General features: G+C 38.9%; 2 protein-coding genes across 8 annotated transcripts in view; both read left to right on the top strand.

Moving 5' to 3' along the window:
• Positions 1-16149: 16149 nt before the first annotated feature.
• On the top strand, positions 16150-57938 carry nr4a3 (nuclear receptor subfamily 4, group A, member 3). Of its 5 annotated transcripts, none has more exons than XM_017704015.2 (9): positions 16150-16481; positions 19313-19465; positions 20424-20505; positions 25353-26185; positions 39202-39331; positions 42845-43008; positions 45732-45928; positions 49463-49641; positions 54013-57938. In XM_017704015.2, the coding sequence occupies exons 3-9, from the start codon at positions 20442-20444 to the stop codon at positions 54282-54284; spliced, it is 1839 nt and encodes a 612-aa protein (XP_017559504.1). In that variant the 5' UTR covers positions 16150-16481; positions 19313-19465; positions 20424-20441; the 3' UTR covers positions 54285-57938. The 5 variants fall into 5 exon arrangements, with proteins under 5 accessions (XP_017559504.1, XP_017559505.1, XP_017559506.1 ...); XM_037534202.1 differs by lacking the exon at positions 16150-16481 and adding an exon at positions 18477-18523; XM_017704016.2 differs by lacking the exon at positions 20424-20505.
• A 13370-nt stretch (positions 57939-71308) lies between these two features.
• stx17 (syntaxin 17) overlaps positions 71309-72089 on the top strand; it is a 26486-nt gene continuing 25705 nt past the window's right edge. The window contains exon 1 of one of the 3 annotated variants that reach the window (XM_037534245.1): positions 71309-71330. The gene's annotated coding sequence lies outside the window, so the exon portion shown is untranslated. Of the gene's footprint in view, positions 71474-72089 lie in introns of all 3 variants that reach the window. The other 2 variants (XM_037534244.1, XM_017704018.2) reach the window with 2 other exon arrangements.

Genomic DNA, 72089 nt, shown 5'->3' on the forward strand with positions numbered 1-72089 from the left:
GGAAAGCTCTGCAGAGGGTGGTGCAGACAGTCCAGCACATCACCGGGGTCCAGCTCCCAAACCTTTTGGATTTATACACCATATACGCCACAGCCTGAGGAAGACCAGGAGGATTCTAAAGGACTCCACCCATCCAAGCCACTGTCTGTTCTCACAGCTGCCGAGCGGGAGGACATAAAGAAGTATTAAGTGCAGAACCAGCCTGTTCCTAGACAGTTTCTTGCCTTAGGCCATCAAGCTGCTGAGCCAGTAGTGCTAGTGTATTGGTCTATAGGTCTGTCACTGCACCTCTGAGTCATCATCTCCATGGACAATCATCTCCTCATCCACATCTCATCAGACTCACTCTGATCCTCCAATCAGAGCACCTTCAATCTAGCAACTCTGTACTTACACATATAGACTGACATCTTGTACATCTTCTATCCATATCCTGTACAATCTGCAAGATTTCTATATCAGTGTTCTATCCCCTGAGTGCCTGCATCTAATTTATTATCTACCTCAGACTAACGACTAACAGCACATATGTGTATATATATGTATATATTTTTTTTTTCTTCTTCTTCTTAAATATATATATATATTTTTTTTCTCTCTTCTTCTTTGACATTTTTTTATATTTAAATTCTAAAAGGGGACTAAGCACCTAAGATTTTCCTATCCACCTGTGTATATGTGATGTGACAATAAACGTGATTTGAAATGCATACTGGAGAGCTTTTTGTTTAGTGCTTTAGTCCAATTTTGCATGTTTTGCTGCCAATATTTGCATTATCAGTTCTCAGGTCTCAGTGTTTATATATCTATTACTTGACACAGTTTAGACAACAAATAATTACAATGAGTATATTTATTTTTATATTTAAACTCAGTCACAAATTTTACACCTAAATGTAAAATTCTAATCTAAATGTGTAACATCACAAAATTAATCTCTAAATTTACACTTACATCTAAATTTATACTGTTGCTAAATGTAAACATAACATTAAATCAGAACATGCAAATTTACATTTAAACTGACACATTGACATCCTTACCATGCTAAAAGTTATTAGTGTCACTTAGCGAGACTGATCACATGACTCCTGTCACTAAACTACTTCAGCACTCCACAGACATCTTCACACTGACATATTAATAATGGCAAAACAATGCCATAGGAATGTCAAGGCCTGAGGACATCCTCCAGGAGTGTACTGTATCATACTCTCTCTGACACGCTTCTGTGGAAATGTGCAACTCATTTTGTGAGAACATTTCTACGAAAACCCTCAGGCACTATTGGGTGAGTGCATAGATAATGTAACAAATTGCATGCTGGTAGGCTGCTTATGATCTTCATTAGCCACAACAAAAAGCCTTCTGGGCCCCAGACTGACTAAGAAAGACATCACATACAATGTCAAAGTTGATATGAAATGTCTTACCATAGTACCATAAACCAGATGATACATGTTGTAAAAAAAATGACAGTCTGCTGTAGTTAAACAACTAAACTTTGACCTTTCTACAAATAAAATATCATATTATTCAGTTCGATTTTAATTGAGAAAATTTCAATAAATTAGTATCTTGTTGTGATCATCTTTTTCAAAAGGAGAGTGTGAAAAGTGAAGCTGAATTGAATCAAATAAACTCTCTCAACTACCAAAAGTTCACTGCTTTGTTTTGCTTAGCTGCAAAACCGATCAACGGCATCTTGCACAGAGTCAAGGAAAACTGAAAGTCTGAATCACAGAAATTCACAGAAATAAGGGAAGCAAAAACGGAATGTAGACATTAGTAAAATGTCCACTTTAGTGGTCCATAAATCTGACACTTTAGGATATTTTTAGAATGCTGTGAGATTTTGCAGTTGTTTTTCAAGATATGCTTCAGTTGAGACCTTCTATAAATTAATATTTTGTACACATTGTTCCATTCCTAATTGCTGATTTGCTGAGCCCTAAAATACTTGATATACAAACGCTTATGAATTCTGTATTAATGTACCATTCTGTTGCTCACATAGAGCACTGAGCATATTGATAGATGGGACCAGGCATCAGCCTGCTTATGAAGTAAATATTAAGTAAACAGCCCAAAACACAGCTAAACATACCCAGCTGTGTTTAAACTTATTTTCTTAGCCACTAAAGATATGCTGTTCGAATTGGCAGAAAGCTAAGATGCTAGAAGACTACACTACGAATATTCATTGTTACATGAAATTAAGTATTTACTGTAAAACTACATTATATAAAGCAAACAATTTATTCCCTGAATATCTTACAAGTTTCAAATGTCAGTGGTTTTCTGGTAGACCTGTCATAAGTAATTTAAACCCACTCTGTTTTGTGACAAAATCACTGTAAAGCATGGCCTGAGTTCCAATTCAATTTAGTTCCTTTGAATTAGCTATAATGAATAGAACTGACCCAAGCCTGGTATTTTGAGAGCCTTTTGTCAAAAATGACTGTTTTGCAAGGTAACCTTTCTTTTATAACAAATCAGGGGTACTACATGAGTGTGTGTGTGAAAAAACAGTGGTATACACTGGGGAATCCCTCTTTCAGAAGCAGGTTTATCTGCTGAGTCATCTGTAAACCGAGGGCATTAAACTATTTACTCGTTATTTGAGTGTTTGAATGTGTGTGAATTTGAGTGTTTTTTAGTAAAGGCAGTGGTTCTGTTTAGAAGCATGAGTTCTATATAGCACTAGTTCATGCTTAAGAGGTTCTTTGCATAGTACTGTGTTGTATATGTGTTCTATATACCTTTTCAAAAATGGTTCTATATAACACCAACAAGCATGACATTGTAACAAAAGAACCCTTTTAGGGGCTATATAGATCCACTTTCAGAAAGGTTCTTGACATTGAAACAAGCATAAAAAAGTTCTCCCAAATGGTAAAACCATCTAAATATTGACTCAGGAGGTCACAAGTTCAAGAGAAAGTTCGGGCTATGAAAGTTTTTATCACAAGTTCAAAGGAATCCAAGTGAAAATTGTCACTTTACATTGGGGCTCCCATGTGGCACAGCTAACTAAACACCAGGAGATTGAAAATTCAAAAAAAGAGTTTGAATTGCAAGCTTTCATATGAAAAGCTAGGTGAAATCCAAGAGAACTGTGCAATAATCCAGAACACAACATTTTGGATCATTACACATTTGGAGAAACAAAAAAATCCAATAGCAAAACAAAAAACAAAAAAAAACCACTTGAAGTGATGACAAGGATCTCAATATTTCAGATTGCGAAAGTTTGGATCATCATAAGTTTGGAGAAATCCAAGAGTAAAACGCAAAAATAGAAGTTATATAGAAAAGCATGTGGAATGCAGTTACATAGTACAACAAAAGGCAACTAGGGGTTAAAACATTCCCAAAAAGCACTGGCACACATTTAAACATGTTATTTGATGAGAGTTTATTTCCATCCATTTTTGTATGTACATATCCATTTTCCAATATGATCCAAAATGCATCATCAGGTTAGGGTTATGTAAGTTGAGCCTATGTGATAACCTCAGCTCCAGAAGAAAGACCAGAGCTAGCTCAGCACACTTTTTAGGCAGGTGTGGCTGGAGCACTGGCATGCAGTCTGATGAGAGATTAGAGCCAAAAGATTCCGGGATGGAAGATAACCAATTATACTTTCAGCATTTCCAGCGAAGCGCAAGACAAGTCTATCCTGCCTCTATGCGTTGATGGGAAATTGACAATAGCAGGAGCAGGTAGGGCTCTGAAACCCACGCAGTGAGCATGTGTATATATGTAGGTACGTGTACTGTCCCCACTAAACTTGCTCACATAACCTTTTCTTTTAATATTTCTAAATGATGAGCAATATCCTACCCCCCCCCCCCCTTTTCGTGTGAGCATAACATGTGTACACAACACAGAGAGCTGACCCAAGTTTTAAATGTCAAGATTCTGATTCACTGAATCACGCCGGTTATAGACGAGCGGAAAAGGGGGTGAAGAGTCATCAAGTTTTCCGCTCGTTTATTTCAAAGCATCTCTCATAGCATACATACCTCCAGCCCTCTCACTGTGGACGCTGCGTGTGGTCAAGCCGCGAAGCCCTGGATGGACATCGGCCCACAATCTAGCATAAACATCACCTTCCATAAGCTCATGCAAGAGCAATCGCTGAAATGCTTCTCACTGCAACGACTGACAAAAAGTGGGTGACTCAAAGACACATGAAACGTACTTTCACACCAATTTTACAGAACAGACTCAGTGTTTTAAAGGAATATTCTAGTGTATGAGTGTAACTATTCTTACTATTTCCTGCTATAACAATAAGACAAAAGTAAAATGCTTATATTATGATCATTTTGAATGAAAAAGGAACAACAAAAATAAACAACATTTCCACACTGTCAAATATATATATATATATATATATATATATATATATATATATATATATATATTATACAAATTATACAGCAGAATCCAGACAGTGTCCATTCAGATAGTCTTGTAAACTTACCACTGTGTAAATCACACTAGAATGGCCAGCAAAGTCACAAATAGAAGTGGGAAACTTGGACAAGCTTCTTGTTACCTGAGTTTATGCAGTATTATTACAGCAATAGAACACAATATATGGACATATATCATCACAGCCATGATGCTGTTTTTGATAACACAAGACCTGAAAGGTTCTATTGATTTTTGTACAACAGTATTGCAAAATTGACTAAAAAAAGTCAAGCAAAGAAGCCCTGAATATTACATCAAATGTGCTTTGATATATGCAACTACACAAATATATGCAAAAAAAACCCCAGCATCCTTTTGCTTTACAAATTGTATGATAGTTGGTTTTATATTGGACTCTACACAGTACATAACATAGCTCATATGCATTTAGCTAAAATAAAGCAAAATTACATCAAATCACCGGCCTTCTTTGTACTTACTACAAATCATGTGATTTTACCTTCCGTTAGCTAAATATATGAGAAATAAAGCTTCATCTTTTTTGACAGTCCCTTAATGACTAAAATGTTTACATATGGTTATAGGTTTGTACGGTTTGTTCTCTGGGTCCTCAGGAATGCAAAAATATAGGTGTATCCAATTTCAAATAATTTATTTCAAATAAATATCTAAATATCCAACAAATGTCATTTTCTGCTTTTTATGCAGTAAAGTAGAAATATATTAAGGGTTACCTACAAAGCAGCAACCAGTGCTCATTGCAATTATACTTTTTTGTGAAAAACAATGCTGTCATCTCAAATAACAGCATGGCTAGAATGCTTCTCAACCAATAAGACTGCCATCAGAACTAACTTTTGCATAATACCTATATACCTACCTGTATAATACCAGTTCAACAAGCATGACCAAGCTAAACTAGCACCAGATCAGCAAAAACCAGCTGCTGGTTTTATCAGCAGGGTTGTTGACAAGATAAGGTGACCAGTTGTAGATGAATCCGGATGCAAACTACTAGTAAGTACAATTTGTTTACATGACAATTTTCCATCTATTCGAGTTGACTAGACTGTTCAAATGTGACATAATCAGGGACTCAGAACATGATAGGTAATTCCTGTGTAAGCTTTTTAAAGTCAACAATAAGCTTGCAATCTGTTACAAAATTTAATGTTGTTTTGAAGAATTGGTAGTCATGTCTTTTTGACTTCCGATATTTTGTTGTTTTGGAGATGAAAATGTTTGAAATCCCTGTTTTATCCATTTAAATGCAGGGTTAGCACATGCTGTCTCAAAGCATATGGAAGTCTGTGTCTCCAAGACTGATCACCTCTTCAGTCAAAGCCTGAATGGATGCCATTGCCTTGTTACTTACACAACACTCTTGTCTATGTGCATTATTTCAACATTATATATCTGTTAATGTGTGAGCATGTTTCACTAGTGGAGGCACACATTACCTCAGGCTGTTTTTGTAAATGAAAGGTTTCTCCTCCTCCTCCCTATCTCTCTCTCTCTCTCTCTCTAAGAACAGTACATGGTCTCTGGAGCCTTCTGGTTTTTCAGGTTTGGTTAACTTCATTAAGTCATCCAACATCCAACAAAAACACCTTACACAAGAACCAATATGTGTAAAGAAATATACAAACAAGCTTAATCTACTGTGCTGTTAATTATTATGTGCCCATAGTAAAAAAGGGAATATTGAGTATTCAAGTGTTCTACATATTAGATTAATTCATAGCTTAAGTCATGACATACCAGAAACTAATCCTCACACTCAAAGCTGGATCATGCAGTATAATGGGAATACATGGCAGGCCAGGTACATTCATTTAAGAGATATACATTATGAGATATACATAAGAAGGGCATAGACTGAGTAAATGAAGTTGGCCTTGAGATTTTATAATGACTTGTGTATCATATCTCCAACTGCCTTTTATGTTGTGTGGATAATTTAAGCAATGCCTCAATAGAGATACAAAATTATTTTGTATAAAATCATTTAAAATAACTTACATTCAAAGGCAGGAATGTTTTGACTGGTAAAGGTAACATTTCAGAGATACAAGGTCAATATAACAATCTTATGCAAGATTTTTAGCAACCCAATCAAATCATTTTAACACATCCTCTACAGTGAACAAACTTCTGCAAATTTTAATGCATATCCTACTATTTATTTACTGAATTTTGCATGTTGGAAAATCTAAATTAATAATTATGGCATGTGCAAAATCTGGGCACATGCCACAATTATTATCATACATTTAAATACACAATTTATGTTTTTTTTCTTTCGGACATGTTAAATACAGCAAACAAAGAGAAATGCTTTAAAGTGAAGTAGATGAACATGTTTAAGCTTTCTCGCTGTAGAGGATGTCAACAAATTATGTAGGGGTGCCAAAACATTTGCATATGATTGTGTACTGTGTCTACAAACGTTCAGACACATTTGCATTGATTTCTTTTTAACTCCAAGGGTATTAATAGGGAGTTAATTCCTCCTTTGCTGCAATAACAGCATCTACTCTTGGGAAGAGGGAAGGCTTTAGACTAAATGTTGGAACATTGCTGTGAGGATCTGATTGCATTCAGCCAAAGAGCAATAGTTAGGTCAGGTACTGATGTTAGATGATTAATTTTCACACCACTTCAACTTGTTTCAAAAATATTCAATGGTGCTCCATCACTCCAGACAACTTTATACCCCATTACCCAATGCTTGGAGACTTTGCTACTGCTCCATAGCATCCCATTCTATTGGCATCCCGTTCTATTGGCATCTCATTCTATTGGCTGAGCTTGCACACTATAACACATCAAGATCAACAAGAACTTACATGGACATTTGTGCATTTTGCATTGTTTTGTGTGCAACGCAGCAAACATCTGAGGCCTAACATACTGTGCTTACCCCACCAGTATGATTACAACACTATATAACCTTACAAATGAGTCACAAGAGGCAGTGATAATGACCAACGTTACAATGACCTGACGACAAGCAGCCTACAAAAACTATGAACACCTGCTGAGCAATCAGTTTGAATACCTGTTTTACACACTGCTCACGCCCCCACACACAGGATGAAACCCATGGGAAATGGAGCGCACAGAAAAATGCAGACAACTGCCCACGAGCTTTGCATACTCAGGACAGCAGCATAAAATTTGGGTGTGGAACAAAATGAGTGGCATTTTCTGTATTTTGGGTGAGGCGCTGACATGGCAAGGAGATACGGGAAGGAAAGGAATTTACATCTGCTGACAAACACTGCCACACGGTGTGACCTTGCCATGCACTTGCTTTCCAAATGATGCTTTTTGAAAATATACTTTGTTTAGATGCCACAGTTAGCACGTCTGTGTTTCTTTGTGTGTGCATATGTGTTTTTGTCAAATATTGTTGCCAAGGCTAATAAGGTTGCAAATGCATGACCTTTGATCTGCTCATTTAGTGTACATTTGCTTTAAAACCATAAACCATTTTAAACTGGCCAAATTTCCAACCAAACTGTAATTTAGCAAATTACTGTTTTTTTTTTTTTAATTTAGCAACTATTACTACACAAATATGCTTTATATACATGTATGAAATATACACACACCTGGCACCTTTTAGGTACACCTACCTTGTATCTACACTCATCATTCATTTTATCAGGTTCACTGGCCATATAGGGGCAGTTTGTAGTTCTACAACTACAGAATGTAGTCCATCTGTTTCTCTGCATTCTTTGTTACCCCCCTTTCACCCTGTTCTTCAATAGTAAGGACCCCACCAAGACCACCGCAGCTGTGTCTGATCCACTCGTACCAACACAATACACACTACCCCCAGTGTCACTGCAGTGCTGAGAAAGATCCGCCAGCCAAATAATACCTACTCTGTGGTGGTCCTTTTGGGGTCCTGGAAATGAAGAAACAGAATGAAAGGGTGCTAACAAAGTATGCAGCGATACAAGTAGTCTACAGTCTGTAATTGTAGGACTATGAAGTGCACATGGACATATGGTAAGTGGAGCCGATAAAATGGACAGTGAGTGTAGATAAAACATAGATGTTTCTAATAAAGCGCTCAATAAGTGTATGTTTAGCATATTAATGTAAAGACATTTATGAAAAAATATAAAAGAAGCAAAGGCCCCAATCATATATCTACTTCACATGCATACACGTTGTATTGTTTGGTGTTCATAGCATGAAATACCTGAGGCCTAACTCATACTGCACTTACACCACTGGCATTATTATGGTAATAGATAACCCAACCTGAGTCACAAGTAATAGCAAAATTACAAAACCAACCTGGTGGCTTATATATGCAGCATATTGTCTAAAGAAGAATGGAGCCAAGACTTTTTACTATAAAGTTTCTGGTAAATTATGAGATATTAAACAAGAAGAAACTCTTTCTTCATTATGAAATCTGTTGTATCACCTCAGTGACCTATTAGCAATGAAAACAAAATAACTGAAACAAAGCCGTCCTAATTCTGAAATTATGATGCTTCCAATTGATCTCTGAAAGCTTTATCACCTACGTGTGACCATCTACGGCACTCATCTCAGTTCAGTGACCAGTATATTAAAATATTTGCCCCAGTGATAATTTTACCCACTGCGTCTCACTAAGTGTGTATTAAAAATGACATTTAAACTCCTAGAAACTGCCCTTTTCTGATTCTGAACAACTGAAATGATGACTCATATACACATAAAAAGAACGGGAAAAGGGTGAAGACTCATCAGGAAATGTAACTTCCACCACAATAACCTGTCCCCCCACGCACACATTCACTCACACCTCACTCGTCTACTTACGTGTAAAACATCATCCAAGTTTCTCATGTGTACCTTTTGTATACATCAGTACACATATAACACTGTTCAAAAGGTTAATATCACTTGTTATATAATAACCCCATTTCCAAAAAAGTTGGGATGCTGTGCAGAATGTTTAATAAAAATAGAATGCAATAAAAGGCAAATCATGTAAACCATATTTTTTAAAGGAAAATACTATAAACAGCACATATAAAATGTTGAAACTGAGAAACTTTAAAGTTTTTTTGAAAAATATATGCCCATTTTGAATTTGATGCCAACAACACATTCCAAAAAAGAGAAAATATCCAGTGAGCGGCAGTTGTGTGGACGAAAATACCTTGTTGATGTGAGAGGTCAGAGGAGAATGGGCAGGCTGGTTCAAGATAATAGAAAGGCAACAGTAACTCAAATAACCAACCAAAATCTCTGAGGAAAGTTTCCAACACCTTGTTGAAAGTATGCCACAAAGAATAAGGCAGTTCTGAAGGCAAAAGGGGTCCAAACTTTTACTAGCAATATATGTATATATATATATATATATATATATATATATATATATATATGTATACAGTGGGGGAAAAAGTATTTTAGTCAGTCACCAATTGTGCAAGTTCTCCCACTTAAAAAGATGAGAGAGGCCTGTAATTGACATCATGTAGACCTCAACTATGAGAGACAAAATGAGGAAGAAAAAAATTCAGAATATCACATTGTCTGATTTTTAAAGAATTTATTTGCAAATAATGGTGGAAAATAAGTATTTGGTCACCTACAAACAAGCAAGATTTCTGGCTGTCACAGACCTGTAACTTTAAGAAGCTCTTCTGTCCTCCACTCATTACCTGTATTAATGGCACCTGTTTGACCTTGTTATCTGTATAAAAGACACCTGCCCACAACCTCAAATAGTCACACTCCAAACTCCACTATGATGAAGACCAAAGAGCAACCCAGTCACCTTCACCTCAAATGAACATGACATTTTGCATAAGCATTCAGTATTCAGAACACGTCCCAACATGCACCTAATTCAGCCCTAGACAGTGTCAGGCAGTGTTATATGTATACTACTGTGCATGAATAAGGCAGCCTGAAATACACATTTACACTTCCAGTAAGTAGACACTACTTCAGGCTAGATATGACGTAACTTCTTTTTTCTGTTCACTTACCGTGTTTCATCACTTCTGACTTAGACTTGAAGTTGTAACATCTCGTGCATTGAAGGTATCATTGGGGCATTATTGGCTCACCTCATTTTGGTGTTTTCTCAGCCCACGCGGTGAGTCAGCATGGTAAAAGCCATTCAGATATCCATCACTCAGTCACATCCATCACACAGAAGCCTGCCACTGCCAGGAAACATGATAGTTTGTCTGGACAGAAAACTAAATATGTTTCTGTAGTAGTCTTTTTATTTCTCCCCTGGAGTTCTCTTATAATTTTTTTATAGATGTATTTAAAAAAGAAAAAAGTTCTTCAAGGGTTATTTAGTAAAAACAATGGTTAAGCGCCACGGGTTCTATATAAAACCATTTCATGCTTTTTACAAGGTGAAATAGTTCTTTAGATTGATAGAGAATGGTATATATGGTTCTGTGCAGGACGTTTTAGTAAAATGTTCTTTATAGCACCAAAAGGGTTCTTCTGTTGTTACAAGCTTGGCATAATTTTTAATGCTATACAGAAACCCCTTTAAAGAATCATATAAAAGAGGTTCTCCATCTATCTGAAGAACCACTTCACCATGCAAATAACCATTTAAGCATGAAATGATTCTATATAGCACTCATGGCTGTAAATAGAACTACTGCCTTTACTAAAGAACCCTTGAAGAAGCATCCTTTGTAAGTGTGTACCAAAAGTGTGTCTTGAAACTGGTTTCATTACATATAATTAAACAGGCTGGTGTTGTTACTGCACTTTTAAAACTGATATATGTACATGACTTCTGTTCTGATTGTGCTGCCTGGTGTTGTGTTTTTGACAAACTACTACGGAACAAACTGTGAAGTTCAGACTCAAATCCTCAAGGACATCAGAGGAAAAAACTGTATTAGCCAATTTCTTTCAAAGTCTGGATCCTTTGGAAGGCTGGAAATATACATCTGCTTCCCAACAGCCTGAACAGAACATTTATTCGTCTTCCGCATTCCTCATACTTCAGTAACTCATCAGTATTACTTCAGTGTAAACAGGCAGGCCAAACTGCTATAGTTTGAATGGACCGTCATCTATATGTTTATAGTCGAGACATCACAAGCATGATGACTTTAAAGCAGTTTAGGTTTTCCATATATGAAATGAGGTGGAAACAGTGCATTTTGAAATTCTGTTTTCCACGAGAGTCCCCTTAAAGGAATACTCCAACCAAAACTAAAAATGTAACCATCCCTTCCTGTTATAAACATGCCAACTCACCTCTTACAGCATTGCCACAGTAATCTCTAGAGCTTGATTTCCTGGTTTAAAAACTTGGAAACCCCCTTCTGATAAATTTTAAAGACTCTCCTATCAGGTTTGTGGGGGTGGGCTGTTTGATTTGCTTCGCTAGGTGGCTAATTCTAAAACTGAACTATTCCTTTCACAAAAATCAGACAACCAAGGTTAGTACTACATCACTACTGCTACCTAGCACCACAGATCAGTGGCTAGCCGTCCTGATTTGCTAAGAGCTGCAGGGATTCCCAATGATCACGTGATGTGGTTGCATAATGCATGCTGGGTATCGTAGTAAGAGAACCCTGACGGATTAAAACTCAAAAATTACACAAAACTAGGAACTCTGTCAAATACATGAGGCTCAGTGCAGTGCAGTGCTTTTAATGGGTATACAAAACGCATACATGAGTATACAAAAATGGAGAGTAGTTAGATGTAACATGACATTGGTACGCTTTTGACCACAGCTACAGTGAAAGGGTGTGTATATGCAACGTTTCAGTGGAAATACACACCCTCATCTCACGCAATTAATGGCTCATAACAGACCCATGATCCTCATCTCATGCCATAAATGGCTTATAACAAAACTACCTAACCCTGAGTAGTTTAATTTCATAAGAAAACTTCCAATAAGGCTGCATTATCCAAACGTCCTAGCAATATAGATTCATACAGTATAATCATATAATTTCCACAAGAATTAGATTGGGCTCTGTGGCTATCAGGACCTGTGTACTACTGATTTTACGTGCAGTCAGAATATATTTTCAAGCTGACTTACCAACTGTCAAAGAAGCCACACTAATCAACAAGGTTGAATTTATGGGACAACTAGTCCCTTACAAAAAACCTTAAGTAGCAATATAGAGATATAGTACTGTATAATAGTTCTATAATAATTTGTAATAGTTTTGTCCTGTATAACATTACTGCAATGCTGCCTATTAGTATTTTATATCATGTAATAAACTACAGTAACTGTCAGAATTTGCTATATGAATTGTGTAGAACAAAAAATAATAACACACGTGGACTTTTGCTACAGTTTGGTGAATGCTACAGTTTCAGAAATACCAATCTTCCTGAAGCAGGCGAGCTGGAATTAATGGTGTCATCCGTTGTGTACTCTGGATTTTGACCGGATGTAGTACGGCATCTGGGCACTCTTCCTCTACCATTTGATGAATACCTTGCTTTCAGACAAACTAATCTTTCTGGTGTAATCATGCTGGAATTATGTGATTGGAGAACGTCCAGTGTATGCGCACTTTGGATTTTGACCGGAAGCAATAATCATGCAATTACTTTAATCATATGATCACACGATCACTGTTATTAAAAATAACAGTTGGCTAACCAACTCAGATGTGACTCAGTGTCACTGCTTACTTTTCACTGCACACCTCCCATTCACTAAATTAAAGTATGGTGGCACAGCCTTGACCCAGCTGACCAACTCTCACTTGGCAGATCGTCAGCAGGGTCCTATGGAGGTCACAGAGAGGGGAATCCCAGGACGGTGACCCAACTGCAACTCTGAGCACACACACACACACACACACACACACACACAACCTTTCCCCCAGCTCTGACGGCGATGGACTAGTTTCTCCACTTTCCCCTAAGCCACACAGCCCGCAGCGCCGCAGGACTAAGCATATGGACTTTATTAAACATTTTATAAAGTGTTTTAAAAAATTTTGTATCAGTCTTTACCAGAAGGAACTACGAGGTACGTTCGACGGTGAAATTTTCTCAAGGACTTCAGTGGGACTTAGTGACGAAGCTTAAGTTAGCTTCTTATTCGCCAGCTTCTTGTTCCAATTCTTCCGTTCCACCTTAAATAGTGCAGCAGATACATACGCTTGAAGCTCTTGAACGTAAGTGCTGCTTCACTTAAGGTAGAACGGAAGAATTCGTACCAGAATCTGGTAAATAGAAATCTATTCTATTCCATCACTGTTTACTATTTTTGCAAGTTTTGAAGTGATGTTCGCCAAAGCCTGTAGACCTTCAGTATTACATACCAAATACTATAACTGTTATGTCATGTTAAATACTATAACTGTTATGGTGCTGTTATGATGCTTATAAACTGAGCTAAATGCGAGTAAGCTATACTGCTGAAGATGCTCCTTCGGTCGTAAGCAAACCATTCTTCTCCGCGTTCATTTCATTTCAATCGGGGAACACAGCGCTTTTCTGACCACCGTTAGACTACCCGTTCGTTTCGTCTGTTCCTGAAGCTGAAAAGTAACACGGACTACTCTGACCACCGAACAGAGAGCTTACGACATGAAAGCGTGAGGTAAACTAAAACCTTAAACGCGTCTGTTATCCAACTTCAACTTCAACCGTACTGCTAAGCTAAGGCACATCAGCGAGTCAGCCTACAACAGTCTCCCATTACAGTACGGGGCTATCATGAGGTTGTTCCCTGGCAAGAAGAAACGGGGACACGCTTCCGCTAAAAATACCTGTCTACGACTATATTTGGGTTGGCTGGAACACAATCAAATGTCTAAAATAAACGGACCCGCCCCGGCACACTGAATGAAGGATCCGCTATCTCACACCGCCGGGCCGCCCGCTGCTAAATTTAGCAACAGTGCTTGCGTCAATCACGCGCCTCAGTGCGTCAAGCCCTCGTCCCGCCCCCGGCCGCTCATCATTGGCTAGAATTAGACGCGGCCAAGACGTTACGCGTACTCTGATTGGCCACCGCTGATTTACGGCGGGTCGCAGACGATGCCGGGATCGTTTAATTGGTTACTTAGCGCGCACGCCGCCACGATTATTTGCCGGCGTTGTCGCGCTTTTTATAGATCAACAGCCTTAAAATAAAATCTTGACAAAATTAACGGGCTTATATTTGCTTGTATTTATTAAGTTAATCATTAAAGCAAACATCAGTACCTAGCTCTGGTTTTGGGCTAGACTACCCAGCTCATCACCTGTTGCAATAAAGTCCTTAATCTGACCATAGTAGACTTGAAAGTAGCGAGAGGTTCTTAACTAACCTGTTTTTTAAAGATATCTCAATGATACAGCGATGTAACTATAGCTGTGATTAGATTTGGACTGAATGTGTAGGCTCCACTGAGCATCTTATGCACCTCTGGATGAAGCTAACATATGGTCAGGGTATGCTATGCTATTGGGCTACATGGCAACTTTGTTCATCATCTGTTTGTCATTTAGCCTACTGTAGCACCAACCACAGCTACTATAACACATTCCTAAAGAAACAACAGACACATACAGGGAAATGATCATGTAGGTTATTATACTAATCATGTGTCCACCATGCTTGTCGACACAAGCAAACACTGAAAAAAGTTAACTCAGCACTAGATTTAGATGTATGTGTTGTACTGGCCTTTTATATACAGTCAGAGGTAGAGTAGCCTAAGACGTCAGTCACAAATGTTGGGTACTAAGTTGCCATAGAAATTATGTACATGTATGTATATTAAGTACATCCAGCGCCTCACTTATCAGCATAGAAAGTGAAGTTTGGTCTGTGTTATTCTCATTAGTTTGGGATCATTATAGTCTAAAATAAAAGAAGATTGCTGAGAAACAGAAAAGGCTTTAAATTGAACTGATGAAATATATATATATATATATATATATATATATATATATATATATATATATATGTGTGTGTGTGTGTGTGTGTGTGTGTGTGTGTGTTTTGGGGGGAGTTCTTGGCCAATAGACCAGCCCTTGAGAATAAGCAAACTGTTATCATTTGGTCATTTGGAAAACTCATCAAAGTTTCAGATATAAGAATTAAAATCACATAAACACAGAGGATTCCATTTATGTATAAAACATGCTGCTATTTAGTTAAAAAGCAATGAATGCTTAAGTTATCTTTTTTTTTCTTTTGAGGGGAGCGCTGACAAACTTTTATTACATTAGCCTCCTAGCTAATAAAGCTAATAAAGAATTAAACTTTAGATGTCTTGTCTGTTTGATTACATTTGAGGTAAGCTTGAAAAGTTGAACAGTTGCCTTAAATACATGTGAGTGTGTAAATGAAACTAGCCCCCACCGAGCTGCCAATATTAAGCTATGGAACTATGCTAGGATGATGGTGTGAGGTACAGTTAGCAAACAGTGTGTTAGCTAGCAGCGCAGGTACCTCATGATTACAATCACGTGCTCTACCGCGCCGATTTCGCAAAACAACAGTAGTGGAGTCAGAAGATCAACACGCACTCGTTCTCTCTCTTTCTCTGGCAGTGTGTGTGTGTGTGTGTGTGTGTGTGTGTGTATACTGTACCGGCGAGCTGACCGGGGGTGCGCTGCGGCGCGCGCGCGCGCTCTACGTCACCTCTCCCATGGCGTCACATTGACGTAGCGCATACCAGGCTCGCTATGTTAGAAGGCAGGCGGCGCATAAATGTGCTATTAGACTTGGAGCGGCTCTCAGCGCGGCACATAAACACACACAGCCCGGGCGCAGAGTGCGAGCTGAGCGCGGCACAGCTCCTCTCCGCTCCCACACGGACTTACTTCACTCTTACTGAGAGCAAAAAGAAAAGAAAAGAGAAGGAGAACAGAGAGAGAGAGAATTACATTTCTGATGAAAACTCATCAACTTCGGCGTCTTTAAGACCAAGTTCCATTCAACTTGCCGTTTGCCTGTTTTATCCTCTCTTTGCAAACTTCTGCTGGATATGCACAGGGAATTATTAGGGCTCTAACAACATATGTAAAGACGGAACCGCTACAGCAAACAAGTAAGTATACAATTTTTACTATCTTGTGTTTTTCTTAATTTTTAATTTTTGTTTTATTCATTTTTCATTTCGTACACAGACACTGCGCTCAGTGTTAACTCAATGTCTGCTTCATGTACGCGCTGATGTGCCGCTTTTCCTGCCCGTTATTTCGCTTTGCCGTAGCGCTGTCACCAACTTCTGCCCGCGTGTTCTTACCGGAGACCTGTTGAGCGCTCGAGCCTCACCGGCACTGCGTGTGTATATATGTGTCTGTGTGTGTGTGTGTGTCGTAGCGGTCCGCCACGCGGGCGGCTCTTGATCGAACCCGAGCGCGGCTCTCCGGCTCCTTCTGGTTGTCATGGAAATAGACGGCGCTCTGTTGAAGGCAGCAGGGGAAAGGGACGCACGCGCCTCTCTCTCTCGTTGTTATTTTGTGTCATTTCCATTCTTATTATTCTCTAATGCTGTCCGCGTGCGCGCCGCGTCTTTTGCTTGTTTGTTTTATTCACGTGACGTAACTCGCCTTTTCTTTTCTCTTCTTTTATTTGCTTTTTCTTTTTTCCTTGTCCTTCACCTTTTTATCCGTATCTTTGCGTTTTATCTTTTTTCTTTTCTTTCCTTTTCTTTCTTTATTATTGTTTTCCTCTTTTATGTAGCCACGTTTCATCTTAAAAGTGGATTTCCACATTTTCACCCTCTTCATCAGAGGAAGTATCTAGTTCACTCCACCTCTTTCTCTGGCCTTTCCTGAGCTGTGTCCCCCCGCGCCACCTCACTTTGTCCTCTTTTTGACTACACTGTCCGTCCTCACGGTATAGGCAGTGCCAGGCTGATAGTGCTGTAGCTACTTCTCCAGCGTGTTGCTTTATCAGTGACTGTAATCGGTGATAAGCAGTCATATAAAACTTGGGCCATTTGCGATTGACAGGCGCTGCTACATGAAGTGATTACTGCATGCACTGACATACATTCACACGCTCAGCAGGCCGAGATGGGATGACTAGCGTCTGCTGACAGAGTGTATGTCACTCTATAAAGATGCACGATGTTTTTTTTTTTTTACAGCAGGGTTGGAATATAACAGTTGGGGTCAGGTCAGGAGTTGCTGGCTGTGGAGGCCAAACAGAATTAGAAAAAAACGTTTCTCTCTTTTCCCCCTTTAGCTGTCCAGACTCAGTTAATTTACTGTACTTGTGTTATTTTGTGTGTGTGTGTTCATTCCTTTCTCAGCGCTTTGTTTGCTGGGAAGCCTCTCTTGCCTTATTGAACGAGGAGACGAGCGCGTGCTTACGGGCACTGTCGCGGTTCTCTAGGTTACGGGGGCTCCACACATACACACACACACACACACACACACACACACACACAGCACCGAAACGTATAACTTCAACACAGACGTCCTTACATGTGTATGTGGTGTGTGTGTGTGTGTGTGTGTCTGTGTGTGTGTGTGCGCGCGCGCGCGCGCGTGTGTGTGTGTGTGTGTTTGTGTGTGTGTCTGTGTGTGTGTGTGTTTGTGTCTGTGTGAACCTCTAGCTCTTATGACTTCTCTTCTCTATTCTAACCTCAATTCAATTTGGATTTATTTCTTCAAGAGTAGATGCTCCCAAAACTGCTCTACACACATTACACACTGGCCCATAAACCAGGCCTACTCCTACTAAGCCTAATGCACACCACAAACTACATAAAACCTCAGGATTAACGTTGTCAGTTCAATACTAGTTAATAAACACACGTCACAGAAGACTTTCTGAAAAGTTAGAGAAGAGCCCCCCCCCCCAAAAAAAGATTTAAATCCAAACGCCGAGCTCATCGTTTATTTCATCGTCCGCAAGAGGGCGCTCCTTGCTTTTCTCCGCTCGGCTCTACAGTGGAGTCTCAGCAGCCCTCAGGTGCATAACGGCTCAGCTCAACACCACATTCACACGTTAAGTAGGGAACACGGCACCGAAACAACAAAACCGCTCTAGGTTCCAACCAAACACAGAGTCCTGAGTGGAGCTGCGCTCCGTTAAGACCGAGAAACATACCCAGCTCTCATCTTCCAGCCCGTGCCGGTCCGTCCTGCTGTCATTTGTTACCTATTAATAGTTCTTTTTTTCTGACCTATGAGCATTTTCTTTTATAAAGCTCGTGCAGAACTTTGGTGCACTTTTTTCTTTTCCTCTGCTTTGGTTTCCTATCGTAGTCGTGAGTGCAGTCGGGCTTTTTTGTTTACATTTTGCAACGTCTCCCTTTTAAACATTTTATTTCTTTATTTCTTGCGTTTGTTTCAGAGCAGGCCGTTTTATTTAAGCGTACATTTAAATCTACATTAAGGGGCTAAATTTCAGCACTATTTGCGTCCGTTTCAGAATCTCCAGAAGGTATATACCAAATATTTGTTCTGATCTCATTGCTTTGGTTTTCTTTCTTATTGCTCAGTAATTGAAATGGCTGTAATGTCTGTAGCCTATAATCTGATTTTAAAAATGGCTTAGTGTGTGCAGTTATGTGTAAATGTAAACTGCCTGTGGCTGCATTATTTTAATCTTATTCTTAAATTCTCAACTCCATAATCTTCTCCAGTTGCATAATTTGATAAGATATTTCAGCTTTGTCCGTTTGTATTTTAGGCATTTTACGCACAGCCTTTGGAGCAAAACGGTGTTCTAAAGCTTTTTCTTTGTAATGTGTTGTTTATGATGATATGATATACTCATCTCTCTCTCTCTCTGTCTCTCTCTCTCTCTCTCTCTCTCTCTCTCTCTCTCTCTGTCTCTCTCTCTCTGTCTCTCCCTCTCCCTCTGTCTCTCTCTCTCTCTCTCTCTCTCTCTCTCTCTCCCTCTCTCTCTCCCTCTCTCTAGCCCCCGGTTCGGAAGAGCGCGTGCAGCCGAGCTGTGAGTCCCAGGACACTTGCAGCGCCGCGCGACCTCAGAGAGTATCAGCATTAGAGCCCCGTCGCGTGCCCGTCCCGCGCGCCACACCGAGCACGATTCAGCGAGCAAAGGGTCCGCCAGGTACCGCCGTGTGACACCTCTCTCTCTCTCTCTCTCTCTCTCTCTCTCTCTCTCTCTCTCTCTCTCTCTCTCTCTCTCTCTCTCTCTCTTTCTCTCTTTCTCTCTCTGTCCATAAACTATCTTTAGTTTTGTTCTAAAGAGACTCGCTCTCCTTTCACTACAAAGTGCCTTTAAACGGTCGCTCGTGCTTGGAAAATACAATTTGATTACTTTCAGCTGCGTTTTATAGATTCACACAACAGCACTGAATACTTTCTGTCTTGAACAAGTGATCATTCGTGCTTGGAAAATGTCATATTTTCTGGTTGTGCATTATTGGCTTAGAAATAAAAATGTCTGTATTACTGTTTTACTGTGTAAAATCCACGTATAAAAGACAAGGTGCAGACACGTTTCCTTTGTCTCTGTGGCACCAGAAGTCCATGAATAAAAGTTTGCTTTATGGGTTTGCAGCTGCTGGAAATGTTTGGCTGTTGCGCGTAATTACGCACGAAACGCGCCCGCTGTCTTCACGATTAATTTCCTTCTGATAGATTTCCAATCTCCTTTTTCTGTCTTATTTCTTGCTCTACAAAGGATCAAAATCCTTTGCTTCTTGGAAAGCGGAGATAGAAAGCAGGTAGATTTGTGTGGTCAGCAATGCAGCGCTGCAGTGACAGCCTTTTATTTCTAATGTTGTGCCAAACTGATTCCCTGCACTGCGTTAAAATGCACAGTGTCATTTATAGTTATTTACATAATCTACAACATGTGCTGTCTTGTGCTGTCTGCTGGTAGGAAAGGGTTGCCGGTTTGTGTCATGTGCCGTTCGTGGAAGACCTTTTTTACGAACATCTGATCTTAAGTTCTCCTATGTGTGTGTTGTGCTGTGTGTGTGTGTGTGTATGTGTGTGTGTGTGTGTGTGTGTGTGTGTGTGTGTGTGTGTGTGTGTGTACTGGCTGATCTCTTGTCTGTTAGATCTATGGCATTGTGACAATGAGCAGGCGAGCACAGTTATTGGAGCAGCTGCGTTTTGTTCATCTAAAATGCACTCCTCGAGGTCAGACCCTCTTCTGCCTTCTAAAGTTCCTCTAAATCAGCTTGTGTGTGTCCCTGTATGGGGGGCTTTTCTGCTGCATACACGCTCTCACACACTCACACACATACTCATACACTGGCCTGTTTGGGTGCGCGCTCCCGGTTTGACTCAGTGCTGGTGTGGAGCTGAATGTGGAGTGATTGTGATTTCTTGAGTGTGAGCTGTTTTAGGTGAATGGGTTCATGCAGTGGCGTTTGCATCCGCGTGTGGGTTTCTGTATGTGTGTGAGAGAGAAAGAGATAGATCGAGATAGAGAGAGTGCCCCTTTTTAAAAGCCCAGCAGGTATGTTGTAAAAGCTCAGCTTATGCCCTCATAAGCTTTCTACTTCAGTGATGCTGTAACCACATACATTAAGCATTAACAGTAATGTGGATAACTTACAACCTCAGCATTTCAAAACAACAGTGTTACTGACATTTGAGCCCAAATTAAACCATTATGTAGTGCAATCAGATCTAAAATAAAACACTTCATTGTTCTCTTTAAGTTACAACAAATAACAAATCAGTCATTTTTAGAGTACATGTTAAACACTCAAATCTCATAAAGCAAAATATTTACACAACAACTCTGTCTTGTTTGCAGTGATATTAGCCAAGAAACCCCCAACAAAACAACAACTTTACTGCCTTCTGTCCATTTTTAGCTTTTATAGCGTTTTTAAGCTAATACAATAATGGAGAATTAACCTAGCATTTTAAAACTACAACGTTACTGACCTTTTAAGCCAAATCAATTCAGTCACAGTGAAGAACAACAGTGATGAAATAAACTTTACTGACCTTTTCCCCTCTTTTATTTTTAATATTTAAGGCTTTTTAAAAAAGCGATAATACAATAATAATGTTGCTAACTCACTATTGTAGATTTAACATCTTACAACAGCAACATTCTTTTTTACTTTTTTATGTTCACAGCCATGTTAGCCAGTAAGTCCCCAGCACTTATTTCACTTTTTTGGGTTCTTTAGACATTTTGTTTAAGCTAATACAATCGTACATTTTAAAAGAATAATGTTAATGAACTTTCAAAAAAACAATAATAATAATAAACTATTCAACTTGTTTACTGTCTTGTTAGCCAATCAGATCTCAAAAACTTTACTGACTTAAGATAAAAGAAAAACGTCGCTTTTTTTCAAGGTTAGCCCCTCAAATCTTAAAAAAACCATAAGAGAACAAATCCATCATTTTTATAGTGCATGTTAGATTTCAAAAAGCAACATTTATTGAATTAAACAACAAACCAACCATTTTCCCTTGTATGTTAGCCATACTAGCCCCACTCTTCTAAGAGGCTCCAGCTCAGTTAGTTTACAGTATTAAATCGGGTATAAACGCTCTCCGCTGTAATGCATCAGCTATTCTGAACAACATCCAGCAACCTATTCAAACACATTACATATCAAGTCAAATCATGTTGTGTTTTTATTCCATAAATAATAGTCATTTAGAAACAATAATACATAAATGTCCACTTCATTTAATGTGTTTATTAGCCTGTATAAAACCTAGTTATGCAGAAAGCAGCAAATGAACATGACAAGCAATATAATTGAAGTCTTCTGCACACGCTTTATTTAAATGTTTGGCTTTTTATGACTGAAATCCCACCCGCTCTTCACATACTCGTGTGCGGTTAAATATGTCTGTGTGCATGAATGAGGAGGAGGATGAATGGATTTGACGCGGCTGAAGCGGTAAAACGACGAGTATACGCTCAGAGGGAGGTGCGTGTGATGTGGGTGGGAGACTAAAGGCGGGGGGTGGGGGTGGGGGGGATGCAGTCAGAAACTTTGAGTCATTCTCCAAAAGCTCCACATAAAGCGGGAGACTTTGACGTCACTACGTTACCTCTCTGGTCAGGGGTGCGCGCGCGCTCACCCACTGTGCCCTGCACGAGTTGCAGACTACTACTGCTACTACTACTATTATTATTGTTATTATTGTTATTATTATTATTATTGTTATTATTGTTATTATTATTTAGACACTCGACTAACACGAGTAAGAACATACATGGCTTATATTTCAATACAATTGGACATAACTACATTAAAGAGAGACAGCACACACACTCATTTAATTAAGCACTCACTGTCATACACAAACGCTGGAGCCCACGCTCACGCACCTGCACGTGCAGCGGTAGGCGTTTAATAAAGCTGTGATAGTAAATAGTGAACAGTTTCATATTGCAGTCACAACGTGTAATACGCACGTTTGCACATGTAAAATGAAAGCTGTGCGCGGTGTGTGTGTGCGTGCGTGTGCGCGCGCGCGTGAAGATAAAGTGAAAGGATGTCACTGGAAACGGAGCTGAAAGGTTTTTTTTCGATAGATTTTTTTGTCTAATTTTCCGTTCCACCTTAAATAGAATGGAACTGCTGCACCATTTAAGGTGGAATGGAAAAATTCTAAACATAAGCTTGAGAATAAGAAGCGAACAACTTTAAGTGCAGCACTTGAGACGTGAGCAGCGTCTTTGGGCATGAATACAGCGATTCATATTCACAATAAAACCACAAATCCTTCAAATGAAACAAAAAACTACATGACTTCGCTGTCAGAATAGGGATGTGGGCCAGAGGTGGTGTGTATGTGTACTTGTGTGGGTGAGGGTCTAAGTGTGTGGATGGGTCTGTGTGTGTGCATGGTGCTTTCACACAGGGATATGGTGCATAAGTAACTGGACAGTGACACGGTTTCTGCCATTTCGGCCCAGCACTATGAGTCACTGGATTTGAACTATGAGGTTAAAGTGCAGAATGTCATATTTAATTTGAGGGTAGCTATTTACTTCTCGGGTGAGCCATAATAGGATCACAGCCCTCTACCCTTCCCGTGTTTTCAAGAGAAGAAGACAAATGAATATAATCATAAATAAAATTGTCATGTTTACTACTTGGTTACAAACCCTTTGCATTTGTCAACCATGACACTGCCACACACTGAGTACCGTTGCTGACCATGCTCTACCAGCCTTCTTTTTTCAGTTCTTGCTTGTCATAGAATGTTTTTCCTTCAGTCTTGTCTTCATTTATGCATTCGTGTTGGGTGACTGACTCAGTCACATTCCACTTTTAGGCAGTGCATTTGTGTTCACTGTTCTGCTGCAAGGTGAAGCACCATCCACTGTATTCTGAATTTCAAGGCATTTTGATCTGAGCAATTAAGATGCTTCTGCACACTTCAGCAAGACAAATCAGCCAGTTCCCCTGGAGCAACATACACCGTCATGTTTCACAGATATGGGCGCATGCTTTGAATCAAGAGCAGTTCTTTCTTTCTTTAACCTGGTACAGGTCATTTTTAATCTCATCTATCCTGAAGACTGTTTTTATGCCCTTTTTGACAACCCCAAAACTGCCCTTTCTGTTCTTGAGGCTTACCAGCGGCCTCTATCTTGTGGTAAACCTTCTAAGGTCATGCTGGTGGATTCATGTCTTTGACACGCCTGCCCTGGAGATGGTGCTTGATCAGATATACTCATTGTTTCTTTCTTGAAATGTATAATGGGCTGTATAGTTTCCATGACATTATCATTTAAATTATGTCTATGTTCATTTGTCCAACTACTTATTATTTATGAAAAAAGTAGATTATAGTAAATTCTGTAATTCTTATGTTTATGTAATTCTTATGTCTGATGTTCTGCACTTTAAACTCATTGTTTCACATCAAGTCCTGTGCCAGCACAGTTCCTTTTCACAGTCCATTTATTTATGTCTTACACCGTATCTTGTCACGCTGACTTACTTTTCCAAAGGAATGTATTTCTATACTAACTCTGCACTAACAGAATGAATCATAAGGTATGATTTTATAAATGAGTCTCATTTTCTGCTCACTAATTTAACCCCTTAAACTGTCATTATTATTGAGTCATTAATGTTAAGGTATATTATTGAGTTACACTCCTAAACAGGGTCTTTAAACTTTAAAAAATACCCTTTAGTCTCATACATCAAATCTACACTAATGATTCTTTTAAAAACAGTAAAAGTAATTTAGACTGGTTTGATGTGAAATGCATCATTCTAGAGCAACTTACTAATTTGGAATCAGTCACAGTGGTGGTGATAGGAACCAGACATCCAAAGAGTTGAATGCTTGTAAAAGCTACATCACAGGCAGCTATTGCATTTAATGCTTATTAATACACAGCTTGACACCTGAGACAATAGTTTTGAGTAAGATTTTCGCCTTAAATGCATTTATTAAGTCCACTGAGTGGTGGAATGAAGATTTTAAAAGGCAAAGTAGTACCCATTTTTTCTCATTTACTTCCATTTTCCACTATTTATCAAAATAACATATAATATTCAGGTTGTTTTGGAAAGTAAAATATTTATTTGTAGCCATTGCAACATCTGGTTCCTATAAGCACCTCTGTTAAGAAACAAAAAAAAAGATAAATAATTTCATATTAAAGCATTTCAGAAACGGAATTATGCAAAAATCTAAATTTCCATAGGTTTCCATGGAAAGGTTATTTGAGGAACTAAAAGTCGCATCACTCCATGAACCTTTTATGGCACCTTTATTTTTAGATTGTACCTGCTACAGTTTTAGAAACTAAAGTTATATTAAAATTAATATTATTCTTTATATATATTCAGTGTATTGTACCTGCATTAAAACAAATAGATAAGATCAGCATATGTACTCTGTCCACATACTGGCTTTTGCAGTTTAAGGGGTTCACGATTTAACCACTCTGCTGCTATAAAACACTGAGAAAACAGTGAGTCTCTTCATCATGCCTCTCTCCATCTTTCTCTCCCTCTCTTTCTCATTCTTCACAGACATGCCCTGCGTCCAGGCCCAGTACGGCCCTGCGCCCCCTGGGTCCAGCTACTCTGCCCAGTCGTTCGGTTACCACAGCGACTACAGCGCTGACCTCATGGCGACGGACTACGCCAAGTGCGAGCTGGGCGGGGGTGAGATTTCGGCAGCTGCCGCCACTACATCGTTGCCCAGCTTCAACGTGTTCGTGGAGGGTGGTTTTGAGCCCAAGCCTTCCTGCCTGTATCAGCTGCCCCCTCAGCGGCCCACCATCAAGAAGGAGGAGGAGAGCTACCCTCCAATGGCTGTTTCGGACGAAGCTATGAGCGGCTCCATGTACTTTAAGCAGTCTCCACCCTCCACACCCCCAACTCCGCTGCACCCTGGACCACCAGGGGCATCCTCCTTTCTTTGGGACGAGCCCCATGCCCTGCCCCCTGTTCCCCAGCCCTGCATCATGGAGGGCGCTCTAAAGGGCCCGCGTTTTCCACACTTCTATGAGCCCCCAGCCCCCTCCTCCAGTGGCTATGAAGGACCAATGGGCCTGCCGCTCCGTCCTGAGCGCTCTCCTTCATCGTCCTCCTCTTCTTCACACCCACCACCTAGCCTGGACACTCATGCACACAGTCACACGCATCCGCACATGTACCCACTGAACATAGGCAAACCCAGCAGCCTGGCCTTCCGCTCGCTGGGCATGGGCCCGTGCCCACCCTCGCTGCTGGGCGAGAGCCTCCCATCGCCGCCCAGCCGGGCCAGCTCTGGGGAGGGCACATGTGCCGTGTGTGGAGACAATGCTGCCTGCCAGCACTATGGGGTCCGGACATGTGAGGGCTGCAAGGGCTTCTTTAAGGTAAGAAACCAATCTTCACATGCAGCTGGATGATTCTTCTGATCTTCCAGCAACACATTTGACTTCACTTTAGGCACTGTTAAAAACTTTGCATTATGCTAAAACATTATAGTTAGAATTAGTATGATTAAATAATGAGGTGTCATTGATATTATTATATACATACATATGCAGTCTCAAAATGTTTGAACACCCTGGCTAAATGAAATATTCTGCTGATTTAAATAAGCCATCTTTCTGCATTTTTTGTTCTACTTTTATAAATAAATACACACATTTATCAATCGATTTGCAGATTTATTGCCATTTATATTAAATTTTTTCCAATGTGCCAAATTCAGTAAGCAAACAAGTAATTGAGCATTTAAATCACCAGCAAAACATGTCATTTTTCCTGGGGTGCCCAAATACGTATGCAACGGCATATGCAAATAAAGTAAAATATGTACATGCAACTTTAATGAGAATGCATTTTGAATGCCAGATGTATGTATGATAGATCAGATCAAATACAAATTAAATGTAAATGTATTGTAAGTAAATATTGTTTACACTTTCAAAACATACCATTTCTTCTCCAGTCCCTAAACTCTGTACAAAAACAGTTTGGAATTAAACAAAGTAAATATGTGGTTGTGACATCTCAACCATGAATGTATTTACATTTGACTGTCCGTTCAGCTTAGACAAATTTAGTCCACCCATTCTCTTTGGGAGTGCTGTTACAGCAGATAGTTTGCAACAGATTGGTTGGTGTGGAGGATGTGAGGAAAATGAGGAAACATTGTGTTGTTCACGACTGTCAACATTCCTAAAATATAAAAAAAATTCAGTCTAAAATTTATATATATATATATATATATATATATACCCAATAATAAAAACAGCTTAAGTGAATAGAATAAAGTAAGACTGGAACATGGTCATGTAAAAATGAATACACAATAAGCACACCTCAGGAAGAAACAAAAATATTTTAAAAACTGTTCCCTTTATAGGATCAAATGGGTTTTGCCATTGTGTCAACATTATTATGTAGCATTAATCATTATTATGTATCATTAGTCACCCAGCAATTATGTCAAACAGATTTCAACAGATACAATATGTCAATCTGAACTGCTGCTGTGTGTCAATTAAAATGCACAAAAAGCACAAATGTCACTCAATCGTCAGAATTGTGTAGAAAAAACACACTAACATACATTTAACTAAATATACATCAATGGGACCATTTTTCTTGTTGTTTACTTTTTCCCCCTCAGGTCTACCTCTGACATTTTTTTTTTTTATACTACAAATATCAAAAACATGCATTTCTACATGACCATTTCCATTTTTTTTATTCATCAGTATTCATCAGGCTGTTTTTGTTAATGTGCTTTTAAAGCTAATATGATTAAATGATCTCTCTTCTGGTTGGCTGCGCTGTATTATGCTTCATTCAAAAAGTAGTCCTGAAACGCTCTTTATAACTTCTTGGTGAATGGGCACAGCTGAACTGCTATAGCCTGAACAAGTGGACATTTGTAAATATCACAAAAACAACAAATTCAATATGGGCTGTGTTTGTTTTCAGTTTTGTTTCCATGTATGGACTGCATGGAAGTAAATGTGTTTTTTTTTTTTTTTTCGAAACTTTAACATTGTTTACATTCCATTTTCTATGGTATAGACTTTTTAAATGCAAGTAATCTTTAAACTCAGTAGAAAAACTGTAATCTAATGGTCACCTTAACACAAAATCTAAGCCTAATGCTAAAACTGACCCTAACCGTAACACTGTCATCAGATCAATTTAACAATTTGAGCACTTGAAAATGATCTACATTTGTGTGCAAAAGTTTGGGCCCCGCTCTATATTCTCTACAGTGAACACATTTTAATGCAGTTGTGAAAAAATTCACAAAATGTAGCTTGTGCAAAAGTTATGGCAGGTTTCATATGTCATACTTTATTTTTCCAATATGTTAAATTCAGCAAACAAATAGAAATTGTGCAGAAACATGCCATATTTAAATGTTTCCTGTAGAAAACATTAATTTACGTTAATCAACTTAATTTGACCAAAATTGTGCCCGTATCAATTATCATTGTGTTTTTGTATGTGTAGTGCCTGCACTGTATAAAATGCATATGTGTGAGAAAGAGCTTGCTGTGGTGTCGAATAGTGTGATTGGGGCAGTGCAGTGTGATTTGTTTTTGCTGTGTTCGGGCCACCATGGTGGGTGTTGTTAATTGTGTATTCATTAGTGCTCATTACTGTTGTTCTTAGTGTGAATGGAGCTTTTGGCTTGAAGAGCAGCATGCTGTTCCAGTGTGCTGTTCCAGCGTGCTCTCCGAGCACGAGGTTCAGGGTGAACCCTCTATTGTGGCGCACTCTTCAGGCTTTTTAACCAAGGTCGCAGCCTACTATGTTAAGAGAAAGACTTGTCGTTTAGAGGGGTGTGCATGTGCATATACTCGAGATAACATGCAAAATGATCTCTCCAGATTTTCAAGTACAGCCCTTTTCAGGAGTTCATATGCTAGCTCAGAAGCAAGAGGATTTCATTTTGTTATATAATAACTTCCCTTTGAAATTCTTTCAGTAGTAATTAGTAATAGCAATGACATAGTAACAGTATGTAAACAGTATGTAAGTGGTAATAGTAGCCAATGCTGTCGTATCTGATATGGTGCTGGCCTGTAGGTTTGTTCAGCGTTTTCTTGAACGTAGTGGTTTGAAAAGAGTGTGTCTGGGGTGCATGTGTGTATGTGTGCTTGAGTGCCCTCACAAATCGTCTGACCGGCGGTTGCCACGGCGCCTGTGAGGGTCATCTCCCCTGGCGACCAGTGAGAGGTGTGACAGAGGCGCACACTTAAAATACAGCAGCCTGGAGTGTACACACACACACACACACACACACACAAAATGTTAAGGAGCTTTAATGTAAAACAATCATGAATAAAATGAAAGCTACATTTCACATGCACTCAAAAGAAAATTTGCTAATTGAATTATGTCATACAGTCAGAGTACATTCAGCTGATATTAACATATATAACTTACTGAACATAAAAAAACTCAACTGCAATTGTTATTCAATTTATAAATATTAAGTTAATCCACTTTTAAAGTGTATAGGACATTCACATTATAGAACAGATTATAATGACAAATGCAGTGTTCATTTAGTTTTTTTGTTTTTGACCAGGCTACACTGACTGGACAAACACAGACAACCACAAACAAGCTCAAACGTCTAGTTGTTCTGCCCTATGTGGGGTTGATTGCTGAAAATCACTAGAATGGGGTGCCAGAATTTTTTTGTCTCCTGCAGTGTTGTGATGGCCTAAGGGCCAAGATGATGAAACAACACAAATAAAAATTTGATTTTAAAATCTATGTTATAATATGACACTATATGCTGTTAGTAAAATAATATGACATTGTAATTTTAAAAGGAAAGTAAGAAATTAAGTTTTGTCCAGTATAATAATGTGCTTGTTCTCTTATTGGTTGAGGAGGTGAGGTTAAGGTAATGTTCGGATGGGCCAAATTAAACGTCTTTATGGGCTGCGGGCCTACTTTGGACAACCCTGCTCTAGAACATTCTCTACCTAGTCACTCTAGTTCACCTGGCTTGAGCTGTTTAGATTTGATTAATATGTCAAACCCATATTTGTCGATGTGTCAAACAAAAAACGTCTATTTTTTCTATTTGATAGACCTTTTAAACACAGCAGCTGTCCTTACATTGCATGAAGAATTTAATAATGAATGGACCAATAGAAATAAAGTTTTAAAAAAATAAATCTCAATACATTAACTTCTATTAAAAGTGAAGATTCCTGTAAAGTTACTGTTTTGGAGTCATACAGTTTTTAGGACAATGATAATATGATGATGCATTGCACTCCAGAGATGCAAAATATATTTGGCAGCTCTATAATCTACATTATGGCATTTGTAACCTCACAGAAATAGAGGCATCTCCAAGAGATTTGGCTCTACTGGTTAGAGGACATGATTTTCTGATTTTGTAAGCAAAAATAAATGAGCACAGTCTCTAAAGAGAACACACTTCTGCACATTTTGATGTGCAATTACTGTGTGACAAGTGAGGCCTGTGCAAAACTTATGCCACATTTATATTTAATGTTTTTTTTAATAACTCAGCAAATAAATTAAAAACTACACTGAAATTAGCAGAAAATGTCATATTTAACTATGTTCTCTTTAGATGATGTTTTAGCTTAGCATAACATTTGCAGATGACTGTAAATGCTATACTTCTTCATAATGCTGTAGTCCCCATTTCATCCCAACTTCCAAAATTTATGAATGTTTATGCGTCAGCATCAACATAAATGTAAGCATAAAATATCAGATTTTGGCTGTTCCACAATTCCCATACTGGCGCATCACAATTTTTTCCCCTGCTTTCCAAAAGCTAAGAGTTAATGCAGAGAGCGTGAGAGAGAATGAGGCACAAAGAGGGCAGGGGAAAAGAAAAGAGGAGGATGATATGGAAAGAAGGAGACAAACAGAGGACGAGAAAGGGAGGGGGAAGGAGTGGTGGGCCAGAGATAATTGAATATGGCCTGTGGTCTGGCGCTGAAATAATTTATCCCTGTTCAATTAGTTTCACAATTTATTTTTATTTAGTAATTAATAAAAGCAAGGGTTGGTGGGCCTGAGGCCTTAGTGGCCATCACAGCAACACGCACACGCGCACACACACACACACACACACACACACACACACACACACACACACACACACACACACACATATATATATATATATAAATAAATGACAAGCACATGTGCACACACAGTGGCATGTCCAAAGACTTAAATATACGCAAACACCCACACACAGACAATTAGCATACACATGGACAAACTATTTAATTATTCCCTCACACAGTAACACATAATACAAATATTATTAGTGGGTGAATTTTAATGCAGCTGCCCATTTCCTCTCACAGATGACTAACATTCTCTTAAAGCACCTAATAACGTCTTTTCAGCCAAGAAAGCTTATATATACAACAGTTTTGAATATTCCTGCTTATTTTAAATACATTAGAGCCACAAAATATGCTGCTTAATGGACTGGCCATACATACCGGCTCTCAAATTATTCCATTGTTAATTGCTGATTCATTGTGGGGTTTTTGTCTTTTGCCCATTAATATGCACCAGCAGCAATTTTTGCACTAAATGGTCCGCTTTCCAGATAAATATTCGTTCATTTTACTGCTGCATTCAGCGGCGTAATGGCAGTAAATATCAGTGCTTTCTGAATCTATTTTTTTTTCTTTTCTCTGTTTCACTCACTCCACTCTTTCACTCTTTATTCTTGAGTTTTTGTAGTTGCTTGGGTGAGTCATAGTGTGCCATGTGTGAGAATATTTATTCAGAATATTTACCTAATGGAGAGGCAGGAGACACTGGCTCATTCACAACCCCCCCCCCCCCACACACACACACACAAGCTCACCATTAGCCGCAGTTTTGGAAGACTTCTTTCTCAAGACTCTAGCGTTTTTCCCCTCTTAGTAGCTTGATTACCGAAGCCCATTTTCATTTCTGATATTATTTATACATTAAAACACCTTTTGAGCAGTTTAGCCACTCATGTTAACTCATATTATAAGGAATGTTTCAGCCTGAACCACTTTTTGAACGAGGCACAATACATGGCAGCTAAACAGAGCAGAGGCATTACCATATCACTTTTTATTTATTAAATTTCAAGGCCAAATGGCCATTATGTACAAGTTTGATTTTTCAGGAATTTATCAGAAAAGTACGCAGAACCTCAACAATGAAATATTTAAATAGTATTTAATGTGTCCATCATTCGCCTAATACAGCTTCAATTTATTTCAGGAGACTTACTTTTGATTTTTTAAGGATGATATTCAAGTTTAGACTTCAGTCAGCTAATGAGTCCCTAAAACCTTACTATGCATCTCAGATATATAGTTTCAAATGTTCTTTTTATTGTCTGTTTTATCTCAGTAAAGGCTTCTTGACAGCTACACAACCTTTAAGACCTATAGCATTAAGTTCTTCTCTCAGTGAAGATGGTCAGAAACACCTGTGGATTTTTCAAACCTTAAGTGAGACTTGAGTTTCTATTTTTCAAAGATGAATGCTTTAACACTGTTCATTTGATACTGGCAGTTATGGTGGTCTACCGTCTACCATCTTGCAGGTGGTTGTTAGGAGCCCCATTTTGTTTATATCAAATAATTTCTTTCAAACTTCCAGGAAAAGGATACTTTACATGCACATTCTTGTTTTTCAAGGTACAAACAATGTAAATATACCCCCAAAGCTACAAGACAAGTCTTAATGTCCAACCATTTGTCTTAAGCTAGTAAGAAAAGGTACATATTTGTACCTTTTCATAATGTTTTAAAACTGAAAAATGTCTTAAAATGCTTGGAGTGCAGACAGGGCATGGGGAGTGAATGCAACTTTAAAAATACAGTTACAATGAAATATGGCACAGTTGATTCCATAACTAAAGGAACTGAACACGATCAAGTCACCGAAGGGTGGTGTCTGACTTGTGCACAGTACTTCAAACAGTCTTAAATCTAGTATTTAAATCAATTTTAAATGACAGCAATAAAATTAATAATTTGAAGTCAAATTTACTTGTGCTTTCAACTGATGTACCACTAACATTGTAACACTTTTTATAGATGTGGTCACAAAACACCTTCCTAGAAAGCTACATAAACAGCCTGTTTAATTCTTAGGAATAAAAGGAGACTGGAAGATGGTCCTGTAACAATGAATTATGTCTGGTTTTAGCACATAAGCCCACACACGTTATATAGCTTACCTCAGAGAGAAATAAAATGTAGGACATGGGCCCTTTAAATGACATTACCTTCCTAGTTAAAACTAACCCAGCTCCAATAGGGCTAAAGATGGGTAGTGATAGGAAGCTTTAATGAAATGCACGTGTAGAGGTTTCATTCCAGCGCTGCAATGTGTTAACAAATAGAGATATACAGAGACAGCAAGCGGAAAAAGAAACATATATTACAGCGCTAGTATATGAGAGGGATCAGTGATAACACACACACACACACACACACACATATATATATACACACACACACACTTAACCAATTAATGATGACCCAGTTCCACCTCTCCTCTTGAACAAACACACACTTCTAATTACACACCCAGAGGGGGAAAGATAGAGAGAGAAGAAGATAGAGAGAGAGGAAGAGAGAGAGAGATAGAGAGAAAGAGAGAGAGAGAGAGAAAGAGAGAAAGAGAGAGAGTCTGATAGTGTCTGATTAGGCGAGAGGACGGATGGAGGGTCCCTGAAGGCCTTTGGATGTGCGACTGGCCCATTAGCACATGTTACATGTCATGAATCTACAGTTGCATGTCTGTACCAGCCCTGCGGACCCTGCTGTGCACTGGACCGCAGCAGTGTGTGTGTGTGTGTGTGTGTGTGTGTGTGTGTGTGTGTGTGTGTGTGAAGATGATTCCAGACAACGATTGCAGATTTGCATATTTGTAGTCTGGTTGTAGTCTAGTTTTTCCAGCGTTTCTGTGACTGATTATTGTTATAGCACCACATAAACGTAATTGAGGAACTAAAAATAATTCCACTAATTCTTCATGTTAAATAATGATTAAACTGTTAAGTAAACAAGATTATTCAGAGTGGTATAGAGTGGAATGCAATTTTCTGGAGAAACTCACTTAGAGAAAGGGCATTGTAAAGCAAAATAATGCCTATGCTATTTTACCATAATTAACATTACACACAGAAAATAAAATGGATATACTTGCATTGTAAGTTTTTATATGTAATGTTGATAATGGTAAAATGTTGGTAAATCTGAAAAAATAGATGCTTTCTTTGTCCTGCATGTACCCCTCCACCATGAATGGATTTAAAAAGAAATGTTTTAGACCATTATCTCAAAACTATCATAAAACAACATTTTAGGCACCAGGCAGCATATTCATAACCATTTCTTGTAATAATCTTATGAGAATGAGATTTCAGAGACACTAAACTCATCAGACATCTGGTTCCTATCACCACCACTGTAAAGAAATCAGAGTCTGTAAGTTTCTCTAGAATAGAGCATTTCACATCAAAGCACTGAATGACTTTGCTTATATCTCAACAGTTTCATTATTGAGAAAATTTGGAAAGTCAGTAGAATTGAAGGACATATGGAATGTAAAACTGTGTCAGGACAGTCTTAGAACTTGATTGCATTTTCTGCCTTCATCCTTACATCATGTAATAACAAATAATCAGTATACAATTTCTCCAGCTTTTGTAGAGCCACTCATGGGAGATCGTATAGTATAGTGTGTGTTCGGTGTACTGCAGTTTAGAAATTTGGAGTACAGTACAATACATAAAAAATCAGTTTATGCAACTATGTGTTATCATCAGTCACCACCAGTGTTATGCACAGACGTTTTGATGAAATATACAAGTTTCATAAATGTCATGAGACTTCAATCCTGCAGACTCTTGTGGGTCCTACAGAAATAAAACATCTATTTATGGCTACAAGTCACCGGGGCAGAATTTTTCACAGTTGTCCCATACACAAACACACACATACACCATGCAGAGCAAAAGAGCACAGTACTGCTGGAATGACAGTGTGTTCATGTGTGCATCACTGTGTGTTCTGACATCTATTTAAGTGGTATGTGTACTGAAAAAAGGTGCATTGAGTGTACTGGATTCAATAATTGTGTTTCTGAAATATATCTCATTCACTTGGACATGATGTACACTTTTAAAATATGTAAATTCAATGCAACATTTTACAGTGTATGCAAAGGATTTGGCACCCATGCTCAAATAACTTTGAGGGTGTTTAAACTCTTGCATACGACATTATGTGTGTATATTGTGTGTGCACTGGTGGGTGTATATGCATTAGGGATTAAACCATACACATATTTTTAGGTTCCATAATTTTATTCATGTCATTATTGTTAAAATAATACTAAATATGTCTCAATTATACAGAGTTCAGTGGTAGAAGTTTTCTTTTTTTGAGCCCATATCCTGACATTGTACATTAAAAACATATACAATTTTCCTAGCTTTTAAAGAGGCATCTACAGGTGATTGTTGTATATGAAAATGTGTGTAGCTGCATCACTGTTTAAAAATTAGAAAACCTACTTAGAAGAACCATGAAGTACATTCCTTGGTGTTGCACATGAATGTGAGCGGGAATATTGTGTATTGTGTTTGCACTCTTAGGGGTGTAATGATACACAATTTTAGGGTCAATACGATTTTCGATTCTGGCATTAATATTGTTAAAATAATGTTGAAAATGTCTTGATTATGCAAAGTTCAATCTTAGAAGTTGTATTTTCTGCTCACATCCTGACAGCATATAATAAAAACTGTACCATCGCGAGACTGGTTTAGCTCAGAAAAATACACATTTAAAAACAAAAGAATGCATGTCCTTGTGTAAAACATAGACCTTTAAGAGTGGAAATGAGCTATAAATAACAAAACCCTGAACTGGCATAACATTGTCAACATGCCAGAATTGTAAAATGAACATCATGTTACAAAAACACAACTAAAATATTAGAGTCTGACACTAACATAACTATATATTGCTTCAGTGTTTTGAAAGGTTAATCTCAGAACCTGACTGACATAAATCTGGCTCTATAGGGGGATGCAAAAGCATGCACTGCAGTTTGAATTTTCACGCCCACAGTTCAGTATTGGGGAAACTGCATTAAGACAACTGCCCCTTGCTACCTAAGACCAATGAGAGCATGCAGATCACTATTTAGATATGTAGAATGGCTCTGGTATTGTAGCATAATAACCCAACATAACAATTACATGTTAACAAGGTATTGAACATGATCACAGCAAACAGTCTATTGTGCAGCAGTTATCTTCCATTGCCATTAGTATACTGGATGTTTGCTAATATTAAGGAAATTAATCAAACCAAGACAGCAAGTAGGCCTACATTCATGGACACCAATTTCTACACAATTATATTGTGTTGTTGTGTTGTTCATGTGAAGCACCACTCTTCCATAACACACCTGGTGCTTGTTTCACTTACGTTCATTTCCACAGATTAGCAATTAGAGCATGGGACAAATGGAAGTTTGTATAATTTAGTCAACGAGATTTAAAATGGTTTATCTGGTGTGAAACGGTTAATTGTAGAGAAGGATTTTCTATACAGTGGTGGTGATAGGAACCAGGGGTCATGATGTCAACACAAATACAGCCATTTTATTTACTATTAAAATGACCAGTGATACTAAATGTGTCTTTTATAATTTTATTTTTAAAATTAATAGTAGTGGTTAAGTCTAAAAAATGTTTTCTTTGGGGATTCTATTTTGCCTTACCACACCCTGCATGCACCTCTTTGCCAGGAAGAGATGTTAAAAAATATGTTTTAGGCCAAACTAATATCAGGCTTCATGCAGCGTATCTGTAATAGTTTTCTGTGTAAAAGTTTTCTGTGGGGTAGCTCTTAGAGGCACTAAACACTTCTGATGTCTGGTTCCTATCACCACCACTGTGAACAATTCTAACATTACATACAAATGCTCAGATAATAGGTATAGGTTCACTAGTTAGGACTGTTAATTAAATGGCTATATTTGCACTGTAGGCATTGTGATCCCTGTTTCCTATCACCACTGTAAAGAAGTGTGAGTCAAAACATTTCTCTAGAATGAGGCATTTTACATCAAAACTCTGAAATTATAACTATTTAAATATGCAGAATTTCAGTGGAATTCCCATTTAATTTACTTTTTATGTATAATATAATTATGAGCAAATGTCAGCCATATATTTAATTAACTGTTATAGTATTGAAAAAATAGAATAACCATGTGCTTTCCTATAATGTAATCCCATTCATTTGTGAGGCACCCTCAGTGATTTGGTTCTGGGCCTAGTCTGAGGGCATATCACTGATGTAGTTTTATATTTCAATATTGTTTTGATCACTTTTGTATTTTTAATACATTATTAAATTATTATACCCTAAATGTATATGTGTACTGGTATGCAGGTGTTTTATCCAGTTATAAATTACTGGACAAGCTTTAATGAAAAGTCTGTGCAGACTTTAAATCTGTTGATTTTTTCACTTGAGCTCCAGCTTGCTTGTTTCTGAATAGACTCGGCTTCATTTGCCTCTTAATTAAAAGAGACCGAATTAACATCATTTGGAAATGAACTGAGGGACGTATGCAAAACAAAAATCCGTAAATTGGATTAACTGGTAGCCGCTCATGAGATATCTCCATCAAACGCCACGTGCTTATTTGTATATGCTAGTGTGTGTGTGTGTGTGTGTGTGTGTGTGTGTGTGTGCGTGCTTGGGGCAGCCCTTCATATTAGATTAGACTGGTCCATAACCAGCTTGTGCGCTGTGTCCTATTAATTTAAGTAACAGGAGAGATGTCACGTGACTGCCTGCTGTGTGAGGCGCGGGAGCGGAGGGTATCTGCATGCTATGCTAGGCCTTGTGGCCTGTGAGTGATGTTCACCTGTTGATTAAATGGGAATGCTATTGGTTGACTAGCATTTCTACATAATTAAGCCATTAAGATGTAAATAAAATCATTCAGACTGGTTGAATGTGAAATAGTTCATTGTAGAGAAAGTGGTGATGACAGAAACCAGGAGTCACAATGTCTACAGCATAAGACATTTGTGTTGACATCTTTGCTGGAGGAAGTGCAGCGGGAGGCGTCTGATAGAATGGACAGTCTGTAAAAGCGCTTTAAAAAGTTAAGAATGATTTAAATAAGTGAAATAATGAAGCTGCTAACTAACAAGACAACAGAGCTGAGGCCTGGCGGTGTCAGTGCTAGGCTAACCTCTGGCGCTCGGTAATGAAATCCGTGTTGCTACCCCGCGCTTAAACGCCACAGATGTTGCTCGTTAAATTTTCTTTTCGTGTTTTGTACATTAATTAATCCTAATTAGGCCAGAATTCACCGCTCGCACGCAGCACAATCAGCGCCTCCGTTTAAACCACGAGCTTCCCCAATGAACACTACGTATGTCTGCCTTTGCCATATCCATCTCTCTCTCTCTCTCTCTCTCTCTCTCTGTCTGCATCTCTCTCTCTCTCAAATCTTCATCTCTTTCTCATTTGTTTCTCTCGTCTCTCTCTTTCACTCTCATTTTTCATTTCTCATTTCAGACTTCATCTGTCTCTCTCATTTGTTTCTCTCGTCTCTCTCTCTCACTCTCTTTTCCATCTTCTCTCTCTCTCTCTCTCTCTCTCTCTCTCTCTCTCGTTTCTCTCGTGTCGTGCTTGTCTGTTCCACCTTCTTTTTCCCTCCTTGTCTTTCTTTTCACCTCTCCGTCTGCTGTCTTTCTCACGTGTTTCCCTTCTACCACTATCTCCCGTCCTTTTCTCTTTTCCTCTCCTTTTGTCTCTTTCTGCCATCTTGCTTCCGCTTTCTTTTCTCTCTTCCTCACCCCCCACCCGCGCCTCTCTCTCTCTCTCTCTCTCAGTGTTTTTATGGCGCGGTCAGTTTTGATTTCTCTTTAATAAGGTCAGTAATAATCGCACTCGGGCGCAGCGGAGGAGAAAACAGGTCCCGGAGCTTCTCTCTCTCTCTCTCTCTCTCTCTCTCTCTCTCTCTCTCTCTCTCTCACTGTCTCTCTCTCGCTATCTCTTCGTGTTTATCAGGCGGCGCGCGCCCTGTCCCGCGGGAGCCGCTCATCCGCGCTAATAAAGCGCTCGCGCTGCGGGCGAGGCGTGGCGGGAAATTAATTTTTATCTAATTATACTGATGGGGCCTGAGCGTTTTATTTTTCACATTGTAATTAAAATCTGACCCGGAAGCTTCCTTTTCATGTTTAAGGGAAGAGAGAGAAACTTGGGGGTTAAACAAATAAAAAAATAAACAAGGTGTTTTCTATTTGATTTGCTTAGTTTTTTTTTCTTTTCTCTCTTGTCATTTGCGGCTGCAGAGGACAGTGCAGAAGAACGCCAAGTACGTGTGTCTGGCCAGTAAAAACTGCCCTGTGGACAAAAGGAGACGGAACCGCTGTCAGTACTGCCGCTTCCAGAAGTGTCTGAGTGTGGGCATGGTGAAGGAAGGTAGGACGTCTCAGACACATACACGCTTGTATCCCTGCCTTTGTTAGGTGTTTACACTGACTTCTGTACTACTGTAGCGAAATGCTACAAGTACTAGCTACACTTAACCCTGCATCTGGGTTTTTCAAGGGTTCTTTATAAAAGCAACACTTATATGGATCCTTTTTGGTGCTATATAGAAGCGTTTTAAAATGTTTTTTTAAAAAGCCATATATACCAGTTTCAGTCACCATCATAGAAAAGAACCTAGCAAATAACTGTTTAAACATTCTTTAAGTTGTCTTGGTTCTATATAACCATTACTAAAAAAACATTTTAAAGGGCACACTCTTAAAAGATGAAGAGTTTTTTGTGCAATACTATATATAGTAACCAGTTACGGTTTCTTAGAGAGTCTTTCAGTAGGTGGTTCTTGGAAGACCCATTGTTGTAAATGAGGTATGTGAGTATGAAGAACAATTTTAAAGCTGAAAGAAATTGAAACAGTTCTTGAAAAAAAAACTTAAATTGGTAAAGAACAATTATGTCAAAGTTCTTTAAGCCTTGAAAAAGGTTATTCAAAAATCTCTTTTCAAACATGGTTATTTAGGGAACCATGGCAGTACTCAGAGAACCTTTTGGGGCACCCTTTTAAAGTGTGTAGAGAACAATGAGAACTCAAAGAACCTTGTGAATGTTTAAATGGTTCTTTGTATGGTTAAATGGTTCTTCTTTACAATGGAGAAACTGTTGTGTATGGTTCTTTCAAGAACCTTTTTAAATGCTCTATAACACTAAAAAGGGTTCCACTATTCATAAGGTCAGATAACCTTTGTTGGTGCTGTATAGAATATTGTTTTAAGTGTGTAGGCCTATCTTTAAGATCAAAAACCTGCAGAAAACATTTGGCTCTTTTCATTTTTCAAATAAAAAAATATTTTTTCGTTATGTTTATTAGGATTAGCCAAATGTCCAGTGTTTTCCTGTTAGTATCCTGAGTGCACCGAGTTCGCACAAAGTACACATGGCCACACACAAGTTTGTATTCCTGTCTATATAGGATATTTTCATTGACTATTATTGTAGTTAAATGTGTGCTGACACTTAAATGTTGATGTGCTACATCTAAGCAAACCTTACCCTTAAACTCTACAGCCAAAAGAAAATCTTTAGATTGTACTATGTTTTCAGCAAAACTGCAGCTTTTCTTTGTGGTGAATAGTCAAATGTCCCCACAATGTCAGAATGTTTGTTTTCTTGCCAGTATCCAGAATACTGTATTTCCCACAAAATACATGAATGCATAGCCACACACACAAGTGCATTTTTATGAAATAAATACATAAATAAACAAACATTTTTCATCATGGGGAAAAGTCCTCACAGTGAAGAATGTCTGTCTTTTCCTGTCAGTGTTGTAGGTACACTAGGTCCCCACAATAAGATCAACATGAATGCGTAGCTGCATACGAGTGCATTTTTGTTTAATAAAACAAGTATATTTCCTAATGGGGGCCTGTTAATTGTCCCCTAACATCAGAATACCTGTTTTCCTGTCAGCATTCTGTACACCAAGTCCCAACAATGAACTAAACAAGAACACATCTGCACAGACACATGTATTTTTGTTTAATAAATAAATACATTAATAAATAAATGAACAAATAAAAAAATCTCTATGGGGACCAGCCAAATATCTATATAAAGTCTGAATGTCTGTATTTTCCTGTAAGCGTCCTGGGTATACTAGTTCCCCATAATGAGTTAAACAAGAACACATCTGCACACACATGAACTTTTGTTAAATATACAAACAAGCAAACAAAAAAACATTTCTCCTCATAGGAACCAGTCAAATGTCCCCATAAGGCCAGAGTGTCTGAGTATTCCTGTCAGCATCCTGGGTATGGTACCCACAACAAGCTAAATACAAACACACAGCTTCACCTACAAAAACTAATTTTGTACACTTCCTGATGGAGACCTGCCAAATGTCCCCACAGTGTTGCACATTTTCCATCATAGTGGGACCCACAGAGAGCCAAACACTGTCCACACACACACAAGCCATGGCCAGACATTGATAAGGGCTTCCTAGTAAACTGCCTTCCCCCCAGCGCTCGTGCACGATCCTGCCTTGTTTGACTATTTATCATGGCAATTATCAGGGCCATATGACCCCACCTGGACCTGCGGTTACAGACGGACAAAGCAGAGGAGGAGATGGACGGCCGCCACCTTAATCACTTAAAACACACAGGCAGGCCTGGAGGATATGTGCGCTAATATAGCTTCAGCCCTCAGCTGGTCCGCTCACCTGGTTTGAATGTGTGAAAGAATTAAGCGGTAATGGGGATGTTTATCGGTTACAGGATTACCGCCAAGCACTCCATCTCGACAATCAGGTCTGATCCGCTGCTGTAATTACACAGTATAGGGTGCAAGCATGTATAGGTTGCAGGGATATTTTTTTATAATCATGCTTATGAGAAAATCTGATGTCATCTTGTGTTGTTTGAGCATAAGGCATGGTATTAATTTGAAGAAGCCACAGATATGTGCATGGCCGGTGATTGGTGTAAATGGGATACAAAGAAAAAAGTAATGTGCCAAATTTACTTAATTTTTATTCATTTCCACATGAATGAAATATACTATTTTGTCTTTCATTTGACTTACTTCAGTTGACACAATGGATAGCATTTCTTGTGGGAATGATGTATATATTTAGATAAAATACATTTGTTGCATTAGTTTTTTCACTGTCCTGATATAATTGATACTGTCTTGAGCACACACTGTCCTGTTTTCCTCCTGAATGGCCTGTGAGGCTTGGACAATGGCACGACTCTCAAGTGCCCTCTACTGGTCAGTGAGAGTCACTATTAGATGGACAATGGGACAAGAAGAGAAACAGATTTATTAAAATCTGTCATTGTAATCTTTGAGAGCAGTGCATTGAGGACTGAATTATGATGCCGATTCAACATTGTTTTCATAGCTTCATAGAATTTCAGTGCAGTTCTCTTATGTAAAACACATGCTAAATTTGTCAATGTGTACTATTTCCTTCCATCATCAAACTGTCACTTAAATTTGTAGCAAAATAGGGTAGATTGTCCCACTGCATGGTCCTTTCTTTATTCCTTTTTATGTAGATTGAGTCCCTCCCATTATTAGTACTGGTGATGTCACATTTTGTTGTCAGTGTTTTTTTTTTTTTAATAAATTGCATAACAATTCAGGCTGTTTTTGTGGTTGTAATTGCTAATGTCTCTTTATGTACATAGTGCACAGTATTTAGTGCAGAGTTACAGTTGTAATTACAGTTATAGTTGTGCAAGTATTCAAAATCAGAAAAAGGCCCAATGTAGGTCTGAAAGGGTTAATGTTAACAGCTGCTGTGTTGTGATGCAGCCTATTGTTATAAACCAATGACTTTGTTTTCTTTTGGTAAAGATTTTCATATCACTTTATTGATGTAGGCACGTACCGTGCTGAGAGTAAAGTGTGTATGTATTTGTGTTTATACAGTGGTGCGCACAGATAACCTGAAGGGGAGGAGAGGTCGTCTGCCGTCCAAGCCAAAGAGTCCGCTCCAGCCTGAGCCATCCCCTCCCTCACCCCCTCTCAGCCTACTCAACGCTCTGGTCAGAGCCTACTCCCAGTCCATACCCCGAGAACTGGACTACAGCCAGGTACCTGTGTGCGCGTGTGCATGTGTGAGTGTGTGAAGCTCCTTGCTGCCGTTACAATTGTTTGGTAAGAAAAAATGTACACAATTATTTTTGCCTCAGATCAGTGCTGATTGAAATATTGTCTACAATTCTACAGTAGGATATTGCATTTAGTTTAAGAAATGTTTTTATTGACACATTTGTTAGGTAATGAGCATTATAGCCATGACATGATGTATAATACAACATGATTTGTTCCCTTTATATGTAGTATCTATCCTGTCAGCTTATGTACAGCATGTCACAAAAGTGAGTACACCTCTCTCATTTCTGCAAATATTTTCTATTAGTTACATGCTTCCAGGTGTGAATGGGGAGCAGGGCTGTTAAATTTGGTGTTTTGGGTACAATTCGCTCATACTGGCCACTGGATATTCAACATGGCACCTCATGGCAAAGAACTCTCTCAGGATGTGAGAAATAGAATTGTTGCTCTCCACAAAGATGGCCTAGGCTGAAAGAAGATTGCTAACACCCTGAAACTGAACTATAGCACAGTGGTCAAGGTCATGCAGTGGTTTTCCAGGGCTGGAACAGGCCTCGCCAGGGTCGACCAAAGAAGTTGAGTTTATGTGTTCAGCATCATATCCAGAGGTTGGCTTAAAAAAATAGATGCATGAGTGCTGCCAGCATTGCTGCAGAGGTTGAAGAAGTGGGAGGTCAGCCTGTCAGTGCTCAGACCATACACCACACAATGCATCAGCTCGGTTTGCATCGCCATGAGTTTGCTGAAGACAAGCAGTCCAAGAATATGGATTACTGGAACCATATCCTGTTGTTCAAGATCAACTCGCTTGGCTCAGATGGTGCCATAGTGCCCTAGACTGCGGTTCATTCAGGGAAACATGAATTTCAACATGTACTGTGACATTCTGAAGCAGAGCATGATCCCCTCCCTTTAGAAACTGTGCCGCATGGCAGTTTTCCAAGACAGTAACGACACCAGACACACCTCCAAGATGAGGACTACCTTGCTGAAGGTAAAAGTGAAGGACTGGCGAAGTATGTCTCCAGACCCAATGCCAATTGAGCACCTGTGGGCCATCCTCAAGCGGAAGGAGGAGGAGCGCAAGGTGTCTTAACGTCCACCAGCTCCGTGATGTCATCACAGAGGATGTGAAAGAGAATTCTAGAAGCAATCTGTGCAGCTCTGAAGTGAAGTGAAATCCATGCCCAAGAGGGTTAAGGTAGTGCTGGTCATGCAAAATATTGACACTTTGAGTACAATTTGGACATGTTCACTGTGAGGTGTACTCACTTGTGTTGCCAGCTATTTAGAAATTAATGGCTGTGTGTTGAGTTATTTTCAGAGGACAGTAAATCTATACTGCTATACAAGCTGTACACTGACTACTTTAAGTTATATTCAAGTTTCATTTCTATGGTGTTGTCCCATGAAAAGATATAATAAAATATTTGCAGAAATGTGAACATGTGTACTCACTTTTGTGAGATACTGTATGTCATTGACAGGGTGCTTTGAATGGTTTTGAACATACAAATTGTTCACATCCTAAATTTTTTTCCCTCAAAAAAAAAAACAAAAAAAGGTCCAACTTATGACATTTGTCTCAGCTTATGTAGCGAAAACACTCAATTAATTTTTATATTTTCCAACCTCTCCTTATATGTACCTTATAATGAAACAGGCTGTTGTTGCTACTGTCACAATTGGCCCCTCCCGGCCCTGTCCATGTGTTTGTGTTTTGTTTTGGTCTAGTCCACGTTTTCTTTGTTTTGGTTTCCTAGTCCGGCCCCTTGTTTTGTGACTCCGCCCCTAATTGTCACCGATTCCGCCTGTCCCTCATCATCCCTGTTGTATTTAAGCCCTGTGTTTGCCCCTTGTCTGTGAACCTGGACTGTTTTGACCATGACCCTAGATTTGCCCATAATAAAAGTCGCTTATCTCAGCACATGCATCCACCTCCTCGCACCACGATACAGCTACTTTAACACTGAGATAGACTCATTGTCTTTCCTGTATTGCTTCGTACGTCATTCTTAAAGCAGCCAGCGGTTTAGCTCCACCCATTCATTCTGAAGTTATAAGGAATATTTCATTCCAGCCTGCTTTTTGAATGAGGCAAAACACAGTGCAGCCAATCAGAATATTTATTTATGTTATCACTCTTAAAGGCACAAGAACACAAAAAAACTGTTCTTTTTGGTACATAATAACTCACTAATGTTAAAAGTGAAGCACTAGGGAAAATAAATGAAATAAAATATAGGATATGGACAGGAAAATGATAAATTCTTTATTACTATACACATCACATGAGCACATCAGGTTTGTTGCGAAGGCTCTACTACATTAACCCTTACCAAGCCTCCTATAACCTAAGAAAAGCTCCATTATTTTACATTGAAGTCCCTGAAGTTAATGAATGATAAGCCTTAGTATGCAACAAGCCTGGCATTTTAAAGGGTAAAAAAAAATTTCCCTCCTGAAACATTGTACTTGGTGTGAAAAGGTCTTAAACTATGTGGGATTATGAATTTTAGTGTTGTAAAATGCTTGAAATTGGATATACTTTTTTATACCCTATGTATCTTTTCGTGGAAAGATGTTTTTCTGCCTGTTTTCTTCTCTGGCCTTTTCAAATCCCTGAATCAATGCTATATTGGAGACTAACTGACACGGCAAATGTGTATTAAATCTCTCTCCATCTCCATCTGTCTAGTTCAGCGCAGTAGAGACGGGTGGTCTTGCCGAGGCTCAGCAGATTCAGCTGTTCTACAGAGTGTTGACCGGCTCCATGGAGGTCACACGCTGCTGGGCAGAGCGACTGCCGGGATTCTCAGAGCTTCACCACGACGACCAGAACCTACTTATAGACTCCGCCTTCTTAGAGCTGTTTGTGCTCCGCCTGGCCAACAGGTAGGTCTTCACTTACCCAGAAAGCGGATGTCGGTGATGGTGAATGGTAGTCATTTTAGAATTTTTTTTTAATAACAGCAGCATATTAGTCACTGGCCCAGAGAAATTCTGACCATGTGGTGGGATGAGTTTCTCACATTGTGTCAAAGCTTCCTTCTGGCTTTGCTTAATTGCTTGAAGCTTGACTAAATTCATGGTTCAGATTATACCACATTGCAAAAGTTGAACCATTCTGAATCAGATTCATTGAATCAAAAGTTTACATTTTTGAAAGACTCTAAACGCTGACCTCGTCCCTCTCGGTTCACTGTGAGCTGTAAGGTTGCTATGGTCACTGTGCAGACCACCTCGGCACTCACTTGTTTAAAGTTATGGGATAGCAGCCCTCCCTAACCCTTTCTTCTGTGTGCATGACACACATACAGCTCACACAAACATACGTCATGTCTCCGTTGCAGACTGTTTTTATAACTGCATGTAAGTTCCACTTTTGTTAACTAATGTAGGGTTTTTTTTTAAGCTTAACTCATGTTGATTTTCGCGTTGCAAGCGCAATTTATTTGTGTGCAAGTGACTCAGCAGCGTTCTGATGTTGCTTTAACAGGAAATGATTTTTTTTGTTCAGTTCAGCTGCTCCCTATTTAAATAGCAATGTAGCCTCCCTCTCCCTCTCTCTTTCTCTCCCTTTCTCTCCCGCTCTCTCCCTGTGAGGGAGCAGGTGCAGGGAGGGAGGCCAGTGGGTGGTGGCGTCACAGCCTCAGTAGGGGGCTTCAGGCTGGGGTTCTGACTCACTCTAGCAGAGGGATTCATCCGGGCCTACGTCACACACTCACTCACCAAACTCATGCCTGTCCAGACTCTATACAGAGACAAATGTACACCTTTAAACATAAGTCATGAGATCATCCTTAAACCGTCTTATTACTCAGCTGGTAATTTGAAGATTATTCAGTAAGAACCATGAATTATTTAATAATTGCTAGAAATGGTTCAGTAACTATGAAGTCACTTATGAAATAACTATAAAATATTCAATAACTAATATTAATTATTTAGTAACTACTATGAATTATTTTTTACAATTAATTATTTATAATTTTACTATATATTAATAAGTAACAAATATGAATTATTCAGAAACTAATAGAAATTATTCAGTAACTACTATTAATATCCATATAATACCTATTCAGTAATTGCTATAACTTATTCAGTAACTATGAATAGTGAGTTAAACTAGTTACTTAAACTAATGCGTAAGCTATGCAGGTGTGGCAGTGAGGACTTCAAATGTGTGCAAATTAAAGGGTGAAGTACTAAGACTTATTCAGTGTATTCAGAACACCTTCACCACCCGTTCACAGCATCTCACACACACACACACACACACACTCAATGTGTAACTGGTGCACATGGCTAAACCACACATAGTAAATTAATGAACCGGCCGATGAGTGAGTCACTCTGACGCAAACATAAATATGAGGTCTTGAAGAGCCTTTTGTTCATTTTCCTAATTCCATAGAGATTCTCTGTTTGCCACTCATCCCTGTGTCTTTACCACTCACCAGTAATGTACCTAAACCTTGTGTTTACATGCATTTCCATTAATTAAGCACATGTTCCTATTACTTGCACTCCAGGGCTTCAGAATTAGAGAGATGAGATTTTAGAGTTTCTCTCTTTTTCTTTCTCTTTTGCTCTTTTCAGTTTCCTCCTGCTCTCACTTCCTCTCCTGCTGTGTATAAGAGTGTGTGTGCTTTGTAATTGTGAGCTAATGAAGAACAGCTCATGAGCAGAAGCCATGCACTCCACAGGAAAAACACAAGGAGGGTTTTTAATCCTAAAATTGTAGGGTTGTGAGTGAAGAGGTAGTCAAGAGGAGTGGTGAGAGGAGGAGATGGAGATGAGAGGAGAGGAAAAGAGTGGAGTAGAGGATAACAGATGAGAAAAGAGTAAAGTAGAAGAGAGGAGAAGAGAAAAGAGGAGAGAAGAGAGGAGGGGAGTAGAGTAGAGGAGAACAGAGGAGAGTAAAGTAAGAGAGAGGAGAACAAAAGAGAAAAAAGGAGGACAGGAGAGGGGGAAGAGATGAGAGGAGAAGAATAGAGGAAAAGAGAAGAAAGGAGAGAAGAGAAGAGCAGAAAAGGAAAAAATGGAAGAAGAATAGAGAGGAGATGAACAGAAGAGAGAAAAGAAGAGTAGAGTAGTGGAGAAAATAGAAAAAAAGAGTAGGAGAGAAAAGAAGAGATGAGAGCAGAAAAAATAGAGAAGAGGAGAACAGCGAAGAGGAGAAATTAAAAGAGTACTGTGGAAGTAAAGAAAAGAGGGGAGAAGAGAGGAAAGGAAGACAGAAGGGAAGAAGTAAAGAAAGGAGAAGAGAAGAAAGGAGAAGAGGGGAAGAGAAACAAGAAGAAAGAATAGAGTAGAGCAGTGGAGAAGAGAGGAGAGGAAGAGAGTAGGGAAGAAAAGAGGAAATGAGTGGAGAAAAATACAGAAGAGGAGAAGAGAGGAGAGGAGACAAAAGAAGGACAGAGAAGACATTAAAAGGGTATAGTAGAAGAGAAGAGATAAAAGAGTGGACAGGAAGAGAGATGAGAAGAGAGGAGAGGAAGAGAGAAAGGAGGGAAAAGGATGGAGGAAGTGTGAAAAGAGATAGAAGAGGAGAATCAAACAGTGTAGTGGAAGAGAGGAGAAAAAGAAGAGAAGAGAGTAGAAGAGAACACTTTGGGACAAGAGAAGAGTATTGTAGTGGAGAAGGGACAAGAGGAATAGCAAACAGAAGAGAAAAGAAGACACAAGAGCAGGTGACAAGAAAAGAATTAAGAAGAGTACAGTAGGTAGGAAAAAATGAGAGGATGAGAAAGTTTGAAAGACGAGAAGGAAGGGGATCAACAGAGAAGAAAAGAGAAAAGAAAAGAAGATCAGAAGAAAGAGGCAAGGGTTGAGATTGTTTATGTGCTTTCATCTGAATTGGTGCTGCTGTCTGTAATTCAAATGAAACCAAGCCGATTAGAAACTTCACAACTTCATGCGTTCTGTCCCACATCCAGAATGAGAGAGCAAGAGATGGGGGATGGCAAAGGAGAGAGAGAAATCTCAGGAATGTTTTAAGAGCTTTAATTGGGGGAGCTCAAACGTAATTAAGTCCATTCCAATCTTTTGATGTGCTCTTCCCTATGCTGGCTTTCATTTGTCGCCATGGTAAATGTTTTCGTGCATAACGACTCACATGCAGACTTTTAGCATCCAATCAGGGCTGGGATTTATAGCCGTGGAGATGAGAGAGGGTTAATGTTTGGTATGCGTGTGCCTGTGTATGTGTATATGTGTGTGTGTACTGCTAATATGGACAGATGCAGAAATGGAAAGCGATATCTCATCCCTTTGGTGGACGGAATTGTGGCGATTAATTAAAAGATGAAAGCCGGTGACTGAACTTCAGCCATCAAATGGCACCTTGAAGCTGAATAAATAACAACAATCCTTGTTCAACCTAACCCATTCCTCTCTCTCTCTGTCTTCTCTCTCTCACAGGTCGTTGTTGGCAGAGGAGAAGTTTGTTTTCTGCACAGGGCTGGTACTCCATAGGTTGCAGTGTCTGCGAGGCTTTGGAGAATGGCTCGACTCCATCAGAGACTTCAGCTCCCATCTTCAGAGTCTGAACCTGGACTTGCCAGCCTTCTCCTGCCTGTCCGCCCTAGTGCTGCTCACAGGTAACACATGCATAAACGCACCTCACCAGAGTTCATACTGCTGTAGAGGTGGACAGTCTTGAAAGAGTGTTGGCAAGGCCTGTCACAAACATGAATTTTTAGCTCACAATAAATTGCCATATAAATTATTACGATACAGTTTAGTTCTTCTTTTTCGTCCAATGTTTTTGTCCAAAGTTTTATTACAGACTTCTTTAACCTAAGAAAAGCTCCACCAGTTTGCACTGAATTCTAAGTAGGTTCTGAATAATAAGTCTTAGTATATAATACGCTCGGGAGTTTAAGGGCTTAACCATATTGCTTTCTAGCTGTACATACATAGCAGCTCCAAATGGACAACAGAAATAGCTAAAATAAATAAACATATTACATAACCTCTGCAGTCTAGGGCTAGCTTTCCACAATGAAGCAATTCAACTTAATGAAACAGCCAAAACTCTAGTAACATGTCATGTGGACATGTCAAATAGGATACTTTAAAATGACTGATTTCAATAGATCAATTGACAGCAAAATAAAACAGAAGATGTTTCTTTGGATGGGTGAAAAGGACTCAACCACAATCAGACTCAGGGTTGGTAATTTTTTAATTTTGTCAACCTTCTGAGCAAGTAATAATAGTAAATAAATGCAAGGTTCTCAAATAGCTGCATTAACTAGCCAGCTAATGCTAACAGCTGGTCAAACAGCTGCTTGAGGCACCATTCTTTACCTTGCTGTTAAGAAGATTTATGTAGCTGGATACATTTTCTCCACTCTTGATATCCCTTAATTTTATACAGAGCTCAGATTACTCTGGGATTTAAATGATGAAAGTTATTACAGAAAGTGAGGCCAAGATGTGGTGCATGATGAACTTGTTGAGCTTTTAGGCCAGGATGAACAAAACATTATATTTTCTATTCACAGTGACTGGTAAACCTATACAGATCTTCAGTGTTTTAACAATGTTAGTGGTAAAATTGTGTTAAAAACAGTGAGGATTATTTGACCTTGTGGTCAGTTCTCCACCTTTTTAATGCTTTAAGCTTAAACTTTATGATAAAACACCAACTGTCCCAGACATCATGTCTTAGAACTCTTGATTACACAACAAAACTAAACTTAATCTCCCCTAATAGCTGGCATTTCGCACATATCATTTGGGATTGTTAACACACTACAGCTTGTCATTATGTTGAATCTTGTCCAACCTCTCGACAGCAGCTACAAGAAAACACATTCATGGGGGCAACATGGGTACGTCAGTTGTGTTGTATGAGGATAATCCTCCCTCCATCCTGATGTCACACTATGACACGTTCTCGCCTCTCTTTTCTTTTACTTTGCTCTCATCTTCCTTTGCTTTCCATTCTCCCATTCCCTCGTTCACACCTCTATGTGTGGCTTTGGCCGGTTGTCACGGTGATCACAGGTGCGTGGCAGGTGATGCCAGAGATAGGGTTTACCTACACAGAAGAAATAATCCCCTTTTAATCATGGGAAAAGAGAGAGAGAGAGAGAGAGAGAGAGAGAGAGATGGGGAAAGCGTTTTGTGTGCTTTCTATGAGCACAGGTGGGGTTTGTTGGTTATTGGATGATAAAGTAGGGCAATGTGAAGTTGTCATGTTTGTTGTATGGCAGCACAATGTATTGTTAATTAAAGAAGAAATCTACCAGTTGTTCAGTGGATGAGATCAAGAAAAGTAATTCAGAGTGGTTTGATGTGAAAGGATGCATTATTATCTCACTGAAACCTGGGGTCATGTCTCCAGTGCACATATAGCCATTTTATTTACTACCCAAAATGACCAGTGAACCGATATGTGTCTTCTGGATTTTTTGTGTAATGTTGATAAAACTGCGTTTTCTTTGGGGACTTCTTTGCCTTACAACACCCTGAGTTTGTCCCTCTGCCGTGAACAGATGTAAAAAAAGGTTTCAAGCCAAGGTCTCATCTTATGTTTAAAATAATGTCTCAGGTATGTTTTATAATAGTTCTGAAAAAAGATATAAAGATTTAAAACATATTTTAAAGGCATATTGTTTTTTGGTTCACGGTGGAGAGATACATGCAGGGCACTGGTGGGCAAAATACTCTTGAATAAATGCAAATTTTTTTCAGATTTAACAATATTTTTCTATTATCAAAATTACATTTAAAAGCTCAGATGATAAATAAAAAGGGTAAGCAGATGACACCGCCCCTGGTTCTTATAACCACCATTCTAAAGACATCTGAGTTGGTAAGCTTACCTAGACACATTTCATATCTAACCACTCTGAAGGACTCTGTTTACCTTTTGACCACTGAATTAAGCTAAACTTTCATAAAATTATTGGAATTCTTCATTGTGCTTCTATTCCTTGGCCATTTTTGTTTAATTTTTAAAAATAAGAGGAAAGAGACATGATAGATCTGTCTATCCAGCCATACATTTGCCCATTCACCCATCCACAGTTTATTTCCCACCAGAACCTACAGCCTTCAGTCTTCATCAGAATGTGTGTGTGTGTGTGTGTGTGTGTGTGTGTGTGTGTGTGTGTGTGTGTGTGTGTGTGTGTTGGCCTCCATGGAGCAGCACTTAGCTCTGTAGAGGGAGGAATCGACCGCTACTCAGCGGAGCCCTGCTCTCCTCCGCCTTCCCCCTTTCCCTCTCTTTCTCCCTCTCTCTTGCTCTCCGTTCCCCTCTCCACTCCTCCACTCAATCTATCGACCCTCTAAAAGTGTCCGCAGTGAAAGAGTGCCATCGATCATCCCCTAGAGAGAGAAAGAGAGCAAGAGAGAGAGAGAGGGAGAGAGGTAGACAGAGAGACATTGTGGCTACTCAACACCCACAGCATGAGGATAAATAAAAGCAACACACAATACACATACACTTGTGCGTGCACTCATGCGCATGCACATACATTAATTTCCAAAACAAACCTTAACCCCTTAAACTGCAGGCCTATTCAGTTATTACCCTTAAATAAATCCAGACTTTTTTCAACCTAACCTCTGTCTGCCACATCTGGACTATATATATACAAAATACAGTTGTAATAGACGTCAATGGAAAAGTGTTGAAGCCCATTTTTTCAGTATTTTTGTCAGTAATATCAGCTTTTTAAAACCACTTTGAATGATTTTGTTTATATCTTTAGATTTTGCTTACATTTTAAATAAAATAGTATTTATTTTTATTTTATTTTATTTATTTAGTATAAATAAAAAACAGTACTGTGTAAGTGCGACAACACTCTTTATTTACTTAATTTGAGGTCAAAATTGACATTAAATGCAAGTTATTAATTTTCAGCATTAGAAAAAAAAGTACATTTCCAAGTCCTTCAGCATTTAATGTGTCCATCTTTTGCTGTTTCAGGAGACTTGCTTTCAGTTTTTTCAAAGATATCTGCAGGGATATTTTTCTATACCTCCAAAGTTCAGTCATAGAAGTTGGTTGTATTTTTTTCTTCTCACAAATCATGTAATCCCAATTACACTTTTTAACAATAGTCATTTTCTCACAGTGGAAGTATGGAGAGAAACATCTCCTGGAGAGAAATATCTCCTGAAAAATATTTAGAATATTTCTACTTAATTGCTGTTGCACTGGAAATTAAATAAATGAGGGGTGGTCTGGCTTTGGCACGGTACTGTAGGTCGTTGTTGTACTGCAACCCCCTCTGCACCCCAATTTCACATTCTTGCCTTGCAGTTTACATGGAGTTAGATGCTCAGCTCTTGGGCGATTTTACAGAAATTTACATAAACACACACACTCATCCACAAGCACATACAGTCTGAGGAGTGAGAAGTGTGTGGAGTGGGCAGGCTTGAAGGTTGTTATTGACACATTACCACCAAAGTGATAGAGCTGAACTTCACATTAACTCAATGACACAAACAGCTAGGAGGGAGTATGACACAGTTCAAGGCATTTGTCCCTATTGTAACCGTTATATACACGCCACATACGGTTTTACATAACTATCCATAAGACTCCATAAGAGTCCTTCTTTTTGTGTGTCTATATGTATGTGTCCGGCCAGGAGGCTTGTGTCAGTCTCACATTAGAAGGCTGCTTGTAGTGTTGGGGCTGCGGTGTTGCTATTGATAACTGCATTAGTGTCAAGTCCTAATCAAGTTTGCCTGTTCACAGCACCACATAATTCTGCTAATTGTGCTACCCATGTTGATGGTAATTGTTTTAGAGAATCGGTTTAAGGGTGAGTGTCAAGAACCTGCATATCATCACTGTCAGACCAAAAGACAGGGGGATAGGGGAATGAACCTTGACAACTAATACCCCTAGTCCATATTTAGTTTGTAGTGGTGAAAAATGGCATTGTGTATTATATGGTGCAAATACTCATTCATTCCTTCTTGTCCCTCTGTCTCCACAGAGCAATGTCCTGGTCTCAAAGAGCCCAAGAAGGTGGAGGAGCTGCAGTCTAAGCTCGTCTGCTGCTTGCGGGAACACCTCAGCTCTGGCGGGATCGGGGGCGTGGCTGCTGTAGGCAAGGCCCCTCCTCCCACAGCTGCCGTGCTGGGCCTGAGGGCAGAGCTCCGGTCTCAGCGCACTCAAGGCCTCCAGAGGATCTTCTACCTGAAGCTGGAGGATTTAGTCCCACCCCCTCCACTCATCGACAGGTTCCTGGACACCCTGCCCTACTGATGGCTCTAAGACACGCTCACAAAGCTCACAGACACACCCACAAAAAGCTCACTGAGACACGCCCACGGCAGCTATGCAGACGCATCACTGAGGGGCGGAGCCTGTTGTCCAGAGAGACTCACGAACTACATTTCTAATGAGTCTCTAGTGTGACTTTGGTGGCACAGGAGCTCAGCCAGAGAAGAGCTTTTTTCACTTTGGCTCTGCATTGGAAAATGTAGATGTTGGAAATGTATGGTTGTGTGGAAGAGTGTGTGTATGTATGTTGGGGTGGGGGGCAGAGCTGTTCTTTTGGACTATGGTTCAATGTATCGTGGGAAATGAGTGCATATGTGTATGCATGTGTGTGTTTGAGGGAGAGAGCATGGAAGGATACTTCTTTTTTAATAAGAATGCTGTCAGAATACTTCGCTGTCATTCATCTAGACTACGAGGGCAACAGCTGTTTAATCACACATGCACACACATACCTACTCTTTTGCAGGAGTGTGGTAAGGGAATACTCCAACATTTTTTTAACCTGATCTGCACTATACGGTGGATTACTATGGAAAATAATTCCAATACATTTCCCTGTTCTTACGAAAGAGCACACTTTGCTCAAAGACTCAAGACCAGTGACATAGCCAGAATTTCATTTTAGGAGATGGTATGGTAATCGCTAATAGATTGTATCTATCGCGATGTTTACATGGTTCTTGTAATCTGTATTTCCTTTTAACTTATAGTCCATGTCCTATGTTAGTTTTGATACACTGTCTGGATTCTATAGCAGCACGAGGCAGCAATTTTTGTTACTATGGTCGTGCTAACAAAAAAGATAAAGCTGTGCTGCAGCCTTCCACACCTGGAACACACACACACACACACACACACACACACACACACATATATATATATATATATATATATATATATATATATATATATATATAAACTGAATGACATTGTGATTATGTTAAAGTTGTTAAAATCTAAAAAAAATAGAGGCTAATAATAGTAGGAGACTATAGTAACATAAGGCTTTTGGCTAACTAGCACAGGAAGCTTTAGCCATGCCATTAATTTAATGATTTATAGGCTGTTAGCAAGTGAAAAAGTTTCTCTCTTTTATTAATTTTGTTAAATTTTCTCCCTAATTTAGTCACTGTGAATTCAACCCATTAGCTAAGTCTCCCCTTATCATATCACGCTACCAAGCTAGGAGGGCAAAGGCTAGCATGTGAAGCACCACTGCATTTTTACGAACTGTTACTAGCACCCATCATGAGACAGATCAGTGTGCCTAGAGGCTTGCATCGTTCGCTAGTATCACACTAGTGGGGAGAGGAAGGGCCATCCTACTCATCCACACAGAGCAAGGCCAGTTATGTTCCCTTTGACTCCTGGCCATGGATGGCATGGTCAGGGATCAAACTCACAATCTCCTAATGATAGGGTCAATGTGCCACATGCCACTCACAATACGGTAATCAATCGGTGATGGCTAGGGGCAGTAATTGGACAATGGTATAGTCTTATTGGGGGGCAGCTAGGAAGCATTACATTCCAGAGAAATAGCTTATAGTGAGGATAACCACCTAGCCAGCTAGCCTACTTCATTGTAGCTACCATAACCAGAGAGAAAAAAACACAACAAATGGTTGCTGACCTAGATAGTTACTATAGCAACTGATGGAATGCTATGGCACGTAAAGGCTATTTAATCAAAAGCATACCTATCACAGCACCAGGGTAGATGTCCAGGATAACGGTTAAAGATTGCGATTTTCTCACTGTTCTTTGTCACGGCAAGAAAATCAAAAACTGATTGCAGCATTGAATGTTGTTTTCTTCACCAGGGTAAACTAACTAAGTAGCAGCCGATGTCAAGAATTAGCACAGCTCAGCTAAGTTCCCACATCTGCAAAAGCAGTAGATCAGGCAACGATGTGTATTTGTTGCCGTCAAAAGAAAAACATTGTTCCTTGCCTTATTTAACAGCAATGCATACGACCAGTGGTGGCATGCAGCGATGTAAACATTGCCACAGTCTTAGTGATTGGGAAAAATGATTTATGTTCAATGGGCAACACATAATACAATTGACATCATAGAACTTTTTTCTTTTTAGAAGACAGAAATCTGAGGCTTGTCCTCTACGTGAATGGGCCTAGGCCCTCCAGACAACCCCGCAGTTGCAACTGCTTTCTTCAGAACACACGTTTACATTTATGGCATTTGGTAGACGGTCCCAGAGCGACTTATCATTTTAATCATGTTAGGTAGGTGAATGTGGTGTTAGGAGTTATGCGGTTGTTGGTACAGTATGTTATGCTTTGCTCGGGGGAAATGAACTGTTACCTGCTGACTTCCATGTTATAATACTTATGATAGTAGCCAAAGGGCAGTTGCTTCAGCATGTGCTTTTCAAATTTTATTAAATACAGAGAAACACTTATTCTGTACAGAGAAATTGTTGTGTGTATTAATCCACCATATTCTACAGATGCAGCACATAGAAACTAAGTTGAAAAATGCTGGAGTATTCTGTTAAGCATCTCTAAGATAAGCTTTAGACAAATGAATCAACCATCATCCAGACAGACAGACAAAAGTGCATTAAAATTTCTAAACACAGAATCACACTCTGTTTCACCCAAAAACTGCATACAAGTGCAATTTACTAAGTGCTATTTAACAGAACAACAAATAACAGATTAGCAAGCGGAGCAAGGAGGAAAGCAATGGAAATAAGGGAGTGTGTGGGTTCCATTTCTATTTCAACTCTAAATTATTTTAATACTAAGGACTCGCCTTGTGAGGTGAAGGTTTTAAAACCGAGCAGAAAAGAGATTTTCTCAGACCAGTTCTGCGCACTAACTCATTAATGACCGCGAGTTCCACAAACTTGAAAGGACTGTAGATTTTTTTATTTTATTTTCTGGTTTCTAAAAAATCAGAGAATTGTAGTGTAGGACTGTAGAACTAAAAAAAAAAAGAAAAGCAAGTAAAGGAGAATTTGGGCTACAAGCACTTAAAAGGAGAAAGAGAGGGGGTAGAGTGAGGAGCAAGGGAGGATAAAAAAAAGAGACGTAGTGCAGGAGGAACGAAACATTCCGCGTTCATGTTCATTTTTTTGTAAGTTTATATTGTTAACGCCATTTATTAATATGGAGGACTTGTTGCAAAAAATGTCTTTTATTTGTACAAAAAGGAAAAAAAAACATATGCATGGTTTTCTCTTTATCGCCTTTCTTGCCTGTATTTATTTTGCAAAGACCGCCGGCTCCTAAAGGGCTTGGACATGTTCATCACCAACTTGGGCTTTTCTTTTTGCTAACGTTGCCCAGTAGGCAACATTTTTGAGAAGAGATGGAAGAAGTAAAAATTATATAAATATATAAATATATATATATATATATATATATACACACAAGACGAAAACTAATATTTTGAAGTGTTTTTATTCAATAGCTTTTTTCAAATATTGTGGTACGAGTTGTGCATTTGTTTGTTTGTTTGTTTGTTTTTTCTTTTGGAGAAAGAAACAAGATGGCAAAAAAGAAAAAAAAAATCAATGTCTCTTCTGGTTTGTTTAGATTTCTTTTTTTCTCTTTGGTTCACTGGAGGCTCTGTTCAGCACTTTGAAATCATAAAGAAAAGAAAAACTGATTTGTTTGGTCTGAAAGTATCTGGACTTTTGTTGGAGCCTTTGTGTGTGTGTGTGTGTGTGTGTGTGTGTGTGTGTGTGTGTGTGTGTGTCTTCAGGTATTACTGGCCCCTGAGGTCCAATTATCCTCAACATCCAATGTGGGCGTAGATTAAATACAGAAAAGTTATTTAAGTGCAAAAAAAAATTTTTGTGAAAAAATGTGAAAATTGGTAATATTATGCACTGATTTTCAGAATATGAGAAACGTTTACTTTAACACAATCTAACAGGCTATGTGGCTAAAATAAGGGTCCGCCTATGTGGGACAATATGTTTTTGAAGTTTTTTTGTGAAATGAAACTTAAATCTAAATTTTCACTTTACTTTAAAGAAACTATAAAGATCTTTAAAAAAAAAACTCTAAAACAACTATTCTAATAGAAAGTACCCTATTAATTTAGCTTGCGATGTTGTCTCATTTAATGCCTTAGGTTTAATATCAAAATATAGTCATTTGATAACATCATAACATAGCCATTGTAAACATCACAAGGTCTAAGGTCATTTTTTTAAGTAGTTTTTTTGGGGGGGGGGTCACCATAGTTTCATCAAATTCAGTAGAATGATTGGTGTCAATCAGAAAGAATGTATCTTTGTAGTTTAAGGGCCTCTTTTACAGGCATTCTTAGTTAGGCCTTTGTCATTGTCATAACTTGGGAACAATCCCTTCAGAACATTGTCATACAATGCCCTTTAGGTTTGGGACAAAGGCATCATTTTTATTTGCCTGTACACACCACAGTTTTACACTTCTACTCAAACAATTCAAGTTAAGTATGCATTCACAGATTTTCAATAAAGGGTACATTTCAGTTTTACCATGTAAAAATTGCAGCCCATTGTCATGTATAGCACCCCCATTTTAAGGTGCCATAGGTGTTTGCAATATGGCACTGGGATGTATGGTAAATTAGTCATGTTAACACTTGCATATCATTTGCATGCAACGGCTGCTTGAAGTCTGAATCTTACAGACATCACCAGACGTTGAACTTATCTGCATTGCAGAAAATGAGGTCAGTTCAATTTAAAATTACAAGGTTACCGATTACATACATATGTATGTACAGCATTCATTTTCAAAGTTAAAACAATATTTTTACAGTATGTTAAATATGTAAGGACTTTGAAATCAGAGGAATATCAGGAGCTTGCAAATGGTGCAGACTAAGCACCCATCTCCACCTGGAGGTCTTAAATTTAAGCTCCAATGATGCATTAGCCAATCATAACAAAATGTCTGATAGGATTTTCTGATGGAAAGAGTTCCAGTTAGTGGAGAAGCTGAGTGATAAACGTAGGTTTTACATTGTTTACCTCAATGAAAAATTGGAGAATTTTTGACTAAATTAAGAAGTTTGCATTGGGGAACTCTAGTGTCCTCAAGCTCAGTTAACTCGAAAGAACAGTGTAATTAATAGCTTCATCATCGTCAAGTTGAACTCACTTTCATTTCAACAGTACAGTTATGTTGTTCAGCTCCTATTTGTTTCAGGGTCTAGTCCAAATCATCACTGACCAGTTAAATTTCTTTCTATCAGTGCCTTTGCACTGATACAAATTAATCTTGGTCTTAATCTCATCTGTCCTTTTCCAGGCTAACCACTGGTTCCCATCTTGCAATGGGACCCATTCATGAAATCTATGTATAAAAAATGTTGTAATTTCTATACGGTTAAACTAAAACATCATCACTGCCTGAAGAAAAACATGTATCCCTATTTTTTTTAATCATTACTTTTGCACATCATTTGAGCACATCAGTTGTCCTTTACATTTTGTGAAAATTTCAAGGTGAGAGGACCAATAGAAATGCTCCAAACTTGCTAAGAATAAAATGTACATCCACTTGAACTAAAAGCAAAGAGAGCAAGTTTACTTTTTGGAGATACTTCTTTTGATGATATTTAAAATCTGAAAGTGGGCACTTTAACAACATGTGAATTGTTTGAGAACAAATGTAAAACTACCGAGTACAGAAGCACCACACGCACACACACACACACACACACACACACACACACACACACATACATCTCACAAAAGTTTCTGCATTTCTGCAAATATTTTATTATATCTTTTCATGGGACAACACTATAGAAATGAAACTTCGATATAATTTAAACTAGTCAGTGTACAGCTTATATAGTAGTATAGATTTACTGTCCTCTGAAAACACACAGCCATTAATGTCTAAAAAGCTGGCAACACAAGTGAGTACACCTCACAGCAAACATGTCCACATTGTGTTCAAAGTATCTATTTTTTGTTTGACCACCATTATGTTGCACTGCCTTAAACCTCTTGGGCATTGAATTCACCAGAGCTGCACAGGTTGCTACTGGAATCCTCTTCCACTCCTCCATGATGACATCACAGAGCTGGTGGATGTTAGACACCTTGCGCTCCTCCTCCTTCTGCTTGAGGACATACTTGGCCAGTCCATCAGCTTTACCTTCAGCAAGGCAGTTGTCATCTTGGAGGTGCATTTGGGGTCGTTATTGTGTTGGAAAACTGCCATGCGGCGCAATTTCTGAAGGGAGGGCATCATGCTCTGCTTCAGAATGTCAGAATGTCAATTCATGTTTCCCTGAATGAACCGCAGCTCCCCAGTGCCTGCAGCACTCATGAAGCTCCAGACCATGATGCTACCATCACCATGCTTGACTGTAGGCAAGTGACAGTTGTCTTGGTACTCCTCACAAGGGATACACCACACATGCTGGACACCATCTGAGCCAAGCAAGTTTATCTTGGTCTCGTCAGACCACAGGACATGGTTCTAGTAATCCATGTTCTTAGACTGCTTGTCTACAGCAAAGTGTTTGCTGGCTTTCTTGTGCATCAGCTTCAGAAGAGGTTTCCTGCTGGGATAACAGCCGTACAAATCGAGTTGATGCATTGTGTGGCATATGGTCTGAGCACTGACAGGCTGTCCTCCCACTTCTTCAACCTCTGCAGCAATGCTGGCAGCACTCATGCATCTATTTTTTGAAGCCAACCTCTGGATATGATGCTGAACACGTGAACTGAACTTCTTTGTTCAACCCCACCGAGGCCTGTTCCAAGTAGAACCTGTCCTGGAAAACCACTGGATGACCTTGGCCACTGTGCTCAGTTTCAGGTTGTTCTTATAGGGTCTTATAGCCTAGGCCATCTTTGTGTAGAGCAACAATTCCATTTCTCACATCCTCAGAGAGTTCTTTGCAATGAGGTGCCATGTTAAAAATCCAGTGGCCAGTATGAGCGAATTGTACCCAAAACACCAGATTTAACAGCCCTGCTCCTCATTCACACCTGGAACCTTGTAACTCTAACGAGTCAAATGACACCAGGGAGGGACAACCACACAATTGGATACGATTTGGACATGTTCCGTGTGAGGTGTACTCACTTGTGTTACCAGCTATTTAGACATTAATGGCTGTGTTGAGTTATATTCAGAGGACAGTAAATCTATACTGCTATACAAGCTGTACACTGACTACTTTAAGTTATATCCAAGCTTAATTTCTATAGTGTTGTCCCATGAAAAGATATAATAAAATATTTGCAGAAATGTAAGGGGTGTATTCACTTTTGTGAGATACTATATATATATATATATATATATATATATATATATATATATATACAGCAGGACTAGTGGAGCTTAACCCTTTAAAAGGCCAGAGCCTTTTTTTTATTACACACTTTTTTATTTTTATGACCTAAGAAAAAATCTATCAATTTGCACCGAAGTCCCTCTGAAAAATAAGCCTTAGCATGTAATAAACCTGGGATTATAAAGGGATAACATTGTGTCCACTCACTGTCCACACTAACAGACACACCTACTTTGTTTGTCCACCTTGTATATATATAAAATTAGCAATAGTAGCTCATCTGCTGTTGCACAGTGTGTGTTAACCATCCAATAGTCAGTTATCACTGACCACAAGATGCCACCCACAGGATGCTATTGGCTGGATATTTTTGGTTGGTGAACTATTCTCAGTGCAGCAGTGACAGTGAGGTGTTATACCAGTGCTAATGCATGCATTACAAAGTCTCTATGCAGGTAGTCTTTACATTTAATAGTGGTCACCAGATCATTCATACCAGTTACTGAACACTTGAGCCTAACAACCAAATTAATAAGCCTTCAGTGTAGTGTTGTAGTGTAGTGTTGAGAGGGATGATGGTTTTGGGTGGATTCCATGAACAAGAGTGATCAGATCAGGGCCTCTAGCCCTTGTTAGGCCCCATCGATCCATACTGTGACATTTCACAGATGAGGTACACACACACACATGCACACGCACACATGCACACACACACACACACACACACACATTACAAGCGCATGCATGCACACTGACACAGCTGCTCTTTCTCTGTCTTTCTCCATCTCTGTCTCTGTCTTGATACGTCAACAGCAAAGCTTCCCCACCCATGCACACACACAAAAACACACACAGTTGCACGCAAACATTTGGCCAAGTGCACGCTCTCACACACCCACTCAGTAAAATGTCATGGTGTTTTTCATCAGAGGTATCACTAACTAAAATAGGCTGTGCATCTTAATGTGTGATCAACAACAATCACATACATTTAACCCTTTAAAGTGTACACTTACGATTCATTTTTCAGGCTTAAGATGCAGCAGGCATGCAAAAGTTAAATCACAAGATTTGTTGATTTTCTATATGAAAATAACACATCCTCTGCATCGTCTGCAGTACTAAATATCACATTCCTCTGCAAATTATAGTGCAAAATTTCTATTTATTTCATGAATTTAAAATATTATATTGTATGTATATATATATATATATATATATATATATATATATATATATATATATATATATATATATATATATATATATATGGGGGTGGGGGAAAGTTGATTCTTAGATGCATCGTGATGCATATGTGGATGATTCTGAATTGATTCACAAATGTTTTAAAAAAATTTTGTAATGTTGATTGAACACAAAGAGCAGAACTTGGAAGTGTGGAAGTGCAGCACCTGGACAGTCTGTGATGGCACATAACGAAAACACAACTGGATGAGCAAGATATCCGACCGGCACCCTCTACATTAAAAGTTAGGTTAGGTCAAGAGAGTTAATCAAACCACCTTGGGAGTCATAATATTGTATGTCCAATATGTCTTAGTATGTGATAATGTCCTAGTATAGGGAAAAAAGTATAAACGAAAACACAGACTTACTTTGTCCTGCTTTAAGCTTCAGCTATAGCTTTAAGCTTTAGCTATGTTTTACGAGGCTGAAGTCAGCTTCTTATTCAACAATTCTTATTTGATTGTTCAAATTTTCCCATTCCACCTTAAATTGTGCCTGAGGCGCCAGAATGTAAATGCGGCATTTCAAGTGGAACAAGATAATTCAAAAGAGAAGCTGATTTCATCTTTGCAACTCTTATTGCAGATTTAATGTATGAGGAAACCAATTGCGGTGCTTCTAAATGCAAATAAGTCCATTCGTCTCCACATGTTCTTGAATCTTTCTCTTTGCCTTTTTTGTTAGCAACTAGCTAGGCAAGACTCTTTACGTTGCTATGTGACCTGCATTCTGCATGCTAGGGGTCAAGGGACCTGGATAAGAGCCATGCTATATGCAAGTTGTATCACACTAAACTAATATTTTCACACTAGACTAATATTTTGGACACGACAAACATGAAAACCATATTACATGTTTCCACCCGTGTTCCGTCTTGTTGTACTTGTTGCCAACCAGAGAAAAAATGCAACAAAGATGCATCAAGATATACATTATATTGCCAAAAGTGTTCACTCACCCATCCCAATAATTGAATTCTGGTGTTCCAATCACTTCCATGGCCACTGGTGTATGAATGCAAGGACCTAGGCATGCAGACTGCTTCTACAAACATTTGTGAAAGAATGTGTCGCTCTCAGGAGCTCAGTGAGTTACAGCGTGGTACCGTGATAGGATACCACCTGTGCAACAAGTCCAGTTGTGCAATTTCCTCTCTAGTAAATATCCACAGTCAACTGTCAGTGGTATTATAACAAAGTGGAAGTGATTTGGAATGACAGCAACTCCTCCACGAAGTGGTACGCCACGTAAAATGACAGAGCAGGGTCAGCGGATGCTGAGGCGTATAATGCGCAGAGGTCATCAACTTTCTGCAGAGTCAATTACTACAGACCTCCAAACTTCATGTGCCTGCAGATTAATTCAAGAACAGTGAGTAGAGAGCATCATGGAATAGGTTTCCTTACAACACCAAGCACAATGCAAAGCGTTGAATGCATTGGTGTAAAGTGGTGTGAGGTTGTTTTTCAGGAGTTGGGTTCGGCCCCTTAGTTTCAGTGAAAGGAACTCTTAATGCTTTAGCAGACCAAGAGATTTTATGCTCCCGTCTTTGTGGGATCAGTTTGGGGATAGCCCCCTCCGGTTCCAACAAGACTGCGGACCAGTCCACAAAGAAAAGTCCATAAAGACATGGATGAGCGAGTTTGGTGTGGAAGAACTGGCCAGCACAGAGTCTTGAACTCAACCCAATTGAACACCTTTGGGATGAATTAGAGTGGAGACTGCAAGCCAGGCCTTGTTGTCCAACATCAGTGTCTGACCTCACAAATGCGCTTCTGGAAGAATGGTCAAAAATTCCCATAAACACACTCCTAACTTTTGTTGAAAGCCTTCCCAGAAGAGCTGAAGCTGTTATAGCTGCAAAGGGTGGGCCAGCATCATATTAAACCCTATGGATTAATTTCTGATGCTTGTGAGGGTAGACGAGCGAATACTTATTAATATAATATAGCAATACAGTGTATAAACCTTGTGTCTCCATGTTTGACATTTTTCAGTTTTTGACATAATTTGAAAATATATGTGGCCCTTTACATTGTAGGCAAATTTCATGATGAATGAACATTGCCTAACATGACTTGTAATAAGTCTGGTTCCATTGACTTACATTAAAAGTAAAGTATATATTTTTTTCTCCTGTAAAGTTACCTTTTTGGAGATACAAGGTTACACTGACAATGTTCTCTTGTTTGTGCAATCACGTCCGTTTGATCAGAAACGCATAATATATAGGTGACGGTAGCCCCTCTGTTGCTACAGAGTTTGTAAGAACTTCCTCTACCGTGCCCATCATTGGAAAGGGACCATCCTAGGACCACTGACCACATATCATTTCGGTGGTGGCCTGGATTAGTGTTGCTGGGTTTTTTACATACCTCAGTGTAATTGCTAACTTAACTATGATCTGCCAGCCAAAAATCACCAATCAACAGTGGACCTGTGGTCAGAAACTAACCACTGATGAAGAGTTAGATATGCATGGAAAGAGTTGGGTTTCTAACTGCATACCAACAAGACAAATGTTTCCAATAAAGTGGCCAGCATGGTCCAATAAACTGATCCACACATACCAGCAGTGTGTAGACTCTATGGAGGTACACAGGGCTGAGGGTGACTGATAATTATAAACCTACCAAGGGCACCTATATGATAGATACTATACATCTGATAAAATAAATACATACGAAATAGGCAAACCTTGTAAACCCATTAAGTTAAACCCATTAAATTGAAATAAAGCTGAATTAAAGGCACAAGATACAGTATACTTGAGTTCCCCCTGAAAAACAGGTTGCCTGAAAAATCATAGCCCAAATGTTTATATAAACCCTATGCGACAAGTGCACCGTTCACTACAATAGCAATAACAGAGCACATGGTGTTCATGGACTTTTATATTACATTGTTTTGAGTTTGATTCAAACTGGACAAATATGACTGAGGCAAGATAATTATTATTGTCGGATAGCCATTGCGGATTCCCACAGGATTCAAACAAGATTTTGTCACTAATCACTGAAAGAGAAATAACAATTTTTTCAGATTTTCTGCATAATTAAATAAGTATAATGCCAAAAAAAATTGTTCTGTACGCTTTGACATAAAATATTCTGTTCTTGAGTAACTAATCGAGTCAGAATTGTTTACGCTGGTGGTGATAGGAGCCAGATGTCCCAAGCAATACCTTCACTACTTCTAAAAGCTACCTCACAAAGCCTATTACCTATTGCCTGAAATGCTTTTTATGATTAAAAAAATTTTATCAAATGCATGCAGTCTGTAGATATATGTATGTGTAAGGCAAAACAATGCAGAAAGAAAGCATTTTTCAAGATCATTACCAAATTTCCATATAAAACTCACAACACATTGCAAAACATTTTATCCCCCTGGTTCTGATCACCACCACTGTCACGAAATCTGAGTCAGTAGGCTTCAATACACTATTTCACATCAAACCACTGTGAATGATTCTGGTTACAAAATGATTGAATTCTGCAGAAATTTAGAAAAAATAATTAATTCCACTTTAAAAACATTACCTCATCATATAACCTTAACCACTCCAATAAGGCCTCAGTATCTAATATAACATATTAACTATAATTCTATTATTATTTTTATTATTATTATCATTATTATTTTTATTATTATGATGTTATAATCTTCCAAAATGCTATACTCAGGCTTTGGAAGAAGTTACAGTTACTCAGATACAGAGGCAGGTGGAGGGCAGGTTGGTGAAGCTGTCAGTCAGTGAGCATTTGGATCGATTTGGAGTGACAGGTAGCAGATCCCTCTGGAGTCTTCATTAAAGCCTTCTATTAGAGCAGGATGGGAGGGGCTGATCCACACACACCGTGTGTGTGTGTGTGTGTGTGTCGGGCTCATGTAATATTGATCAGCTGTTAGTGAGTTTGTTGAGAGGGATCAGCAGGGCTGTACTCACACTGTGACGAGTGGCAGCCGAGCTTTAGCACAAGAATGAGTCTGAGCCCTCTCCATACGCAATAGAGAGAATACTGACATTAAAAACATAATGAAACTGTCATATAAGCACAAACAAATAAAAAAATTACCTTAGAATTAAGCATTAATAAGATTAAATGAACAAAAATGAAAAAATAATATCCACTTTATTTACTATTCAAACAACCAGTGAGCCTACATAATATAGATGATGGGAAAATAGTAGTAAGTTTGAAATTTCATGGGATATTTTTTTAAATAGGCTAAAAGCTTATAAAACTATGTCTCAGACAGCAGGTAGTATTTGTAACCATTTCAGGCAATAACTTTTTGTGAGGTAGCTTTTAAAGTCAATAAACTCTTTGGATGTCTGGTTCCTATCACCACCAGTGTGAACAATTCTGCCTCTGTAAGTTTCACTAAAAGGGAACATTTCACATCAAACAAATTCCTCTTAAATGAGTATGATAAGAAACCACTGTGACTACTAAAATGTCTCCATGGGTTAGAGTTAGGGTTAGGGGTGTGGGTTGTTAGTATGTTTTGTGTATGAGGGTTTGAGCTCCCCCATGAGTTCAGTGCTTTGCATGTAGCTTTCTGCTGGTGTTTAATAAAAGAGCACTTCTTGCAGCACATTCATGGCCTTCCCTGTGTTTTACTCTGTGCTGACACCAGTATGACAGAATGTTGATATTTGTCAGAGGTTCAAATTGCTGGGGTCAAATTGACCCCCCAAGAATAAAAGATGTCAGTAAATTTGAGGATGACCATTTTTTGAGCTACAGTTTTTTGGCTTTCCCTTTTGTTATGCAAGTGAATGATCTTAAACTGAATCTCCTCTGCAAGATCTCTACTCTACTCTTTACTACTTTTAATGAATTTCCCTCCCACGCTTTTCACTGCTGTAACTGTAATGTCAGTTGCGCTTTGGTATTTATGCTGTTCTCTCACAGATTGTATCTTTATCCCAAGAAGGGTTTCACTTGAGGAGGCGTGAAGTTAGATAAGGTTAATAGGATGGTCCCTCCTCAAAAACCTGCGGTGCTACCCCTGCAGGCCGGGACTCCCCCGATGGGGCAGAAGAGAGTGAGGGGGCAGCACTAGTGTGAGCAGGGGCAGGGCACTGACAGACCAAACCTGGATGAGCACACCATGGCCTTTCTGATCTGACCTCTATGGCACAAGCTGAGGTTGACGTCCTCAGACTGTTTCCTTAAAAGATCTTTTCTTTGCAGCCGCAGGCACTTTCAGTTTTTCCATCCGCCTACTTTTTCTTTCTTTCTCTCTGTCTGTCTGTCTGTCTGCCTGTCTTTATCTCTCTCTTTCTGTTTCCTCTTTTGCTGTTTTGTTGATCTTCGGACAGGATGTTTTTGTTCATGAGAAATAATTAATTAATTTATTCATTTTATTTATTTTATGTATTTGTTATGTCTGGAGGCTGACATAGCTGTTTTGGGCAGGTCCTTAAGTTCTTCTTACCTTGAATAGAGTTAAAGGGGAATTCCAACCAGTTTTCAAAATTACTGCAGAATTACATTGCTAAGATGTAAACAAAGTCACAAAGATTGGTTTGATGAGGCACTGCTTTAGAGAAACTTTGTGAGTCACAGTGGTAATGATGGGAACCAGACGTCCAAAGAGTTTCATGCCTTTAAAACGTCCATGACAGAAAGATATTTCATGAAAGAGTTATGCTGCTTGATGCATAAGACATTGTTTTTTGACCATTTTGAGACTACATTTTAGCTTATAATGCATTTTTTAAATCCATTCATGACAGAGAGCTTCATGTAAGGTGTATTGTTTCAGAATTACTACTATTTTGCCATCATCAAAGTTACATATAAAAAGATTTGTGTAGGTTCATTGGAAGTTTTGGATGGTAAATGAAATGTCCAAGTTGTGTTGTAAACATTGTGATTTTTTATTCTTATCACCACCAATTTAAAGGAAACCAAAAACCAGCCAATTGGTTCCATCTCAGTTATTGAATTGCAAAAATTCTGGAACATGGGTGGTATCCCCCTGTAAGTAATCTTGAATACACTTGCTTATGTGGTGACATGCTGTTGTGGATTAAAATGCATGGTACTTAATAACAAGAATTCCCTTTGTATTTTTGTGCGTTTGTAAATTACTGTGCAAATGTTGCCTAACAACACATCACTGTCTGAGGCAAGCGGGAGATTTAGGTGTGAACTCAGCATGTTGCTAAAATTTGCACTTCACTTCCTCACTCTATACATGTACAGTTTCATGGTAGTTGCTACTGGCTTTACTACTCCCTGGGCAGTTGCAGCAGGGCCTGTGGTGCAGTGGCTAGGCCCCCAGGTAGAAAAAAACAAAATGGCAAAAGTCTATAGCATCCTTGATATTTAACGCCATGAGGAGAAAGAAGCTGAATAGCTGAGCCAGCAAAGTAGAAACCATTTGACAGCAAGAATACATAGGAAAAACCTTCAACCATCTTCCTACAGATAATAGTCGCAAAACCTGCAAAACCTGTTCCTGAGCCATATTGTTGATATTCTGTCAGTATGATGTGTTTGAGCAGTCAGTGCCCGCTGATCAAATCAAGATATTAAGAAAAAAATCACTTTGATTTGTACAAAATTGATGTTATCTTTGAGTCCCACAGTACCATATCCAGACTTCTATAAAAATTCTTCTTTTTATTTTTATAGTCTTAAAAAATGTTTATCTGGTGACTCAAACTCAGCTATTACAAAGTCTTGGTCTCGACTCGGATTTGATGTGTCCAGGTCTCAGCCTTGACTGCGATGTTAATTCACATTATGAAGTGTCTGATGAGGTCACATGTAAAAATGTCAAGGTCTCCTACTTGGGCCTTGACCACAGCAAAATCCTCACATGCAAATCATGCCCCTTGGCCTGCCCAGATGAATGTCTGTACCTATTTTGTTAGTCCTGCAAAAACCTTTCAGTACAAACTACAGAGTGCCTGAGAAATAAATGAATAATAATAGTGGTGTATCAGTCTGTTTGTAAACTGTGAGTGTCTATATGTCTATGGTGTAGGTGCAGTGGTTTGACACATACAAGGTTTATGAAACCTATCTGCACTGTGGCTTCTCTTGTGTGGGTGATGCCTTTGTAGGTTACCTGCTTGCAAGTGGTGGTTGTGTACATCTCTCTTTTCTTATATCTGTGTTTGTGTGTGTGTGTGTGTGTGTGTGTGTGTGTGTGTGTGTGTGTGTGTGTGTGTGTGTGTGTGTGTGTGTGTGTGTGTGTGTGAGTGTGTGTGTGTGTGTGTGTGGCTGGAAACTAAACCCATACTGCCAAAGCTTTTCAAGAAGCCCTAGGGAGCACCAGAAATAAAGTGTCCGTGTGAGAGAGGCAGAGAGAAAGAAAGAGAGAGAAAGAGAGAGAGAGAGACTGAGACAGCACAGCAGGCTTTGGTTGGAGCTCAGTTCACACATGTGGTTAATCTGCTGGTGTTCTCTTAAGCCGGAAACACTGATCACTAGGGCCCAGAGGGAGGAGCAGGTGTGTGTTTGTGTGAGAGTGTGTGTGTTTGCATGTGTGTGTGTGTGTATGTGTGCATATTTATAAAATCTGTGTTATTATTTTAAACCCTGCCATATTCAGTAAATATGTTTATTATTACAATGACATTTACTTTTATTCATGTTGAAAGGGTACACAACAATACCTCACTTGTCTGGTATAAACAACAATACCGTAACTAATTTAATAGTTGACCTATAACTTTCTATCATGCATAACGCTCTTCAATTAACTCCTAATACCCTGATTATGAAAATGACTGTAAAAGTAATAGTGATAATAACAATCTGCAATCCTGCTTAAAGAGCCTATATCATAGGAAATCAAATTCCTCTCACTTTGTCAAGATAAAAGAATTTGATCTAGTACAGGGGTGCTGTTTTTAATTCACTGATATTGTTTTTGCTATGGAATTTTGCTATTGATATTGATAATGCTATGGAAAACAGAATATGTATATTGATTCACCTGTTGAACCTACAGCAGTTTACCAGTGCCCATTTACAGGGATCGTTTCAGTCAAACTGCATCTTGATTGATACAGGGCAGCCAATAGATAGATAGATAGATAGATAGATAGATAGATAGATAGATAGATAGATAGATAGATAGATAGATAGATAGATAGATAGATAGATAGATAGATAGATAGATAGATAGATAGATAGATAGATAGATAGATAGATAGATAGATAGATAGATAGATAGATAGATAGATAGAGCTTTAGGACTTTATTTACATATGTCAGTCTTTAAGGCACAGTTTAAACAAAAACAGTTTAATTCTTAGAAATAAAGAGAGTTGGGGGAAAAAAGTCATGCACAAATTAATTATAGTTTTTGGTACATAAAACCACAAGTGGGCCTCGGCGGAGAAAATAAAATACAAGAAATAAAAAATAACAGTATGATGTGAGACTTTAAAACGCATCTTTTTGGTTCCACAGCGGGATTCGTTCCTCTGTATTGCCGGACAGATTTCAGCGACGCACAAGGAAGAAGGTGAAAGATGTTTACAAACAGAAAGTTGCGGACGTCCATCGATAATAATTAAATAAATTAGTTGTTTTGCGCCGAAATTGCCTGTTAGGTAAGAAAATGTGTTTCGGTAGTGCCAGAGGGGCGGAATGTTGCTTTATTTTCAGGTTAGTGTCTCTTCTGTGTGAGGAATAGCACTCCAATATACAGTTACATTAGCGTTAGTTAGTTAGGTTAGCAAGCTAAAGTGAAACAGCTCTGAAATCAGCCCGAACAGCTGGACCGAAGTCACGTGCTTTGAACGTTATTGTTTATTAAAGACAGACAATTCAAGTGCTGTGATGTACTTTGAAGTCATAAGAAAGGTTTAGACTTGGGGTCCTTAAAGAATGTTTTAGTAGAAAATATGTAATACAATTTTAATGGAATTCTCAATCAGAATTTCTCAATTAACTAACGTAGTTAGCTACGTTACTCAAACCCAGAGTTAGCTTACGTCTGTCCGATAGAAGGAAGTAGTGGACTGTTGGACACTCAGCGTTTTTGGCTTGTCGTCTATCTTGCTGACAAATTTAAGAAATCCAGCTTTGTGAAATACGTAGACTCCTGCTAAAGGGGAATTCCACCGACTTTTCAAAATCTTTATATAACTAAAGGGTTAAGACGTAAACAAAGTCATTCAAAGTGATTTGATTTGAAATGCTCCGTTCTAGAGAAATTCCCTGAGTCAGAATTGTTCACAGTGATAGTGATAGGAACCAGACATCTGAAGCGTTTAAAGCC

The sequence above is a fragment of the Pygocentrus nattereri genome, chromosome 24 (genome assembly GCF_015220715.1).
Source record: "Pygocentrus nattereri isolate fPygNat1 chromosome 24, fPygNat1.pri, whole genome shotgun sequence".
In the NCBI taxonomy this organism is placed as follows: Eukaryota; Metazoa; Chordata; class Actinopteri; order Characiformes; family Serrasalmidae; genus Pygocentrus; species Pygocentrus nattereri.

What these genes read in the sequence shown, in the direction of transcription:
- nr4a3 (XM_017704015.2), top strand. Translation starts at nt 20,442, where the DNA reads ATGAGCAGGCGAGCACAGTTATTGGAGCAGCTGCGTTTTGTTCATCTA. An exon ending in TGTGGGCATGGTGAAGGAAG is followed by an intron (nt 39,332 to 42,844) that starts GTAGGACGTCTC and finishes GTGTTTATACAG; the next exon opens with TGGTGCGCACAGATAACCTG. An exon ending in CGCCCTAGTGCTGCTCACAG is followed by an intron (nt 49,642 to 54,012) that starts GTAACACATGCA and finishes CTGTCTCCACAG; the next exon opens with AGCAATGTCCTGGTCTCAAA.